The 71,665-nt window shown below is 38.2% G+C and overlaps 7 protein-coding genes across 7 annotated transcripts; all 7 read left to right on the forward strand.

Moving 5' to 3' along the window:
• Positions 1-1,098: 1,098 nt before the first annotated feature.
• Positions 1,099-4,490, forward strand: LOC149823374 (sugar transport protein MST4-like). Its single transcript, XM_090019937.1, has 4 exons — positions 1,099-1,237; positions 1,347-1,666; positions 2,645-3,271; positions 4,035-4,490. The coding sequence occupies exons 1-4, from the start codon at positions 1,099-1,101 to the stop codon at positions 4,488-4,490; spliced, it is 1,542 nt and encodes a 513-aa protein (XP_089876063.1).
• Positions 4,491-12,186: 7,696 nt separating this feature from the next.
• LOC149823375 (sugar transport protein MST4-like) lies at positions 12,187-15,544 on the forward strand. Its single transcript, XM_090019938.1, has 4 exons — positions 12,187-12,325; positions 12,435-12,754; positions 13,699-14,325; positions 15,089-15,544. Exons 1-4 carry the CDS (start codon positions 12,187-12,189, stop codon positions 15,542-15,544), a joined length of 1,542 nt encoding a protein of 513 aa, XP_089876064.1.
• Positions 15,545-23,244: 7,700 nt separating this feature from the next.
• Positions 23,245-26,625, forward strand: LOC149823376 (sugar transport protein MST4-like). Its single transcript, XM_090019939.1, has 4 exons — positions 23,245-23,383; positions 23,492-23,811; positions 24,780-25,406; positions 26,170-26,625. The coding sequence occupies exons 1-4, from the start codon at positions 23,245-23,247 to the stop codon at positions 26,623-26,625; spliced, it is 1,542 nt and encodes a 513-aa protein (XP_089876065.1).
• A 7,690-nt stretch (positions 26,626-34,315) lies between these two features.
• LOC149823377 (sugar transport protein MST4-like) lies at positions 34,316-37,708 on the forward strand. The gene is made up of 4 exons (XM_090019940.1): positions 34,316-34,454; positions 34,564-34,883; positions 35,863-36,489; positions 37,253-37,708. The coding sequence occupies exons 1-4, from the start codon at positions 34,316-34,318 to the stop codon at positions 37,706-37,708; spliced, it is 1,542 nt and encodes a 513-aa protein (XP_089876066.1).
• A 7,692-nt stretch (positions 37,709-45,400) lies between these two features.
• Positions 45,401-48,772, forward strand: LOC149823378 (sugar transport protein MST4-like). The gene is made up of 4 exons (XM_090019941.1): positions 45,401-45,539; positions 45,649-45,968; positions 46,915-47,541; positions 48,317-48,772. The coding sequence occupies exons 1-4, from the start codon at positions 45,401-45,403 to the stop codon at positions 48,770-48,772; spliced, it is 1,542 nt and encodes a 513-aa protein (XP_089876067.1).
• Positions 48,773-56,468: 7,696 nt separating this feature from the next.
• On the forward strand, positions 56,469-59,860 carry LOC149823379 (sugar transport protein MST4-like). Its single transcript, XM_090019942.1, has 4 exons — positions 56,469-56,607; positions 56,717-57,036; positions 58,015-58,641; positions 59,405-59,860. Exons 1-4 carry the CDS (start codon positions 56,469-56,471, stop codon positions 59,858-59,860), a joined length of 1,542 nt encoding a protein of 513 aa, XP_089876068.1.
• A 7,675-nt stretch (positions 59,861-67,535) lies between these two features.
• LOC149823380 (sugar transport protein MST4-like) lies at positions 67,536-70,914 on the forward strand. Its single transcript, XM_090019943.1, has 4 exons — positions 67,536-67,674; positions 67,783-68,102; positions 69,069-69,695; positions 70,459-70,914. Exons 1-4 carry the CDS (start codon positions 67,536-67,538, stop codon positions 70,912-70,914), a joined length of 1,542 nt encoding a protein of 513 aa, XP_089876069.1.
• Positions 70,915-71,665: the final 751 nt, after the last annotated feature.

Raw genomic sequence — 71,665 nt, forward strand, 5'->3', positions numbered from 1 at the left:
TTTACCAGAACCGGCCGATGCATACCGTTTTGGCAAAAAATCGATAGGGTACTGACCTGAATCGGCTATTTTTGAATAAATGAAAATATATAAATTTATTTTTTAATATTATTGTAATACTATTTTAATGGTTTTAACACAAATTAAATTTTTTTTCTGTTTTTTAACTGATTCAGAATGACTCACTCAAGAATCCGTATCGGCCGATTCACCTGAATAGTTGGCCAAGCTATTCAGATTCGATACCAATACTAACATGATCGGATATGAATTTCCCTTGGTTCCCGAAGGCACACAGAGCACATCTGGTCGCATGTTGATTGGACAATCTTTACAGGTGGTACCAGAAAGCTACCTATCAGTCGACAAAATCACTTACTAAAGATACCAATGTATCAAATTTTATTCAATATCCAACCGATCTACTCTCTTTAGTTAGATTTGTAGTGCGAATTTTGCTACCGAATCTGACAGATATCTAGATTTTGAGGGACATCCATATCCACTTATTACATGTAAACATTGGGATATATTATGAGCCTTCAAATATTAATCAGACTTTGACTCCGATTAGCCTATATTTGGTAATTAGTAGGATATCATAATCACCATATCCAGTCCAAGTCTGAACTATATACGTCCCTAACACCGAATGACATTGTCATTCAAATCAAATTACCGAAAAACTAAAAAAGTGCAGCACAGATAAAGGATAAGACAAACCAACAATAGTTACAAGTGGGTATTGAAAACACTGTAAAGTCTGTACTATCAAACCTTTAGATTGGTGGTGTTCTGGATAAATTATTGATGCTTGGGGTTGGATCTTCATTGACCTCTCTTGTTTATGAAACTAATGAATCTATTATTGGCAAAGTGACAGCAAATGGCAAGATTCATCCAGAAAAAACATCACATTGACACTATTAATAGAGTCCCAGTTGGTAATCCCAATCCTATATTATCTATATAATGATAAGAGTAATCTCCACCGCCATTATGATATAATATTGAGCCATTCTTACTTCTGCCTTTGTCTTCTTCCTCATTCTCTTCTTTTTTCCAACCTCTCTCTCTCAAGAAAAGTAAAAGTAAGAAATGCCTGCAATAATAATAGACGGGCCAGGATCTGGCGGGTCAGTTGAGTTTGAGGCCAAGTTTACCTTCTATGTCTTCATATGCGGAATCATGTCAGCCTTTGGAGGTCTCATGTTTGGTTATGATATCGGAATTTCAGGTACCAACAAGTTTTTTTTTTTGACATAAGTTCTTGTTTTTCAATCGCCAACGGCTTGGATAATCATGAAAAGACAGGATTGAGATCCTTCCATTTCTTGGTTTTGTAGGTGGGGTGACATCCATGGATGATTTCTTGATCAATTTTTTCCCAAAGGTCTATACCAGGAAGCATGAAGCAAAGGAGAACAACTACTGCAAATATGATAATCAATACCTTCAACTCTTCACGTCCTCCCTGTACGTGGCCGCCTTGGTCTCTACGTTCTTTGCTTCCTACATCTGCAGGAAGTATGGAAGGAGGCCCACCATGAGAGCAGCTTCATTCTTCTTCTTGGTTGGGGTTGTTCTCGATGCAGCTGCCATGAATCTCCCCGTGCTCATCATTGGAAGGATTTTTCTTGGAATTGGAGTTGGCTTTGCTAACAATGTACGTTGTTCATGCCCCCATTACTTTCCTTCGTGCCCATGTTTGTTCTTCTTATTATTGGTTATAATGGTTTTCTGCAAGTTGCCAACTAGTTGTCACCATTGTCACTTGAATTTTAGATTGGTCCATTAAGAGAGAGAGAGAGAGAGAGAGAGAGAGAGAGAGAGAGAGAGAGAGGATTTAATCACACGTATTTAGTTTCTTCTTGCACGAGCATAATCTTAGGCTGTTTGTGTTTGACTCATTAAGGATAAACCCCTGATCAAGCTCAGCTAGTGAGATCATCATGAGTTGACCTGAGCCTGAGCTCATTATGAGCTGATCAAGAGTTGGTTCGTTTCATAAATAAAAAGTTTGTTTTCTCAAGTCTTTTCTAAAAATTGATAATACATGTATAAAACATACAAAAGTTGTGTATGTATACATGTACGTATGTGTATAACATATAAATTATATAATATACAAAATGAGCCTACACGAGATGAGCCGAACTTCGCCTGCACATAGTAGAGTTGGATACCTGGATACCTAAAGAAGCTATCTTATAGCACAGCTCGCCGAGTCCAGTTCCTGAGCTGAGCTGACCTAAAAAGTGAGTTGCTAATCTTGTTTTCTAGCTCCATCACCTACTAATCTGGAAAAGACAACATAAGATTGTCTTTCCTATCCACTATGGAATACCTACATTTAGGTTTTCTTTTTAACCTTCTGTTTCCTTCTATGTTTTCTTCTGTTGATCATCTTCTCATACGGTTCGTTTGTTGTTTATATTTTTCTAACCTTTTTCCTTTTCTAAATTTTCACCACAAAATTTGTTGACTCTGTCAATTTTTATTACTCTGCCGTCTCTGTATTTGAGACAATTCTTTCTACCGTTGATCTGAATATATATATATATATATATATATATATATATTACTTTACCTTGAAAAAAAAAAAAAAACTTAAACCATGTCTGCCTTGGAAAAACAAAAACAGGCCGTGCCACTCTTTCTATCAGAGATTGCGCCAACCAGGATTCGTGGGGCCCTCAACATCCTCTTCCAGCTCATGATCACCATCGGTATCCTCATCGCCAACCTTGTCAACTACCGCACCACCACCATCCACCCTTGGGGCTGGCGCCTCTCTCTCGGTGGCGCCGGCATCCCCGCCATCCTCCTCGGTTTGGGCTCCCTCTTCATCGCCGAGACCCCCACCAGCCTCATCCAAAGGGGCCACTTTGATGAGGGCAAAGCCACTCTCGCCAAGATCAGGGGCACCGTCAACGTCGACGCCGAGTTCGCAGAGATCTGCCGCGCCTGCGAGGCCGCCAACCTCGTCAAGCATCCCTTCAGGAAGCTGGCCAACAGAAACAACAGGCCTCCTCTCGTGATAGCGATTCTGCTGCAGGTCTTCCAACAGTTCACCGGGATCAATGCCATCATGTTCTACGCGCCTGTCCTCTTCCAGACCATCGGCTTCAAGAATGATGCATCCTTGCTGTCGTCTGTCATTATTGGAACCATCAACGTTCTCTGCACGATGGTCTCAGTTATCTCGGTTGACAAGGTTGGCAGGAGGGGTTTGCTCCTAGAATCCATTGTTCAGATGCTAATCTCCCAGGTATGTAAACATGTGCTGCAATAATAACAATTAAAAACTTCACAAATGTGCACAACATACAAAAAAAACTTTTAAAGTACACATGAACAATGCCTATTTTTGGACAATATACAAAAAACTTGACAGCTAAAAAAGTAACGTTCTTATGTTGGAGAAACATGATATCAAATAAACCTTTTTCAAACACATCTACACGGTCAGATTGAGCCCACATATAGTTTGTACCTGTGATTTTCAGCTCATTACCTTCATTAGTGCCAAATACTTACCCTTCACAGACTTCTTTTTTCTTGTTTCATACTAATTTTTTTTCTAAAGCCCCTTTAGATGCACTTCATTATTAAATACCTGTGGGTTTGCTTGTTCTATAATGGAGGAGGGAGGACCAGGTGAAATGCGTTTGCAGCCGCACCTAATCACCCACCATCTTTGGGATACAGCATGTCAGCTGTGGGGCCCAACAACAAATGGTGGTTCATCAGGTGCAGCCGCACACTTAAAGTGTGCAATGTGACATTGCACCTGATCTCAATTCATGACCTTGGAGCTACATAGGATGATGTCATGTTTTGCTTTTCTTTTTTTTTAAAGATTTTCTAGATAAAAGAGTTCTCACACAACCAATCCAATAAATGAAGATCTACCATCGATCAAAATTGTGTATGTCCTTGGAAAGAATAAAAAAAAAACTCTCTATGCCAATTTTCTCATGCCAAAGACTCTCAATTTTTGTTCTTGAACCATACATGTTTCTGCCTTGCAGGGTGCAATAGGGACCATCCTTTGGATCAATCTCAAGTCTACAAACTCCCTAGACCACAATGTAGCAATTGCTGTGGTCTTTCTAGTATGCCTCTTTGTGTCCTGCTTTGCTTGGTCATGGGGCCCACTAGGTTGGCTCATACCCAGCGAGACCTTCCCACTGGAAACAAGAGCAGCAGGTTACTCCTTTGCAGTGAGCTCCAACATGCTCTTCACATTCATTATAGCTCAGGCCTTCCTTTCCATGATGTGCCACATGCGTGCTGGGATATTCTTCTTCTTCGCTGCTTGGATCATCGTCATGGGCCTCTTTGTGTTGTTCTTTTTGCCGGAGACTAAAGGCATCCCTATCGATGAGATGACTGAAAAGGTATGGAAACAACATTGGTATTGGAAGAGATACATGGATGATGAGGATGCCAACTCTAAAGTGCACGTAAAAGCTACTCACCTTTGATGAGAGGAATACATAAAAAGATACTTGCATGGAAGGCACCGCGAACAAGCTTTTCTGTTGCATCCCTACTCACCAGAGATACCGTTGCTGTAACAAAACAGAAAGATAAAGCTGATCAACACGATGATAGTTTAACAGTGGTGGGTGGTGGAGGGGGGCGGGGGGTGATGTTGATCAAGAGCAAGAACGGTGGTGTTGGGAGGAGACTATGGGAGTGACAATTGTTGATGATACAAGATGATGATGTAATTGTAATGTATATGATGATGATAAAAGGATGGGCGATTTACAACTTGACACCTAAGTTTTCTACACCATTTAAAATGTCCTACATTTTGAATTGTTTTTTTAATACGCCTATGTTTTGAATTGCTACTAAATGCATTAAAGCTTTATTATAATTAACGCGGGCAGGTTATATGTTCCCCCCAAAAACACGCGTACAATGCGTGCTTTAGAGTCCCCACTGAGCATTGTGTGGCGCTCAGTGGGGTGTACCGCAGAGCTGTACACCACCGTACATCCTGCAGGCTGATGTACGGTGGTGTACAATGCCCCCGTACAACCCACTAAGCGCCACGCGACGCTCAGTGTGGGAACCCCGGAACACGCACCGTAGCTACAATGCGTGTTTCGGGGGTGCACACGCAACATCCTCTCCCAAAAAAGCATCAAGTACAGTTTTGGCATTAAATTTATAACGAAATCATTTACATTATATTCTTTTGACATGGAACCCTCGTGGAGAACAACATCGTTTAATGGGTCTGCCCGCTGTTGTGGTAAACCCTGGGCAACACCCAAGCTCTTATGGAGCCCACCAGTTAAAGGCACCTGCATGCCCGGTGGGAGTCGAACCAAGGATGATGGGGTCATCACCTTCACCCTAAGCCCGGTGTCGCACGAGCGACCCAAGTGGGTGTTATTATAAACTCTCAAATATGACAATATGATTGCAAAGATTTTATTAGCCACTTTTTTTTATTCTCATTCAAACTTTTTTTTTTGGATTGACAAGTTAGGTTTAGGCTGCTTCCAACAACATTACAAATTGCATATTATAATTACATTTCAAATCTTATTTCATAAAGGAAACCAGTATGAAGGTTTATCCTTTCAAGCCTTATCAATGCCCAAAACCCCTAATTTAGTTTGTTGCCTTGGAACACAGTTACATTCTTTAAGGATCCATTTGCAACAAAATTTATCTAGCTTAAAGAAAAGTTTCACTGAATTAAAATTAACCATATCCGACCAATATGAACAACATCATGTCTCATGGACTCCACAACCACCTTTTGCTAAACGGAATCTATCAACTATTGACACCACTGAACCCCTGGTTGAAAACTGGCTCATTCAAATGGATTCAATTCAAAATCGGAATTGGCTGATTCCATGAATCATTTTGAAAATCGATGCAAGGCCAATCGTGGTATAGAAAACAATGATTTGGATAGAGGGCTATGCAGGAATGCCTGAAGTTATGACATTACAAAAACACCCTTGCATTTGTTTTGGGATCTTCAAAGAATTGCTATAGTTTCAGGATGGATTCACATGGTCTTGGGCTCTAAATACTGGAATCAAAACCACAACCACCTCAACATCGTGTTTCAGAATTCAGAAATGTTTTGATTGGGTGGCTTTTTTTTTTTCTTCTTCTTCCTCGACCTAATAAAGATCATTTAATGCAAATTTGTAAATGAGAATAAAAAATGCGAAGGTAAGGACATTCACATCAGACATTTGTGAAGGCCGGCCATACATTTACGGACATACATACTAACTTTATAAGTTTTTAGTTAAAGAAAGATTGTGCGTGGTGGTAATCCTAATTCAAGAAATTCCTGGTCTCGCAACTTTTTTGCCTATATATTTATTTAAATATGCGTAATCTAACCAAAAAATGTGTTCAATGCAATCTATTTGCTAGGAATTGACTTTTAGAATTTTTTTTTTTGAATAACCTTGATGGTAATTACTTTTGGCACCATTCCTTATTTTGTCCGAAACTACAAAAATACGTCCAACATGGCCAATTCTTTAATCAAAATATGCCAAACATGACTGCTTAATTTTTTTCTAACAGTTACCATCTTATCGCCAAACAAATTAGATGCCTTGGTTATGTAATTATTGCCTGAAAAAATCAAGCACAAGGTAATTTTTGCCCCAAAAAATAAGGCACCATGTCAGTTGTCACCAGGAGAAATCAGGAACCAAGTTGTCTAAAAAATCAAATGCCTAAAATTTTTGAGTGACAAAGGAAAAAAATATCAAGTAAACAGTAAATTGGTTATGTTCATTATATTTTTTAACTTTTTGTTAGCAATGGTATTTCAAATAAAAATGAAGGTCATCAACATCATTTCCCATTTTTTTAATGAAAATTATGATTTTATGAGTTTTAACGTTATTAAACTTTTAAACCATTGATTTTTTAGGCCTTATAAAAAACCTGTTCACATGTCACAATCAGATAATTCAAAACCCTATTTCTACTAAACAGACCAACAAGGTCACCTTTATAAGATGAATTAAAAAAAAAAGTACCAAAAGGTTGAAAATTAATGTTGTCCACACCTTTCTACCATTAGGAGGAACTATCACATTTTTTGAGAATTTTTTTTAGTGGCTGATCATGTGTGCAATTCATTGCCGGGGATTCGTCTCACAAGGCATTCAACATTACTGTCATCTCTCTCTTTATCAATCCAATAAATGAAGATCTACCATTGATCAAAATTGTGTATGTCCTTGGAAAGAACAAAAAAAAACTCTCTATGCCAAATTTCACATGCCAAAAACAATTTTTGGCTTTGAACCATACATGTTTCTACGTTTCAGGGTGCAATAGGGACCATCCTTTGGATCAATATCAAGTCCACAAACTCCCTAGACCACAATGTAGCAATTGTTGCGGTCTTTCTAGTATGCCTCTTTGTGTCCTGCTTTGCTTGGTCTTGAGGCCCACTAGGTTGGCTCGTACCCAATGAGCCCTTTCCCCCGAAAACAAGAGCAACAGGTGACACCTTTGCAGTGAGCTCCAACATGCTCTTCACATTCATTATAGCCCTGGCCTTCCTTTCCATGATATGACAGATGCGTGCTGGGATATTCTACTTCTTTGCTGCTTGGATCATCGTCGTGGGCCTCTTTGTGCTATTGTTTTAGCCAGAGACTAAAAGGTTTCCTATCGATGAGATGACTGAAAAGGTATGGAAACAACAGTGGTATTGGAAGAGATACATGGTTGATGCGGATGTCAACTCTAAAGTGCACATAAAAGCTACTCACCTATGATGAGCGGAACACATAACAAGATACTTCAAAGGCACCGTGAACAAGTTTTTTGGTTGCATCTCTACTATTAGTATTTTAGTACTTGAGATATTGTTGGTGGAATTAAAAAGAAAGATATGATAGTGCCACAATGGTGGTGATTTTGGTGGTGAGGAGAGAGTGTTGTGTCTTCACCCCCGAACACAAATTCGTGTGTTCGGGTGTGTATGGGGGAATATATTGGGACCCACGATAATTCATATGCCAATGTTACCCATGATGATTTTATAATAAAATAACATATAAAAAAGATAAATTACATATAAAAAAGATAGATATGCGTTTGACAAAAATGTCTTCTCGTAATATAGATATGCATTTGATGGAAATGTCCTCCCATAAATAGCTTTGCACATTCCCGCGAGTCCAGGTTCTCGCCTTGGTTTTTAGCTTGTGTTACAACACATTGCCGCCTTCTCGTTCCTGCCTTGTGTTACAAAACATTCCTGGTTTCATTCCTACCTCATGAAGATAATTATAACTTGATCGACTGGTTCGATCATTGGTGGGCATCATAGGGGGATTTGTCGGCCATCTCTTTTTACAGTCTTCTCTTCTTCATTTTTGTTTGGCAGTATGAAAAAAAGCAATGAAGCACAAACATTCCAACAAGTGCCATTAAGGCATCGTGAGTAAATTTTCATGTCATCATGCTGTTATTGAAGAACGTATGTCATCGTGAGTGCCATTAAGACGTTGTATTGTTATTGGAGGTGGATGTTGGCTTTTCGACGGTTGGAAAATTGAAGATATTTGTAAGATGCTGGGACCTGTTGATAAGAATGTTTGGTTACAGATGCAAGAGAGGGCCTCTATCCCATCCGGCATCGTCCATTCACTCAGTATATGCAATATAACATAAATCGTGGTTGTAGTAACATGTTACCGATTTGTGAGATATTGTTTTGTTTTTTAATATCGATTTGTGAGCTATTATGCTGAATTGTCATATTGACTTGTAATATATTATACAATATGTATATCGATTTGCAAGATATTTTGTGTTTTCTAGTATTGATTTATAAGATAATTGTAGCATGATTTTAAAACGTCTGCATGTGGAATTCACATTATTGCGCACTTGCGGTGGCGATTTGTGTATTCAAATCGCTGCTCATTTAGCGATTTCTTTTGAAATCACTTTACAACGTCGTAGATACAATTAAATTGCTATCACGCGAATCACTATCATCAATACACATATACGCTAAATCGTTTCTTTTATTGGCATGGTAAATAACTCTATGCATAGTATAAAAAAATAACAAATCGCTGTTGCTTTTATACTATGATTCATTTAATCGTTTCTTTGACTTGCTTAACTAATCAATATTCGTTGTTATATGCACTTTGAATAAATCATAGTAACCACGTGCGCAGGATAGTAACAATTGATGTCTTGTTTAAGACAGTGGTGAGATTTTCGTTTAGTTGTAGTAAAGATGATGCATCTCAATCATTGGAAAGTTATGGAGAAGTCAACATCTGTACTAATGATGCACCTATAGAAGTGAACCATAATCATCTATAATCATTTGCACCATAGCGAAGCAAGCACATATATTTTGCATCATAGACGAGGAGTGATGCTGATGACCATCTATTTGATCTATTCCTACCGCGAGACCCTCCATCGTTTGTAAAGCATCTTTCGCAGTTGAAAAAATATCTCCCTAATCTTCGATATACTTCATGACAAATATGTTACAGTCGTGCGGGTCCATCAACTCTGCCTGTAGAAACATATCGATGATGATGAGATCCCATACATTCTGCAGCTTCATCAGCTCTGCTTCGAAGCTTTCTGAACTAGCAAGCTAGATTTCATGCGCACCTGAAATGCATTCGAAGCACATCACTATTTGGACGTGGGGGTGATGTTGATGATGATGTTTGTTTTTTTGATGATGATCGCCATGTATTGTATCTAAGCCAAACCATTTGTCAGGATGTATTGTAACTAAATACTCATATTTTTTATAAATGAATATGGTTGTAAATCACGTCGATTTGTATTTATAAAGTTATCGCGATAACGATATGTCTTTATTTGTCTTTGTGAACGATATCGATATGTAATATCGCAATTTACTTATATCGATTTGCAACTGTTACTAAAATATTGTTTTAGTATAAAACTTAAATCAGTATTAAGTTGTAAAAGGATTTATATTTATGAAGTTACCTCGATTTGTACTTTACTAAGTCTAAACATCATGTCGATTTATTTATTGTTTTTCTTTTCTGCCTTTTATGGATCAATTATTGTGTAAATCGTGATAGAACTTATCGTTCATATAGACAAAGCTCGTAAAAGAAAATCGCGATAGGACAAATCATTCTTGCTTTATGTCTGTGGCTGTATAAATCATGATAGAACACTTCTTCTATAAAAAATAAATCGCGATTTGTTATAGAAAGAATTATATAATTATAGAATGTTACGTTACAACAAAGAATTATAACTGATTGCAAGCCAATCGATATCAAGCAAATAGCAATAGGACATGACCTTCATACGTACAAATCGCGATAGGAAGACAAAGCTCTTGAAAGCAAATCATAATTTACAAAGTACACAACGCTAAATACTTCTTCAGTTTTTATTTATGAAGGCCGAACATTACAACGATTTATTCAATGGCACTTGGTTTAGTGAAACTCATATATCTTAAAAAATCAAATTCTTTCTATTTTATTTAGAAAATCCGATTTTATGGCATGTTTCGGGTCAAGATTCAACACTTCTAGATCAGATCCCTTAGATTGGGATCCATTTGAAGTTCAAATTTGTGGTCACTCGAATCATACCATGAGGAGCAACTATCACATTTTTTGAGTTTTTTTTTCCGTGGTTGATCCTGTGTGTGTTCATGGGCTGGGGATTCGTCTGACAAGGCATTCAACTTTGCTCTCATCTCTCTCTCTCTCTCTCTCTATATATATATATATATATAAATGACTTTTTTTCAGCCTTTAATATAGAAAGCACTGTGGGACGCCGCAATGTGCAATGTTTTTTATATACTTTTTTATGCGTAAACAAATTTGCCACTTAATCTAAGGAGGACGGAGCACCTCCTGGTGGTTCAAGGGCCAGATGTCAAACCCTGTCTTTCAAAAGAATTTTGGGAGACTTGGCGATCCCAGGATAAAATCACTATCATTTGATCCAAAACCGCAAGGATGGCAGTCGGTCGTGAGTGGAATGTTTCATCGAAAGAAATCCTTGAGTGGTACTAATCCAACATGTTTACCAGAACCGGCCGATGCGTACCATTTTGGCAAAAAATCGATAGGGTACTGACCTGAATCGGCTATTTTTGAATAAATGAAAATATATAAATTTATTTTTTAATATTATTGTAATACTATTTTAATGGTTTTAACACAAAATAATTTTTTTTTTCTGTTTTTTAACTGATTCAGAATGACTCACTCAAGAATCCGTATCGGCCGATTCACCTGAATAGTTGGCCAAGCTATTCAGATTCGATACCCATACTAACATGATCGGATATGAATTTCCCTTGGTTCCCGAAGGCACACAGAGCACATCTGGTCGCATGTTGATTGGACAATCTTTACAGGTGGTACCAGAAAGCTACCTATCAGTCGACAAAATCACTTACTAAAGATACCAATGTATCAAATTTTATTCAATATCCAACCGAACTACTCTCTTTAGTTAGATTTGTAGTGCGAATTTTGCTACCGAATCTGACAGATATCTAGATTTTGAGGGACATCCATATCCACTTATTACATGTAAACATTGGGATATATTATGAGCCTTCAAATATTAATCAGACTTTGACTCCGATTAGCCTATATTTGGTAATTAGTAGGATATCATAATCACCATATCCAGTCCAAGTCTGAACTATATACGTCCCTAACACGGAATGACATTGTCATTCAAATCAAATTACCGAAAAACTGAAAAAGTGCAGCACAGATAAAGGATAAGACAAACCAACAATAGTTACAAGTGGGTATTGAAAACACTGTAAAGTCTGTACTATCAAACTTTTAGATTGGTGGTGTTCTGGATAAATTATTCATGCTTGGGGTTGGATCTTCATTGACCTCTCTTGTTTATGAAACTAATGAATCTATTATTGGCAAAGTGACAGCAAATGGCAAGATTCATCCAGAAAAAACATCACATTGACACTATTAATAGAGTCCCAGTTGGTAATCCCAATCCTATATTATCTATATAATGATAAGAGTAATCTCCACCGCCATTATGATATAATATTGAGCCATTCTTACTTCTGCCTTTGTCTTCTTCCTCATTCTCTTCTTTTTTCCAACCTCTCTCTCTCAAGAAAAGTAAAAGTAAGAAATGCCTGCAATAATAATAGACGGGCCAGGATCTGGCGGGTCAGTTGAGTTTGAGGCCAAGTTTACCTTCTATGTCTTCATATGCGGAATCATGTCAGCCTTTGGAGGTCTCATGTTTGGTTATGATATCGGAATTTCAGGTACCAACAAGTTTTTTTTTTTGACATAAGTTCTTGTTTTTCAATCGCCAACGGCTTGGATAATCATGAAAAGACAGGATTGAGATCCTTCCATTTCTTGGTTTTGTAGGTGGGGTGACATCCATGGATGATTTCTTGATCAATTTTTTCCCAAAGGTCTATACCAGGAAGCATGAAGCAAAGGAGAACAACTACTGCAAATATGATAATCAATACCTTCAACTCTTCACGTCCTCCCTGTACGTGGCCGCCTTGGTCTCTACGTTCTTTGCTTCCTACACCTGCAGGAAGTATGGAAGGAGGCCCACCATGAGAGCAGCTTCATTCTTCTTCTTGGTTGGGGTTGTTCTCGATGCAGCTGCCATGAATCTCCCCGTGCTCATCATTGGAAGGATTTTTCTTGGAATTGGAGTTGGCTTTGCTAACAATGTACGTTGTTCATGCCCCCATTACTTTCCTTCGTGCCCATGTTTGTTCTTCTTATTATTGGTTATAATGGTTTTCTGCAAGTTGCCAACTAGTTGTCACCATTGTCACTTGAATTTTAGATTGGTCCATTAAGAGAGAGAGAGAGAGAGAGAGAGAGAGGATTTAATCACACGTATTTAGTTTCTTCTTGAACGAGCATAATCTTAGGCTGTTTGTGTTTGACTCATTAAGGATAAACCCCTGATCAAGCTCAGCTAGTGAGATCATCATGAGTTGACCTGAGCCTGAGCTCATTATGAGCTGATCAAGAGTTGGTTCGTTTCATAAATAAAAAGTTTGTTTTCTCAAGTCTTTTCTAAAAATTGATAATACATGTATAAAACATACAAAAGTTGTGTATGTATGTATGTACGTATGTGTATAATATATAAATTATATAATATACAAAATGAGCCTACACGAGATGAGCCGAACTTCGCCTGCACATAGTAGAGTTGGATACCTGGATACCTAAAGAAGCTATCTTATAGCACAGCTCCCCAAGTCCAGTTCCTGAGCTGAGCTGACCTAAAAAGTGAGTTGCTAATCTTGTTTTCTAGCTCCATCACCTACTAATCTGGAAAAGACAACATAAGATTGTCTTTCCTATCCTCTATTGAATACCAACATTTAGGTTTTCTTTTTAACCTTCTGTTTCCTTCTATGTTTTCTTATGTTGATCATCTTCTCATACGGTTCGTTTGTTGTTTATATTTTTCTAACCTTTTTCCTTTTCTAAATTTTCACCACAAAATTTGTTGACTCTGTCAATTTTTATTACTCTGCCGTCTCTGTATTTGAGACAATTCTTTCTACCGTTGATCTGAATATACACATATATATTACTTTACCTTGGAAAAAAAAAAAAAACTTAAACCATGTCTGCCTTGGAAAAACAAAAACAGGCCGTGCCACTCTTTCTATCAGAGATTGCGCCAACCAGGATTCGTGGGGCCCTCAACATCCTCTTCCAGCTCATGATCACCATCGGTATCCTCATCGCCAACCTTGTCAACTACCGCACCACCACCATCCACCCTTGGGGCTGGCGCCTCTCTCTCGGTGGCGCCGGCATCCCCGCCATCCTCCTCGGTTTGGGCTCCCTCTTCATCGCCGAGACCCCCACCAGCCTCATCCAAAGGGGCCACTTTGATGAGGGCAAAGCCACTCTCGCCAAGATCAGGGGCACCGTCAACGTCGACGCCGAGTTCGCAGAGATCTGCCGCGCCTGCGAGGCCGCCAACCTCGTCAAGCATCCCTTCAGGAAGCTGGCCAACAGAAACAACAGGCCTCCTCTCGTGATAGCGATTCTGCTGCAGGTCTTCCAACAGTTCACCGGGATCAATGCCATCATGTTCTACGCGCCTGTCCTCTTCCAGACCATCGGCTTCAAGAATGATGCATCCTTGCTGTCGTCTGTCATTATTGGAACCATCAACGTTCTCTGCACGATGGTCTCAGTTATCTCGGTTGACAAGGTTGGCAGGAGGGGTTTGCTCCTAGAATCCATTGTTCAGATGCTAATCTCCCAGGTATGTAAACATGTGCTGCAATAATAACAATTAAAAACTTCACAAATGTGCACAACATACAAAAAAAACTTTTAAAGTACACATGAACAATGCCTATTTTTGGACAATATACAAAAAACTTGACAGCTAAAAAAGTAACGTTCTTATGTTGGAGAAACATGATATCAAATAAACCTTTTTCAAACACATCTACACGGTCAGATTGAGCCCACATATAGTTTGTACCTGTAATTTTCAGCTCATTACCTTCATTAGTGCCAAATACTTACCCTTCACAGACTTCTTTTTTCTTGTTTCATACTAATTTTTTTTCTAAAGCCCCTTTAGATGCACTTCATTATTAAATACCTGTGGGTTTGCTTGTTCTATAATGGAGGAGGGAGGACCAGGTGAAATGCGTTTGCAGCCGCACCTAATCACCCACCATCTTTGGGATACAGCATGTCAGCTGTGGGGCCCAACAACAAATGGTGGTTCATCAGGTGCAGCCGCACACTTAAAGTGTGCAATGTGACATTGCACCTGATCTCAATTCATGACCTTGGAGCTACATAGGATGATGTCATGTTTTGCTTTTCTTTTTTTTTAAAGATTTTCTAGATAAAAGAGTTCTCACACAACCAATCCAATAAATGAAGATCTACCATCGATCAAAATTGTGTATGTCCTTGGAAAGAATAAAAAAAAAACTCTCTATGCCAATTTTCTCATGCCAAAGACTCTCAATTTTTGTTCTTGAACCATACATGTTTCTGCCTTGCAGGGTGCAATAGGGACCATCCTTTGGATCAATCTCAAGTCTACAAACTCCCTAGACCACAATGTAGCAATTGCTGTGGTCTTTCTAGTATGCCTCTTTGTGTCCTGCTTTGCTTGGTCATGGGGCCCACTAGGTTGGCTCATACCCAGCGAGACCTTCCCACTGGAAACAAGAGCAGCAGGTTACTCCTTTGCAGTGAGCTCCAACATGCTCTTCACATTCATTATAGCTCAGGCCTTCCTTTCCATGATGTGCCACATGCGTGCTGGGATATTCTTCTTCTTCGCTGCTTGGATCATCGTCATGGGCCTCTTTGTGTTGTTCTTTTTGCCGGAGACTAAAGGCATCCCTATCGATGAGATGACTGAAAAGGTATGGAAACAACATTGGTATTGGAAGAGATACATGGATGATGAGGATGCCAACTCTAAAGCGCACGTAAAAGCTACTCACCTTTGATGAGAGGAATACATAAAAAAATACTTGCATGGAAGGCAACGCGAACAAGCTTTTCTGTTGCGTCTCTACTCACCAGAGATACCGTTGCTGTAACAAAACAGAAAGATAAAGCTGATCAACACGATGATAGTTTAACAGTGGTGGGTGGTGGAGGGGGGCGGGGGGTGATGTTGATCAAGAGCAAGAACGGTGGTGTTGGGAGGAGACTATGGGAGTGACAATTGTTGATGATACAAGATGATGATGTAATTGTAATGTATATGATGATGATAAAAGGATGGGCGATTTACAACTTGACACCTAAGTTTTCTACACCATTTAAAATGTCCTACATTTTGAATTGTTTTTTTAATACGCCTATGTTTTGAATTGCTACTAAATGCATTAAAGCTTTATTATAATTAACGCGGGCAGGTTATATGTTCCCCCCAAAAACACGCGTACAGTGCGTGTTTTAGAGTCCCCACTGAGCATTGTGTGGCGCTCAGTGGGGTGTACAGCAGAGCTGTACACCACCGTACATCCTGCAGGCTGATGTACGGTGGTGTACAATGCCCCCCGTACAGCCCACTAAGCGCCACGCGACGCTCAGTGTGGGAACCCCGGAACACGCACCGTAGCTACAGTGCGTGTTTCGGGGGTGCACACGCAACACCCTCTCCCAAAAAAGCATCAAGTACAGTTTTGGCATTAAATTTATAACGAAATCTTTTACATTATATTCTTTTGACATGGAACTCTCGTGGAGAACAACATCGTTTAATGGGTCTGCCCGCTGTTGTGGTAAACCCTGGGCAACACCCAAGCTCTTATGGAGCCCACCAGTTAAAGGCACCTGCATGCCCGGTGGGAGTCGAACCAAGGATGATGGGGTCATCACCTTCACCCTAAGCCCGGTGTCGCACGAGCGACCCAAGTGGGTGTTATTACAAACTCTCAAATATGACAATATGATTGCAAAGATTTTATTAGCCACTTTTTTTTGTTCTCATTCAAACTTTTTTTTTGGATTGACAAGTTAGGTTTAGGCTGCTTCCAACAACATTACAAATTGCATATTATAATTACATTTCAAATCTTATTTCATAAAGGAAACCAGTATGAAGGTTTATCCTTTCAAGCCTTATCAATGCCCAAAACCCCTAATTTAGTTTGTTGCCTTGGAACAGAGTTACATTCTTTAAGGATCCATTTGCAACAAAATTTATCTAGCTTAAAGAAAAGTTTCACTGAATTAAAATTAACCATATCCGACCAATATGAACAACATCATGTCTCATGGACTCCGCAACAACCTTTTGCTAAACGGAATCTATCAACTATTGACACCACTGAACCCCTGGTTGAAAACTGGCTCATTCAAATGGATTCAATTCAAAATCGGAATTGGCTGATTCCATGAATCATTTTGAAAATCGATGCAAGGCCAATCGTGGTATAGAAAACAATGATTTGGATAGATGGCTATGCAGGAATGCCTGAAGTTATGACATTACAAAAACACCCTTGCATTTGTTTTGGGATCTTCAAAGAATTGCTATAGTTTCAGGATGGATTCACATGGTCTTGGGCTCTAAATACTGGAATCAAAACCACAACCACCTCAACACCGTGTTTTAGAATTCAGAAATGTTTTGATTGGGTGGCTTTTGTTTTTTTTTTTCTTCTTCCTGGACCTAATAAAGATCATTTAATGCAAATTTGTAAATGAGAATAAAAAATGCGAAGGTAAGGACATTCACATCAGACATTTGTGAAGGCCGGCCATACATTTACGGACATACATACTAACTTTATATGTTTTTAGTTAAAGAAAGATTGTGCGTGGTGGTAATCCTAATTCAGAAAATACTGGTCTCGCAACTTTTTTGCCTATATATTTATTTAAATATGCCTAATCTAACCAAAAAATGTGTTCAATGCAATCTATTTGCTAGGAATTGACTTTTAGAATTTTTTTTTTGAATAACCTTGATGGTAATTACTTTTGGCACCATTCCATATTTTGACCGAAACTACAAAAATACGTCCAACATGGCCAATTCTTTAATCAAAATATGCCAAACATGACTGCTTAATTTTTTTCTAACAGTTACCATCTTATCGCCAAACAAATTAGATGCCTTGGTCATGTAATTATTGCCTGAAAAAATCAAGCACAAGGTAATTTTTGCCCCAAAAAATAAGGCACCATGTCAGTTGTCACCAGGAGAAATCAGGAACCAAGTTGTCTAAAAAATCAAATGCCTAAAATTTTAAGTGACAAAGGAAAAAAATATCAAGTAAACAGTAAATTGGTTATGTTCATTATATTTTTTAACTTTTTGTTAGCAATGGTATTTCAAATAAAAATGAAGGTCATCAACATTATTTCCCATTTTTTTAATAAAAATTATGATTTTATGAGTTTTAACGTTATTAAACTTTTAAACCATTGATTTTTTAGGCCTTATAAAAAACCTGTTCACATGTCACAATCAGATAATTCAAAACCCTATTTCTACTAAACAGACCAACAAGGTCACCTTTATAAGATGAATTAAAAAAAAAAGTACCAAAAGGTTGAAAATTAATGTTGTCTACACCTTTCTACCATTAGGAGCAAATATCACATTTTTTAAGAATTTTTTTTAGTGGCTGATCATGTGTGCGATTCAATGGTGGGGATTCGTCTCACAAGGCATTCAACATTACTGTCATCTCTCTCTTTATCAATCCAATAAATGAAGATCTACCATTGATCAAAATTGTGTATGTCCTTGGAAAGAACAAAAAAAAAACTCTCTATGCCAAATTTCACATGCCAAAAACAATTTTTGGCTTTGAACCATACATGTTTCTACGTTTCAGGGTGCAATAGGGACCATCCTTTGGATCAATATCAAGTCCACAAACTCCCTAGACCACAATGTAGCAATTGTTGCGGTCTTTCTAGTATGCCTCTTTGTGTTCTGCTTTGCTTGGTCTTGAGGCCCACTAGGTTGGCTCATACCCAACGAGTCCTTTCCCCCGAAAACAAGAGCAGCAGGTGACACCTTTGCAGTGAGCTCCAACATGCTCTTCACATTCATTATAGCCCTGGCCTTCCTTTCCATGATATGACAGATGCGTGCTGGGATATTCTACTTCTTTGCTGCTTGGATCATCGTCATGGGCCTCTTTGTGCTATTTTTTTAGCCGGAGACTAAAAGGTTTCCTATCGATGAGATGACTGAAAAGGTATGGAAACAACAATGGTATTGGAAGAGATACATGGTTGATGCGGATGTCAACTCTAAAGTGCACATAAAAGCTACTCACCTATGATGAGAGGAACACATAACAAGATACTTCGAAGGCACCATGAACAAGTTTTTTGGTTGCATCTCTACTATTAGTATTTTAGTACTTGAGATATTGTTGGTGGAATTAAAAAGAGAGATATGATAGTGCCACAATGGTGGTGATTTTGGTGGTGAGGAGAGAGTGTTGTGTCTTCACCCCCGAACACAAATTCGTGTGTTCGGGTGTGTATGCGGGAATATCTTGGGACCCACGATAATTCATATGCCAATGTTACCCATGATGATTTTATAATAAAATAACATATAAAAAAGATAAATTACATATAAAAAAGATAGATATGCGTTTGACAAAAATGTCTTCTCGTAATATAGATATGCATTTGATAGAAATGTCCTCCCATAAATAGCTTTGCACATTCCCGCGAGTCCAGGTTCTCGCCTTGGTTTTTAGCTTGTGTTACAACACATTGCCGCCTTCTCGTTCCTGCCTTGTGTTACAAAACATTCCCGGTTTCATTCCTACCTCATGGAGATAATTATAACTTGATCGACTGGTTCGATCATTGGTGGTCATCATAGGGGGATTTGTCGGCCATCTCTTTTTACAGTCTTCTCTTCTTCATTTTTGTTTGGCAGTATGAAAAAAAGCAATGAAGCACAAACATTCCAACAAGTGCCATTAGGGCATCGTGAGTAAATTTTCATGTCATCATGCTGTTATTGAAGAACGTATGTCATCGTGAGTGCCATTAAGACGTTGTATTGTTATTGGAGGTGGATGTTGGCTTTTCGAGGGTTGGAAAATTGAAGATATTTGTAAGATGCTGGGACTTGTTGATAAGAATGCTTGGTTACAGATGCAAGAGAGGGCCTCTATCCCATTCGGCATCGTCCATTCACTCAGTATATACAATATAACGTAAATCGTGGTTGTAGTAACATGTTACCGATTTGTGAGATATTGTTTTGTTTATTAATATCGATTTGTAAGCTATTATGCTGAATTGTCATATTGACTTGTAATATATTATACAATATTTATATCGATTTGCAAGATATTTTGTGTTTTCTAGTATTGATTTATAAGATAATTGTAGCATTATTTTAAAACGTCTGCATGTGGAATTCACATTATTGCGCACTTGCGGTGGCGATTTGTGTATTCAAATCGCTGCTCATTTAACGATTTCTTTTGAAATCACTTTACAACGTCGTAGATACAATCAAATTGCTATCACGCGAATCACTATCATCAATACACATATACGCTAAATCGTTTCTTTTATTGGCATGGTAAATAACTCTATGCATAGTATAAAAAAATAACAAATCGCTGTTGCTTTTATACTATGATTCATTTAATCGTTTCTTTGACTTGCTTAACTAATCAATATTCGTTGTTATATGCACTTTGAATAAATCATAGTAACCACGTGCGCTGGATAATAACAATTGATGTCTTGTTTATGACAGTGGTGAGCTTTTCATTTAGTTGTAGTAAAGATGATGCATCTCAATCATTGGAAAGTTATGGAGAAGTCAACATCTGTACTAATGATGCACCTATAGAAGTGAACCATAATCATCTATAATCATTTGCACCATACCGAAGCAAGCACATATATTTTGCATCATAGACAAGGAGTGATGCTGATGACCATCTATTTGATCTATTCCTACCGCCAGACCCTCCATCGTTTGCAAACCATCTTTCGCAGTTGAAAAAATATCTCCCTAATCTTCGATATACTTCATGACAAATATGTTTCAGTCGTGCGGGTCCATCAACTCTGCCTGTAGAAACATATCGATGATGATGAGATCCCATACATTCTGCAGCTTCATCAGCTCTGCTTCGAAGCTTTCTGCACTAGCAAGCTAGATTTCATGCGCACCTGAAATGCATTCAAAGCACATCACTATTTGGACGTGGGGGTGATGTTGATGATGATGTTTGTTTTCTTTGATGATGATTGTCATGTATTGTATCTAAGCCAAACCATTTGTCAGGATGTATTGTAACTAAATACCCATATTTTTTGTAAATGAATATGGTTGTAAATCACGTCGATTTGTATTTATAAAGTTATCGCGATAACGATATGTCTTTATTTGTCTTTGTGAACAATATCGATATGTAATATCACGATTTACTTATATCGATTTGCAACTGTTACTAAAATATTGTTTTAGTATAAAACTTAAATCAGTATTAAGTTGTAAAAGGATTTATATTTATGAAGTTACCTCGATTTGTACTTTACTAATCTAAACATCATGTCGATTTATTTATTGTTTTTCTTTTCTGCCTTTTATGAATCAATTATTGTGTAAATCGTGATAGAACTTATCGTTCATATAGACAAAGCTCGTAAAAGAAAATCGCGATAGGACAAATCATTCTTGCTTTATGTCCGTGGCTGTATAAATCATGATAGAACACTTCTTCTATAAAAAATAAATCGCGATTTGTTATAGAAAGAATTATATAATTATAGAATGTTACGTTACAACAAAGAATTATAACTGATTGCAAGCCAATCGATATCAAGCAAATAGCAATAGGACATGACCTTCATACGTACAAATCGCGATAGGAAGACAAAGCTCTTGAAAGCAAATCATAATTTACAAAGTACACAACGCTAAATACTTCTTCAGTTTTTATTTATGAAGGCCGAACATTACAACGATTTATTCAATGGCACTTGGTTTAGTGAAACTCATATATCTTAAAAAATCAAATTCTTTCTATTTTATTTAGAAAATCCGATTTTATGGCATGTTTCGGGTCAAGATTCAACACTTCTAGATCAGATCCCTTAGATTGGGATCCATTTGAAGTTCAAATTTTTGGTCACTCGAATCATACCATGAGGAGCAACTATCACATTTTTTGAGTTTTTTTTTCCGTGGTTGATCCTGTGTGTGTTCATGGGCTGGGGATTCGTCTGACAAGGCATTCAACTTTGCTCTCATCTCTCTCTCTCTCTCTCTCTATATATATATATATATATATATAAATGACTTTTTTTCAGCCTTTAATATAGAAAGCACTGTGGGACGCCGCAATGTGCAATGTTTTTTATATACTTTTTTATGCGTAAACAAATTTGCCACTTAATCTAAGGAGGACGGAGCACCTCCTGGTGGTTCAAGGGCCAGATGTCAAACCCTGTCTTTCAAAAGAATTTTGGGAGACTTGGCGATCCCAGGATAAAATCACTATCATTTGATCCAAAACCGCAAGGATGGCAGTCGGTCGTGAGTGGAATGTTTCATCGAAAGAAATCCTTGAGTGGTACTAATCCAACATGTTTACCAGAACCGGCCGATGCGTACCATTTTGGCAAAAAATCGATAGGGTACTGACCTGAATCGGGTATTTTTGAATAAATGAAAATATATAAATTTATTTTTTAATATTATTGTAATACTATTTTAATGGTTTTAACACAAAATAAATTTTTTTTTCTGTTTTTTAACTGATTCAGAATGACTCACTCAAGAATCCGTATCGGCCGATTCACCTGAATAGTTGGCCAAGCTATTCAGATTCGATACCAATACTAACATGATCGGATATGAATTTCCCTTGGTTCCCGAAGGCACACAGAGCACATCTGGTCGCATGTTGATTGGACAATCTTTACAGGTGGTACCAGAAAGCTACCTATCAGTCGACAAAATCACTTACTAAAGATACCAATGTATCAAATTTTATTCAATATCCAACCGATCTACTCTCTTTAGTTAGATTTGTAGTGCGAATTTTGCTACCGAATCTGACAGATATCTAGATTTTGAGGGACATCCATATCCACTTATTACATGTAAACATTGGGATATATTATGAGCCTTCAAATATTAATCAGACTTTGACTCCGATTAGCCTATATTTGGTAATTAGTAGGATATCATAATCACCATATCCAGTCCAAGTCTGAACTATATACGTCCCTAACACCGAATGACATTGTCATTCAAATCAAATTACCGAAAAACTAAAAAAGTGCAGCACAGATAAAGGATAAGACAAACCAACAATAGTTACAAGTGGGTATTGAAAACACTGTAAAGTCTGTACTATCAAACCTTTAGATTGGTGGTGTTCTGGATAAATTATTGATGCTTGGGGTTGGATCTTCATTGACCTCTCTTGTTTATGAAACTAATGAATCTATTATTGGCAAAGTGACAGCAAATGGCAAGATTCATCCAGAAAAAACATCACATTGACACTATTAATAGAGTCCCAGTTGGTAATCCCAATCCTATATTATCTATATAATGATAAGAGTAATCTCCACCGCCATTATGATATAATATTGAGCCATTCTTACTTCTGCCTTTGTCTTCTTCCTCATTCTCTTCTTTTTTCCAACCTCTCTCTCTCAAGAAAAGTAAAAGTAAGAAATGCCTGCAATAATAATAGACGGGCCAGGATCTGGCGGGTCAGTTGAGTTTGAGGCCAAGTTTACCTTCTATGTCTTCATATGCGGAATCATGTCAGCCTTTGGAGGTCTCATGTTTGGTTATGATATCGGAATTTCAGGTACCAACAAGTTTTTTTTTTGACATAAGTTCTTGTTTTTCAATCGCCAACGGCTTGGATAATCATGAAAAGACAGGATTGAGATCCTTCCATTTCTTGGTTTTGTAGGTGGGGTGACATCCATGGATGATTTCTTGATCAATTTTTTCCCAAAGGTCTATACCAGGAAGCATGAAGCAAAGGAGAACAACTACTGCAAATATGATAATCAATACCTTCAACTCTTCACGTCCTCCCTGTACGTGGCCGCCTTGGTCTCTACGTTCTTTGCTTCCTACATCTGCAGGAAGTATGGAAGGAGGCCCACCATGAGAGCAGCTTCATTCTTCTTCTTGGTTGGGGTTGTTCTCGATGCAGCTGCCATGAATCTCCCCGTGCTCATCATTGGAAGGATTTTTCTTGGAATTGGAGTTGGCTTTGCTAACAATGTACGTTGTTCATGCCCCCATTACTTTCCTTCGTGCCCATGTTTGTTCTTCTTATTATTGGTTATAATGGTTTTCTGCAAGTTGCCAACTAGTTGTCACCATTGTCACTTGAATTTTAGATTGGTCCATTAAGAGAGAGAGAGAGAGAGAGAGAGAGAGAGAGAGAGAGAGGATTTAATCACACGTATTTAGTTTCTTCTTGCACGAGCATAATCTTAGGCTGTTTGTGTTTGACTCATTAAGGATAAACCCCTGATCAAGCTCAGCTAGTGAGATCATCATGAGTTGACCTGAGCCTGAGCTCATTATGAGCTGATCAAGAGTTGGTTCGTTTCATAAATAAAAAGTTTGTTTTCTCAAGTCTTTTCTAAAAATTGATAATACATGTATAAAACATACAAAAGTTGTGTATGTATACATGTACGTATGTGTATAACATATAAATTATATAATATACAAAATGAGCCTACACGAGATGAGCCGAACTTCGCCTGCACATAGTAGAGTTGGATACCTGGATACCTAAAGAAGCTATCTTATAGCACAGCTCGCCGAGTCCAGTTCCTGAGCTGAGCTGACCTAAAAAGTGAGTTGCTAATCTTGTTTTCTAGCTCCATCACCTACTAATCTGGAAAAGACAACATAAGATTGTCTTTCCTATCCACTATGGAATACCTACATTTAGGTTTTCTTTTTAACCTTCTGTTTCCTTCTATGTTTTCTTCTGTTGATCATCTTCTCATACGGTTCGTTTGTTGTTTATATTTTTCTAACCTTTTTCCTTTTCTAAATTTTCACCACAAAATTTGTTGACTCTGTCAATTTTTATTACTCTGCCGTCTCTGTATTTGAGACAATTCTTTCTACCGTTGATCTGAATATATATATATATATATATATATATATTACTTTACCTTGAAAAAAAAAAAAAAACTTAAACCATGTCTGCCTTGGAAAAACAAAAACAGGCCGTGCCACTCTTTCTATCAGAGATTGCGCCAACCAGGATTCGTGGGGCCCTCAACATCCTCTTCCAGCTCATGATCACCATCGGTATCCTCATCGCCAACCTTGTCAACTACCGCACCACCACCATCCACCCTTGGGGCTGGCGCCTCTCTCTCGGTGGCGCCGGCATCCCCGCCATCCTCCTCGGTTTGGGCTCCCTCTTCATCGCCGAGACCCCCACCAGCCTCATCCAAAGGGGCCACTTTGATGAGGGCAAAGCCACTCTCGCCAAGATCAGGGGCACCGTCAACGTCGACGCCGAGTTCGCAGAGATCTGCCGCGCCTGCGAGGCCGCCAACCTCGTCAAGCATCCCTTCAGGAAGCTGGCCAACAGAAACAACAGGCCTCCTCTCGTGATAGCGATTCTGCTGCAGGTCTTCCAACAGTTCACCGGGATCAATGCCATCATGTTCTACGCGCCTGTCCTCTTCCAGACCATCGGCTTCAAGAATGATGCATCCTTGCTGTCGTCTGTCATTATTGGAACCATCAACGTTCTCTGCACGATGGTCTCAGTTATCTCGGTTGACAAGGTTGGCAGGAGGGGTTTGCTCCTAGAATCCATTGTTCAGATGCTAATCTCCCAGGTATGTAAACATGTGCTGCAATAATAACAATTAAAAACTTCACAAATGTGCACAACATACAAAAAAAACTTTTAAAGTACACATGAACAATGCCTATTTTTGGACAATATACAAAAAACTTGACAGCTAAAAAAGTAACGTTCTTATGTTGGAGAAACATGATATCAAATAAACCTTTTTCAAACACATCTACACGGTCAGATTGAGCCCACATATAGTTTGTACCTGTGATTTTCAGCTCATTACCTTCATTAGTGCCAAATACTTACCCTTCACAGACTTCTTTTTTCTTGTTTCATACTAATTTTTTTTCTAAAGCCCCTTTAGATGCACTTCATTATTAAATACCTGTGGGTTTGCTTGTTCTATAATGGAGGAGGGAGGACCAGGTGAAATGCGTTTGCAGCCGCACCTAATCACCCACCATCTTTGGGATACAGCATGTCAGCTGTGGGGCCCAACAACAAATGGTGGTTCATCAGGTGCAGCCGCACACTTAAAGTGTGCAATGTGACATTGCACCTGATCTCAATTCATGACCTTGGAGCTACATAGGATGATGTCATGTTTTGCTTTTCTTTTTTTTTAAAGATTTTCTAGATAAAAGAGTTCTCACACAACCAATCCAATAAATGAAGATCTACCATCGATCAAAATTGTGTATGTCCTTGGAAAGAATAAAAAAAAAACTCTCTATGCCAATTTTCTCATGCCAAAGACTCTCAATTTTTGTTCTTGAACCATACATGTTTCTGCCTTGCAGGGTGCAATAGGGACCATCCTTTGGATCAATCTCAAGTCTACAAACTCCCTAGACCACAATGTAGCAATTGCTGTGGTCTTTCTAGTATGCCTCTTTGTGTCCTGCTTTGCTTGGTCATGGGGCCCACTAGGTTGGCTCATACCCAGCGAGACCTTCCCACTGGAAACAAGAGCAGCAGGTTACTCCTTTGCAGTGAGCTCCAACATGCTCTTCACATTCATTATAGCTCAGGCCTTCCTTTCCATGATGTGCCACATGCGTGCTGGGATATTCTTCTTCTTCGCTGCTTGGATCATCGTCATGGGCCTCTTTGTGTTGTTCTTTTTGCCGGAGACTAAAGGCATCCCTATCGATGAGATGACTGAAAAGGTATGGAAACAACATTGGTATTGGAAGAGATACATGGATGATGAGGATGCCAACTCTAAAGCGCACGTAAAAGCTACTCACCTTTGATGAGAGGAATACATAAAAAAATACTTGCATGGAAGGCAACGCGAACAAGCTTTTCTGTTGCGTCTCTACTCACCAGAGATACCGTTGCTGTAACAAAACAGAAAGATAAAGCTGATCAACACGATGATAGTTTAACAGTGGTGGGTGGTGGAGGGGGGCGGGGGGTGATGTTGATCAAGAGCAAGAACGGTGGTGTTGGGAGGAGACGATGGGAGTGACAATTGTTGATGATACAAGATGATGATGTAATTGTAATGTATATGATGATGATAAAAGGATGGGCGATTTACAACTTGACACCTAAGTTTTCTACACCATTTAAAATGTCCTACATTTTGAATTGTTTTTTTAATACGCCTATGTTTTGAATTGCTACTAAATGCATTAAAGCTTTATTATAATTAACGCGGGCAGGTTATATGTTCCCCCCAAAAACACGCCTACAGTGCGTGTTTTAGAGTCCCCACTGAGCATTGTGTGGCGCTCAGTGGGGTGTACAGCAGAGCTGTACACCACCGTACATCCTGCAGGCTGATGTACGGTGGTGTACAATGCCCCCGTACAGCCCACTAAGCGCCACGCGACGCTCAGTGTGGGAACCCCGGAACATGCACCGTAGCTACAGTTTGTGTTTCGGGGGTGCACACGCAACACCCTCTCCCAAAAAAGCATCAAGTACAGTTTTGGCATTAAATTTATAACGAAATCTTTTACATTGTATTCTTTTGACATGGAACCCTCGTGGAGAACAACATCGTTTAATGGGTCTGCCCGCTGTTGTGGTAAACCCTGGGCAACACCCAAGCTCTTATGGAGCCCACCAGTTAAAAGCACCTGCATGCCCGGTCGGAATCGAACCAAGGATGATGGGGTCATCACCTTCACCCTAAGCCCGGTGTCGCATGGGCGACCCAAGTGGGTGTTATTACAAAATCTCAAATATGACAATATGATTGCAAAGATTTTAGTAGCCACTTTTTTTTGTTCTCATTCAAACTTTTTTTTTTGGATTGACAAGTTAGGTTTAGGCTGCTTCCAACAACATTACAAATTGCATATTATAATTACATTTCAAATCTTATTTCATAAAGGAAACCAGTATGAAGGTTTATCCTTTCAAGCCTTATCAATGCCCAAAACCCTTAATTTAGTTTGTTGCCTTGGAACATAGTTACATTCTTTAAGGATCCATTTGCAACAAAATTTATCTAGCTTAAAGAAAAGTTTCACTGAATTAAAATTAACCATATCCGAACAATATGAACAACATCATGTCTCATGGACTCCACAACCACCTTTTGCTAAACGGAATCTATCAACTATTGACACCACTGAACCCCTGGTTGAAAACTGGCTCATTCAAATGGATTCAATTCAAAATCGGAATTGGCTGATTCCATGAATCATTTTGAAAATCGATGCAAGGCCAATCGTGGTATAGAAAACAATGATTTGGATAGAGGACTATGCAGGAATGCCTGAAGTTATGACATTACAAAAACACCCTTGCATTTGTTTTGGGATCTTCAAAGAATTGCTATAGTTTCAGGATGGATTCACATGGTCTTGGGCTCTAAATACTGGAATCAAAACCACAACCACCTCAACATCGTGTTTCAGAATTCAGAAATGTTTTGATTGGGTGGTTTTTTTTTTTCTTCTTCTTCCTAGACCTAATAAAGATCATTTAATGCAAATTTGTAAATGAGAATAAAAAATGCGAAGGTAACGACATTCACATCAGACATTTGTGAAGGCCGGCCATACATTTACGGACATACATACTAACTTTATAAGTTTTTAGTTAAAGAAAGATTGTGCGTGGTGGTAATCCTAATTCAAGAAATTCCTGGTCTCGCAACTTTTTTGCCTATATATTTATTTAAATATGCCTAATCTAACCAAAAAATGTGTTCAATGCAATCTATTTGCTAGGAATTGACTTTTAGAATTTTTTTTTTTGAATAACCTTGATGGTAATTACTTTTGGCACCATTCCTTATTTTGTCCGAAACTACAAAAATACGTCCAACATGGCCAATTCTTTAATCAAAATATGCCAAACATGACTGCTTAATTTTTTTCTAACAGTTACCATCTTATCGCCAAACAAATTAGATGCCTTGGTCATGTAATTATTGCCTGAAAAAATCAAGCACAAGGTAATTTTTGCCCCAAAAAATAAGGCACCATGTCAGTTGTCACCAGGAGAAATCAGGAACCAAGTTGTCTAAAAAATCAAATGCCTAAAATTTTAAGTGACAAAGGAAAAAAATATCAAGTAAACAGTAAATTGGTTATGTTCATTATATTTTTTAACTTTTTGTTAGCAATGGTATTTCAAATAAAAATGAAGGTCATCAACATCATTTCCCATTTTTTTAATGAAAATTATGATTTTATGAGTTTTAACGTTATTAAACTTTTAAACCATTGATTTTTTAGGCCTTATAAAAAACCTGTTCACATGTCACAATCAGATAATTCAAAACCCTATTTCTACTAAACAGACCAACAAGGTCACCTTTATAAGATGAATTAAAAAAAAAAGTACCAAAAGGTTGAAAATTAATGTTGTCCACACCTTTCTACCATTAGGAGGAACTATCACATTTTTTGAGAATTTTTTTTAGTGGCTGATCATGTGTGCAATTCATTGCCGGGGATTCGTCTCACAAGGCATTCAACATTACTGTCATCTCTCTCTTTATCAATCCAATAAATGAAGATCTACCATTGATCAAAATTGTGTATGTCCTTGGAAAGAACAAAAAAAAACTCTCTATGCCAAATTTCACATGCCAAAAACAATTTTTGGCTTTGAACCATACATGTTTCTACGTTTCAGGGTGCAATAGGGACCATCCTTTGGATCAATATGAAGTCCACAAACTCCCTAGACCACAATGTAGCAATCGTTGCGGTCTTTCTAGTATGCCTCTTTGTGTCCTGCTTTGCTTGGTCTTGAGGCCCACTAGGTTGGCTCATACCCAACGAGTCCTTTCCGCCGAAAACAAGAGCAGCAGGTGACACCTTTGCAGTGAGCTCCAACATGCTCTTCACATTCGTTATAGCCCTGGCCTTCCTTTCCATGATATGACAGATGCGTGCTGGGATATTCTACTTCTTTGCTGCTTGGATCATCGTCATGGGCCTCTTTGTGCTATTTTTTTAGCCGGAGACTAAAAGGTTTCCTATCGATGAGATGACTGAAAAGGTATGGAAACAACAATGGTATTGGAAGAGATACATGGTTGATCCGGATGTCAACTCTAAAGTGCACATAAAAGCTACTCACCTATGATGAGAGGAACACATAACAAGATACTTCGAAGGCACCATGAACAAGTTTTTTGGTTGCATCTCTACTATTAGTATTTTAGTACTTGAGATATTGTTGGTGGAATTAAAAAGAAAGATATGATAGTGCCACAATGGTGGTCATTTTGGTGGTGAGGAGAGAGTGTTGTGTCTTCACCCCCGAACACAAATTCGTGTGTTCGGGTGTGTATGCGGGAATATCTTGGGACCCACGATAATTCATATGCCAATGTTACCCATGATGATTTTATAATAAAATAACATATAAAAAAGATAAATTACATATAAAAAAGATAGATATGCGTTTGACAAAAATGTCTTCTCGTAATATAGATATGCATTCGATAGAAATGTCCTCCCATAAATAGCTTTGCACATTCCCGCGAGTCCAGGTTCTCGCCTTGGTTTTTAGCTTGTGTTACAACACATTGCCGCCTTCTCGTTCCTGCCTTGTGTTACAAAACATTCCCGGTTTCATTCCTACCTCATGGAGATAATTATAACTTGATCGACTGGTTCGATCATTGGTGGGCATCATAGGGGGATTTGTCGGCCATCTCTTTTTACAGTCTTCTCTTCTTCATTTTTGTTTGGCAGTATGAAAAAAAGCAATGAAGCACAAACATTCCAACAAGTGCCATTAGGGCATCGTGAGTAAATTTTCATGTCATCATGCTGTTATTGAAGAACGTATGTCATCGTGAGTGCCATTAAGACGTTGTATTGTTATTGGAGGTGGATGTTGGCTTTTCGAGGGTTGGAAAATTGAAGATATTTGTAAGATGCTGGGACTTGTTGATAAGAATGCTTGGTTACAGATGCAAGAGAGGGCCTCTATCCCATTCGACATCGTCCATTCACTCAGTATATACAATATAACGTAAATCGTGGTTGTAGTAACATGTTACCGATTTGTGAGATATTGTTTTGTTTATTAATATCGATTTGTAAGCTATTATGCTGAATTGTCATATTGACTTGTAATATATTATACAATATTTATATCGATTTGCAAGATATTTTGTGTTTTCTAGTATTGATTTATAAGATAATTGTAGCATTATTTTAAAACGTCTGCATGTGGAATTCACATTATTGCGCACTTGCGGTGGCGATTTGTGTATTCAAATCGCTGCTCATTTAACGATTTCTTTTGAAATCACTTTACAACGTCGTAGATACAATCAAATTGCTATCACGCGAATCACTATCATCAATACACATATACGCTAAATCGTTTCTTTTATTGGCATGGTAAATAACTCTATGCATAGTATAAAAAAATAACAAATCGCTGTTGCTTTTATACTATGATTCATTTAATCGTTTCTTTGACTTGCTTAACTAATCAATATTCGTTGTTATATGCACTTTGAATAAATCATAGTAACCACGTGCGCTGGATAATAACAATTGATGTCTTGTTTATGACAGTGGTGAGCTTTTCATTTAGTTGTAATAAAGATGATGCATCTCAATCATTGGAAAGTTATGGAGAAGTCAACATCTGTACTAATGATGCACCTATAGAAGTGAACCATAATCATCTATAATCATTTGCACCATACCGAAGCAAGCACATATATTTTGCATCATAGACAAGGAGTGATGCTGATGACCATCTATTTGATCTATTCCTACCGCCAGACCCTCCATCGTTTGCAAACCATCTTTCGCAGTTGAAAAAATATCTCCCTAATCTTCGATATACTTCATGACAAATATGTTTCAGTCGTGCGGGTCCATCAACTCTGCCTGTAGAAACATATCGATGATGATGAGATCCCATACATTCTGCAGCTTCATCAGCTCTGCTTCGAAGCTTTCTGCACTAGCAAGCTAGATTTCATGCGCACCTGAAATGCATTCAAAGCACATCACTATTTGGACGTGGGGGTGATGTTGATGATGATGTTTGTTTTCTTTGATGATGATCGTCATGTATTGTATCTAAGCCAAACCATTTGTCAGGATGTATTGTAACTAAATACCCATATTTTTTGTAAATGAATATGGTTGTAAATCACGTCGATTTGTATTTATAAAGTTATCGCGATAACGATATGTCTTTATTTGTCTTTGTGAACAATATCGATATGTAATATCGCGATTTACTTATATCGATTTGCAACTGTTACTAAAATATTGTTTTAGTATAAAACTTAAATCAGTATTAAGTTGTAAAAGGATTTATATTTATGAAGTTACCTCGATTTGTACTTTACTAAGTCTAAACATCATGTCGATTTATTTATTGTTTTTTTTTTTCTGCCTTTTATGGATCAATTATTGTGTAAATCGTGATAGAACTTATCGTTCATATAGACAAAGCTCGTAAAAGAAAATCGCGATAGGACAAATCATTCTTGCTTTATGTCCGTGGCTGTATAAATCATGATAGAACACTTCTTCTATAAAAAATAAATCACGATTTGTTATAGAAAGAATTATATAATTATAGAATGTTACGTTACAACAAAGAATTATAACTGATTGCAAGCCAATCGATATCAAGCAAATAGCAATAGGACATGGCCTTCATACGTACAAATCGCGATAGGAAGACAAAGCTCTTGAAAGCAAATCATAATTTACAAAGTACACAACGCTAAATACTTCTTCAGTTTTTATTTATGAAGGCCGAACATTACAACGATTTATTCAATGGCACTTGGTTTAGTGAAACTCATATATCTTAAAAAATCAAATTCTTTCTATTTTATTTAGAAAATCCGATTTTATGGCATGTTTCGGGTCAAGATTCAACACTTCTAGATAAGATCCCTTAGATTGGGATCCATTTGAAGTTCAAATTTTTGGTCACTCGAATCATACCATGAGGAGCAACTATCACATTTTTTGAGTGTTTTTTTCGTGGTTGATCCTGTGTGTGTTCATGGGCTGGGGATTCGTCTGACAAGGCATTCAACTTTGCTCTCATCTCTCTCTCTCTCTATATATATATATATATATATAAATTACTTTTTTTCAGCCTTTAATATTGAAAGCACTGTGGGACGCCGCAATGTGCATTGTTTTTTATATACTTTTTTATGCGTAAACAAATTTGCCACTTAATCTAAGGAGGACGGAGCACCTCCTGGTGGTTCAAGGGCCAGATGTCAAACCCTGTCTTTCAAAAGAATTTTGGGAGACTTGGCGATCCCAGGATAAAATCACTATCATTTGATCCAAAACCGCAAGGATGGCAGTCGGTCGTGAGTGGAATGTTTCATCGAAAGAAATCCTTGAGTGGTACTAATCCAACATGTTTACCAGAACCGGCCGATGCATACCGTTTTGGCAAAAAATCGATAGGGTACTGACCTGAATCGGCTATTTTTGAATAAATGAAAATATATAAATTTATTTTTTAATATTATTGTAATACTATTTTAATGGTTTTAACACAAATTAAAATTTTTTTCTGTTTTTTAACTGATTCAGAATGACTCACTCAAGAATCCGTATCGGCCGATTCACCTGAATAGTTGGCCAAGCTATTCAGATTCGATACCAATACTAACATGATCGGATATGAATTTCCCTTGGTTCCCGAAGGCACACAGAGCACATCTGGTCGCATGTTGATTGGACAATCTTTACAGGTGGTACCAGAAAGCTACCTATCAGTCGACAAAATCACTTACTAAAGATACCAATGTATCAAATTTTATTCAATATCCAACCGATCTACTCTCTTTAGTTAGATTTGTAGTGCGAATTTTGCTACCGAATCTGACAGATATCTAGATTTTGAGGGACATCCATATCCACTTATTACATGTAAACATTGGGATATATTATGAGCCTTCAAATATTAATCAGACTTTGACTCCGATTAGCCTATATTTGGTAATTAGTAGGATATCATAATCACCATATCCAGTCCAAGTCTGAACTATATACGTCCCTAACACCGAATGACATTGTCATTCAAATCAAATTACCGAAAAACTAAAAAAGTGCAGCACAGATAAAGGATAAGACAAACCAACAATAGTTACAAGTGGGTATTGAAAACACTGTAAAGTCTGTACTATCAAACCTTTAGATTGGTGGTGTTCTGGATAAATTATTGATGCTTGGGGTTGGATCTTCATTGACCTCTCTTGTTTATGAAACTAATGAATCTATTATTGGCAAAGTGACAGCAAATGGCAAGATTCATCCAGAAAAAACATCACATTGACACTATTAATAGAGTCCCAGTTGGTAATCCCAATCCTATATTATCTATATAATGATAAGAGTAATCTCCACCGCCATTATGATATAATATTGAGCCATTCTTACTTCTGCCTTTGTCTTCTTCCTCATTCTCTTCTTTTTTCCAACCTCTCTCTCTCAAGAAAAGTAAAAGTAAGAAATGCCTGCAATAATAATAGACGGGCCAGGATCTGGCGGGTCAGTTGAGTTTGAGGCCAAGTTTACCTTCTATGTCTTCATATGCGGAATCATGTCAGCCTTTGGAGGTCTCATGTTTGGTTATGATATCGGAATTTCAGGTACCAACAAGTTTTTTTTTTTGACATAAGTTCTTGTTTTTCAATCGCCAACGGCTTGGATAATCATGAAAAGACAGGATTGAGATCCTTCCATTTCTTGGTTTTGTAGGTGGGGTGACATCCATGGATGATTTCTTGATCAATTTTTTCCCAAAGGTCTATACCAGGAAGCATGAAGCAAAGGAGAACAACTACTGCAAATATGATAATCAATACCTTCAACTCTTCACGTCCTCCCTGTACGTGGCCGCCTTGGTCTCTACGTTCTTTGCTTCCTACATCTGCAGGAAGTATGGAAGGAGGCCCACCATGAGAGCAGCTTCATTCTTCTTCTTGGTTGGGGTTGTTCTCGATGCAGCTGCCATGAATCTCCCCGTGCTCATCATTGGAAGGATTTTTCTTGGAATTGGAGTTGGCTTTGCTAACAATGTACGTTGTTCATGCCCCCATTACTTTCCTTCGTGCCCATGTTTGTTCTTCTTATTATTGGTTATAATGGTTTTCTGCAAGTTGCCAACTAGTTGTCACCATTGTCACTTGAATTTTAGATTGGTCCATTAAGAGAGAGAGAGAGAGAGAGAGAGAGAGAGAGAGAGAGAGAGAGAGGATTTAATCACACGTATTTAGTTTCTTCTTGCACGAGCATAATCTTAGGCTGTTTGTGTTTGACTCATTAAGGATAAACCCCTGATCAAGCTCAGCTAGTGAGATCATCATGAGTTGACCTGAGCCTGAGCTCATTATGAGCTGATCAAGAGTTGGTTCGTTTCATAAATAAAAAGTTTGTTTTCTCAAGTCTTTTCTAAAAATTGATAATACATGTATAAAACATACAAAAGTTGTGTATGTATACATGTACGTATGTGTATAACATATAAATTATATAATATACAAAATGAGCCTACACGAGATGAGCCGAACTTCGCCTGCACATAGTAGAGTTGGATACCTGGATACCTAAAGAAGCTATCTTATAGCACAGCTCGCCGAGTCCAGTTCCTGAGCTGAGCTGACCTAAAAAGTGAGTTGCTAATCTTGTTTTCTAGCTCCATCACCTACTAATCTGGAAAAGACAACATAAGATTGTCTTTCCTATCCACTATGGAATACCTACATTTAGGTTTTCTTTTTAACCTTCTGTTTCCTTCTATGTTTTCTTCTGTTGATCATCTTCTCATACGGTTCGTTTGTTGTTTATATTTTTCTAACCTTTTTCCTTTTCTAAATTTTCACCACAAAATTTGTTGACTCTGTCAATTTTTATTACTCTGCCGTCTCTGTATTTGAGACAATTCTTTCTACCGTTGATCTGATATATATATATATATATATATATATATATATATTACTTTACCTTGAAAAAAAAAAAAAAACTTAAACCATGTCTGCCTTGGAAAAACAAAAACAGGCCGTGCCACTCTTTCTATCAGAGATTGCGCCAACCAGGATTCGTGGGGCCCTCAACATCCTCTTCCAGCTCATGATCACCATCGGTATCCTCATCGCCAACCTTGTCAACTACCGCACCACCACCATCCACCCTTGGGGCTGGCGCCTCTCTCTCGGTGGCGCCGGCATCCCCGCCATCCTCCTCGGTTTGGGCTCCCTCTTCATCGCCGAGACCCCCACCAGCCTCATCCAAAGGGGCCACTTTGATGAGGGCAAAGCCACTCTCGCCAAGATCAGGGGCACCGTCAACGTCGACGCCGAGTTCGCAGAGATCTGCCGCGCCTGCGAGGCCGCCAACCTCGTCAAGCATCCCTTCAGGAAGCTGGCCAACAGAAACAACAGGCCTCCTCTCGTGATAGCGATTCTGCTGCAGGTCTTCCAACAGTTCACCGGGATCAATGCCATCATGTTCTACGCGCCTGTCCTCTTCCAGACCATCGGCTTCAAGAATGATGCATCCTTGCTGTCGTCTGTCATTATTGGAACCATCAACGTTCTCTGCACGATGGTCTCAGTTATCTCGGTTGACAAGGTTGGCAGGAGGGGTTTGCTCCTAGAATCCATTGTTCAGATGCTAATCTCCCAGGTATGTAAACATGTGCTGCAATAATAACAATTAAAAACTTCACAAATGTGCACAACATACAAAAAAAACTTTTAAAGTACACATGAACAATGCCTATTTTTGGACAATATACAAAAAACTTGACAGCTAAAAAAGTAACGTTCTTATGTTGGAGAAACATGATATCAAATAAACCTTTTTCAAACACATCTACACGGTCAGATTGAGCCCACATATAGTTTGTACCTGTGATTTTCAGCTCATTACCTTCATTAGTGCCAAATACTTACCCTTCACAGACTTCTTTTTTCTTGTTTCATACTAATTTTTTTTCTAAAGCCCCTTTAGATGCACTTCATTATTAAATACCTGTGGGTTTGCTTGTTCTATAATGGAGGAGGGAGGACCAGGTGAAATGAGTTTGCAGCCGCACCTAATCACCCACCATCTTTGGGATACAGCATGTCAGCTGTGGGGCCCAACAACAAATGGTGGTTCATCAGGTGCAGCCGCACACTTAAAGTGTGCAATGTGACATTGCACCTGATCTCAATTCATGACCTTGGAGCTACATAGGATGATGTCATGTTTTGCTTTTCTTTTTTTTTAAAGATTTTCTAGATAAAAGAGTTCTCACACAACCAATCCAATAAATGAAGATCTACCATCGATCAAAATTGTGTATGTCCTTGGAAAGAATAAAAAAAAAACTCTCTATGCCAATTTTCTCATGCCAAAGACTCTCAATTTTTGTTCTTGAACCATACATGTTTCTGCCTTGCAGGGTGCAATAGGGACCATCCTTTGGATCAATCTCAAGTCTACAAACTCCCTAGACCACAATGTAGCAATTGCTGTGGTCTTTCTAGTATGCCTCTTTGTGTCCTGCTTTGCTTGGTCATGGGGCCCACTAGGTTGGCTCATACCCAGCGAGACCTTCCCACTGGAAACAAGAGCAGCAGGTTACTCCTTTGCAGTGAGCTCCAACATGCTCTTCACATTCATTATAGCTCAGGCCTTCCTTTCCATGATGTGCCACATGCGTGCTGGGATATTCTTCTTCTTCGCTGCTTGGATCATCGTCATGGGCCTCTTTGTGTTGTTCTTTTTGCCGGAGACTAAAGGCATCCCTATCGATGAGATGACTGAAAAGGTATGGAAACAACATTGGTATTGGAAGAGATACATGGATGATGAGGATGCCAACTCTAAAGTGCACGTAAAAGCTACTCACCTTTGATGAGAGGAATACATAAAAAGATACTTGCATGGAAGGCACCGCGAACAAGCTTTTCTGTTGCATCCCTACTCACCAGAGATACCGTTGCTGTAACAAAACAGAAAGATAAAGCTGATCAACACGATGATAGTTTAACAGTGGTGGGTGGTGGAGGGGGGCGGGGGGTGATGTTGATCAAGAGCAAGAACGGTGGTGTTGGGAGGAGACTATGGGAGTGACAATTGTTGATGATACAAGATGATGATGTAATTGTAATGTATATGATGATGATAAAAGGATGGGCGATTTACAACTTGACACCTAAGTTTTCTACACCATTTAAAATGTCCTACATTTTGAATTGTTTTTTTAATACGCCTATGTTTTGAATTGCTACTAAATGCATTAAAGCTTTATTATAATTAACGCGGGCAGGTTATATGTTCCCCCCAAAAACACGCGTACAATGCGTGCTTTAGAGTCCCCACTGAGCATTGTGTGGCGCTCAGTGGGGTGTACCGCAGAGCTGTACACCACCGTACATCCTGCAGGCTGATGTACGGTGGTGTACAATGCCCCCGTACAACCCACTAAGCGCCACGCGACGCTCAGTGTGGGAACCCCGGAACACGCACCGTAGCTACAATGCGTGTTTCGGGGGTGCACACGCAACATCCTCTCCCAAAAAAGCATCAAGTACAGTTTTGGCATTAAATTTATAACGAAATCATTTACATTATATTCTTTTGACATGGAACCCTCGTGGAGAACAACATCGTTTAATGGGTCTGCCCGCTGTTGTGGTAAACCCTGGGCAACACCCAAGCTCTTATGGAGCCCACCAGTTAAAGGCACCTGCATGCCCGGTGGGAGTCGAACCAAGGATGATGGGGTCATCACCTTCACCCTAAGCCCGGTGTCGCACGAGCGACCCAAGTGGGTGTTATTACAAACTCTCAAATATGACAATATGATTGCAAAGATTTTATTAGCCACTTTTTTTTATTCTCATTCAAACTTTTTTTTTTGGATTGACAAGTTAGGTTTAGGCTGCTTCCAACAACATTACAAATTGCATATTATAATTACATTTCAAATCTTATTTCATAAAGGAAACCAGTATGAAGGTTTATCCTTTCAAGCCTTATCAATGCCCAAAACCCCTAATTTAGTTTGTTGCCTTGGAACACAGTTACATTCTTTAAGGATCCATTTGCAACAAAATTTATCTAGCTTAAAGAAAAGTTTCACTGAATTAAAATTAACCATATCCGACCAATATGAACAACATCATGTCTCATGGACTCCACAACCACCTTTTGCTAAACGGAATCTATCAACTATTGACACCACTGAACCCCTGGTTGAAAACTGGCTCATTCAAATGGATTCAATTCAAAATCGGAATTGGCTGATTCCATGAATCATTTTGAAAATCGATGCAAGGCCAATCGTGGTATAGAAAACAATGATTTGGATAGAGGGCTATGCAGGAATGCCTGAAGTTATGACATTACAAAAACACCCTTGCATTTGTTTTGGGATCTTCAAAGAATTGCTATAGTTTCAGGATGGATTCACATGGTCTTGGGCTCTAAATACTGGAATCAAAACCACAACCACCTCAACATCGTGTTTCAGAATTCAGAAATGTTTTGATTGGGTGGCTTTTTTTTTTTCTTCTTCTTCCTCGACCTAATAAAGATCATTTAATGCAAATTTGTAAATGAGAATAAAAAATGCGAAGGTAAGGACATTCACATCAGACATTTGTGAAGGCCGGCCATACATTTACGGACATACATACTAACTTTATAAGTTTTTAGTTAAAGAAAGATTGTGCGTGGTGGTAATCCTAATTCAAGAAATTCCTGGTCTCGCAACTTTTTTGCCTATATATTTATTTAAATATGCGTAATCTAACCAAAAAATGTGTTCAATGCAATCTATTTGCTAGGAATTGACTTTTAGAATTTTTTTTTTTGAATAACCTTGATGGTAATTACTTTTGGCACCATTCCTTATTTTGTCCGAAACTACAAAAATACGTCCAACATGGCCAATTCTTTAATCAAAATATGCCAAACATGACTGCTTAATTTTTTTCTAACAGTTACCATCTTATCGCCAAACAAATTAGATGCCTTGGTTATGTAATTATTGCCTGAAAAAATCAAGCACAAGGTAATTTTTGCCCCAAAAAATAAGGCACCATGTCAGTTGTCACCAGGAGAAATCAGGAACCAAGTTGTCTAAAAAATCAAATGCCTAAAATTTTTGAGTGACAAAGGAAAAAAATATCAAGTAAACAGTAAATTGGTTATGTTCATTATATTTTTTAACTTTTTGTTAGCAATGGTATTTCAAATAAAAATGAAGGTCATCAACATCATTTCCCATTTTTTTAATGAAAATTATGATTTTATGAGTTTTAACGTTATTAAACTTTTAAACCATTGATTTTTTAGGCCTTATAAAAAACCTGTTCACATGTCACAATCAGATAATTCAAAACCCTATTTCTACTAAACAGACCAACAAGGTCACCTTTATAAGATGAATTAAAAAAAAAAGTACCAAAAGGTTGAAAATTAATGTTGTCCACACCTTTCTACCATTAGGAGGAACTATCACATTTTTTGAGAATTTTTTTTAGTGGCTGATCATGTGTGCAATTCATTGCCGGGGATTCGTCTCACAAGGCATTCAACATTACTGTCATCTCTCTCTTTATCAATCCAATAAATGAAGATCTACCATTGATCAAAATTGTGTATGTCCTTGGAAAGAACAAAAAAAAACTCTCTATGCCAAATTTCACATGCCAAAAACAATTTTTGGCTTTGAACCATACATGTTTCTACGTTTCAGGGTGCAATAGGGACCATCCTTTGGATCAATATCAAGTCCACAAACTCCCTAGACCACAATGTAGCAATTGTTGCGGTCTTTCTAGTATGCCTCTTTGTGTCCTGCTTTGCTTGGTCTTGAGGCCCACTAGGTTGGCTCGTACCCAATGAGCCCTTTCCCCCGAAAACAAGAGCAACAGGTGACACCTTTGCAGTGAGCTCCAACATGCTCTTCACATTCATTATAGCCCTGGCCTTCCTTTCCATGATATGACAGATGCGTGCTGGGATATTCTACTTCTTTGCTGCTTGGATCATCGTCGTGGGCCTCTTTGTGCTATTGTTTTAGCCAGAGACTAAAAGGTTTCCTATCGATGAGATGACTGAAAAGGTATGGAAACAACAGTGGTATTGGAAGAGATACATGGTTGATGCGGATGTCAACTCTAAAGTGCACATAAAAGCTACTCACCTATGATGAGCGGAACACATAACAAGATACTTCAAAGGCACCGTGAACAAGTTTTTTGGTTGCATCTCTACTATTAGTATTTTAGTACTTGAGATATTGTTGGTGGAATTAAAAAGAAAGATATGATAGTGCCACAATGGTGGTGATTTTGGTGGTGAGGAGAGAGTGTTGTGTCTTCACCCCCGAACACAAATTCGTGTGTTCGGGTGTGTATGGGGGAATATATTGGGACCCACGATAATTCATATGCCAATGTTACCCATGATGATTTTATAATAAAATAACATATAAAAAAGATAAATTACATATAAAAAAGATAGATATGCGTTTGACAAAAATGTCTTCTCGTAATATAGATATGCATTTGATGGAAATGTCCTCCCATAAATAGCTTTGCACATTCCCGCGAGTCCAGGTTCTCGCCTTGGTTTTTAGCTTGTGTTACAACACATTGCCGCCTTCTCGTTCCTGCCTTGTGTTACAAAACATTCCTGGTTTCATTCCTACCTCATGAAGATAATTATAACTTGATCGACTGGTTCGATCATTGGTGGGCATCATAGGGGGATTTGTCGGCCATCTCTTTTTACAGTCTTCTCTTCTTCATTTTTGTTTGGCAGTATGAAAAAAAGCAATGAAGCACAAACATTCCAACAAGTGCCATTAAGGCATCGTGAGTAAATTTTCATGTCATCATGCTGTTATTGAAGAACGTATGTCATCGTGAGTGCCATTAAGACGTTGTATTGTTATTGGAGGTGGATGTTGGCTTTTCGACGGTTGGAAAATTGAAGATATTTGTAAGATGCTGGGACCTGTTGATAAGAATGTTTGGTTACAGATGCAAGAGAGGGCCTCTATCCCATCCGGCATCGTCCATTCACTCAGTATATGCAATATAACATAAATCGTGGTTGTAGTAACATGTTACCGATTTGTGAGATATTGTTTTGTTTTTTAATATCGATTTGTGAGCTATTATGCTGAATTGTCATATTGACTTGTAATATATTATACAATATGTATATCGATTTGCAAGATATTTTGTGTTTTCTAGTATTGATTTATAAGATAATTGTAGCATGATTTTAAAACGTCTGCATGTGGAATTCACATTATTGCGCACTTGCGGTGGCGATTTGTGTATTCAAATCGCTGCTCATTTAGCGATTTCTTTTGAAATCACTTTACAACGTCGTAGATACAATTAAATTGCTATCACGCGAATCACTATCATCAATACACATATACGCTAAATCGTTTCTTTTATTGGCATGGTAAATAACTCTATGCATAGTATAAAAAAATAACAAATCGCTGTTGCTTTTATACTATGATTCATTTAATCGTTTCTTTGACTTGCTTAACTAATCAATATTCGTTGTTATATGCACTTTGAATAAATCATAGTAACCACGTGCGCAGGATAGTAACAATTGATGTCTTGTTTAAGACAGTGGTGAGATTTTCGTTTAGTTGTAGTAAAGATGATGCATCTCAATCATTGGAAAGTTATGGAGAAGTCAACATCTGTACTAATGATGCACCTATAGAAGTGAACCATAATCATCTATAATCATTTGCACCATAGCGAAGCAAGCACATATATTTTGCATCATAGACGAGGAGTGATGCTGATGACCATCTATTTGATCTATTCCTACCGCGAGACCCTCCATCGTTTGTAAAGCATCTTTCGCAGTTGAAAAAATATCTCCCTAATCTTCGATATACTTCATGACAAATATGTTACAGTCGTGCGGGTCCATCAACTCTGCCTGTAGAAACATATCGATGATGATGAGATCCCATACATTCTGCAGCTTCATCAGCTCTGCTTCGAAGCTTTCTGAACTAGCAAGCTAGATTTCATGCGCACCTGAAATGCATTCGAAGCACATCACTATTTGGACGTGGGGGTGATGTTGATGATGATGTTTGTTTTTTTGATGATGATCGCCATGTATTGTATCTAAGCCAAACCATTTGTCAGGATGTATTGTAACTAAATACTCATATTTTTTATAAATGAATATGGTTGTAAATCACGTCGATTTGTATTTATAAAGTTATCGCGATAACGATATGTCTTTATTTGTCTTTGTGAACGATATCGATATGTAATATCGCAATTTACTTATATCGATTTGCAACTGTTACTAAAATATTGTTTTAGTATAAAACTTAAATCAGTATTAAGTTGTAAAAGGATTTATATTTATGAAGTTACCTCGATTTGTACTTTACTAAGTCTAAACATCATGTCGATTTATTTATTGTTTTTCTTTTCTGCCTTTTATGGATCAATTATTGTGTAAATCGTGATAGAACTTATCGTTCATATAGACAAAGCTCGTAAAAGAAAATCGCGATAGGACAAATCATTCTTGCTTTATGTCTGTGGCTGTATAAATCATGATAGAACACTTCTTCTATAAAAAATAAATCGCGATTTGTTATAGAAAGAATTATATAATTATAGAATGTTACGTTACAACAAAGAATTATAACTGATTGCAAGCCAATCGATATCAAGCAAATAGCAATAGGACATGACCTTCATACGTACAAATCGCGATAGGAAGACAAAGCTCTTGAAAGCAAATCATAATTTACAAAGTACACAACGCTAAATACTTCTTCAGTTTTTATTTATGAAGGCCGAACATTACAACGATTTATTCAATGGCACTTGGTTTAGTGAAACTCATATATCTTAAAAAATCAAATTCTTTCTATTTTATTTAGAAAATCCGATTTTATGGCATGTTTCGGGTCAAGATTCAACACTTCTAGATCAGATCCCTTAGATTGGGATCCATTTGAAGTTCAAATTTTTGGTCACTCGAATCATACCATGAGGAGCAACTATCACATTTTTTGAGTTTTTTTTCCGTGGTTGATCCTGTGTGTGTTCATGGGCTGGGGATTCGTCTGACAAGGCATTCAACTTTGCTCTCATCTCTCTCTCTCTCTATATATATATATATATATATATAAATGACTTTTTTTCAGCCTTTAATATAGAAAGTACTGTGGGACGCCACAATGTGCAATGCTTTTTATATACTTTTTTATGCGTAAACAAATTTGCCACTTAGTCTAAGGAGGACGGAGCACCTCCTTGTGGTTCAAGGGCCAGATGTCAAACCCTGTCTTTCAAAAGAATTTTGGGAGACTTGGCGATCCCAGGATAAAATCACTATCATTTGATCCAAAACCGCAAGATGGCAGTCTGTCGTGAGTGGAATGTTTCATCGAAAGAAATCCTTGAGTGGTACTAATCCAACATGTTTACCAGAACCGGCCGATGCGTACCATTTTGGCAAAAAATCGATAGGGTACTGACCTGAATCGGCTATTTTTGAATAAATGAAAATATATAAATTTATTTTTTAATATTATTGTAATACTATTTTAATGGTTTTAACACAAAATAATTTTTTTTTTCTGTTTTTTAACTGATTCAGAATGACTCACTCAAGAATCCGTATCGGCCGATTCACCTGAATAGTTGGCCAAGCTATTCAGATTCGATACCCATACTAACATGATCGGATATGAATTTCCCTTGGTTCCCGAAGGCACATAGAGCACATCTGGTCGCATGTTGATTGGACAATCTTTACAGGTGGTACCAGAAAGCTACCTATCAGTCGACAAAATCACTTACTAAAGATACCAATGTATCAAATTTTATTCAATATCCAACCGATCTACTCTCTTTAGTTAGATTTGTAGTGCGAATTTTGCTACCGAATCTGACAGATATCTAGATTTTGAGGGACATCCATATCCACTTATTACATGTAAACATTGGGATATATTATGAGCCTTCAAATATTAATCAGACTTTGACTCCGATTAGCCTATATTTGGTAATTAGTAGGATATCATAATCACCATATCCAGTCCAAGTCTGAACTATATACGTCCCTAACACCGAATGACATTGTCATTCAAATCAAATTACCGAAAAACTGAAAAAGTGCAGCACAGATAAAGGATAAGACAAACCAACAATAGTTACAAGTGGGTATTGAAAACACTGTAAAGTCTGTACTATCAAACTTTTAGATTGGTGGTGTTCTGGATAAATTATTGATGCTTGGGGTTGGATCTTCATTGACCTCTCTTGTTTATGAAACTAATGAATCTATTATTGGCAAAGTGACAGCAAATGGCAAGATTCATCCAGAAAAAACATCACATTGACACTATTAATAGAGTCCCAGTTGGTAATCCCAATCCTATATTATCTATATAATGATAAGAGTAATCTCCACCGCCATTATGATATAATATTGAGCCATTCTTACTTCTGCCTTTGTCTTCTTCCTCATTCTCTTCTTTTTTCCAACCTCTCTCTCTCAAGAAAAGTAAAAGTAAGAAATGCCTGCAATAATAATAGACGGGCCAGGATCTGGCGGGTCAGTTGAGTTTGAGGCCAAGTTTACCTTCTATGTCTTCATATGCGGAATCATGTCAGCCTTTGGAGGTCTCATGTTTGGTTATGATATCGGAATTTCAGGTACCAACAAGTTTTTTTTTTTGACATAAGTTCTTGTTTTTCAATCGCCAACGGCTTGGATAATCATGAAAAGACAGGATTGAGATCCTTCCATTTCTTGGTTTTGTAGGTGGGGTGACATCCATGGATGATTTCTTGATCAATTTTTTCCCAAAGGTCTATACCAGGAAGCATGAAGCAAAGGAGAACAACTACTGCAAATATGATAATCAATACCTTCAACTCTTCACGTCCTCCCTGTACGTGGCCGCCTTGGTCTCTACGTTCTTTGCTTCCTACACCTGCAGGAAGTATGGAAGGAGGCCCACCATGAGAGCAGCTTCATTCTTCTTCTTGGTTGGGGTTGTTCTCGATGCAGCTGCCATGAATCTCCCCGTGCTCATCATTGGAAGGATTTTTCTTGGAATTGGAGTTGGCTTTGCTAACAATGTACGTTGTTCATGCCCCCATTACTTTCCTTCGTGCCCATGTTTGTTCTTCTTATTATTGGTTATAATGGTTTTCTGCAAGTTGCCAACTAGTTGTCACCATTGTCACTTGAATTTTAGATTGGTCCATTAAGAGAGAGAGAGAGAGAGAGAGAGAGAGAGGATTTAATCACACGTATTTAGTTTCTTCTTGAACGAGCATAATCTTAGGCTGTTTGTGTTTGACTCATTAAGGATAAACCCCTGATCAAGCTCAGCTAGTGAGATCATCATGAGTTGACCTGAGCCTGAGCTCATTATGAGCTGATCAAGAGTTGGTTCGTTTCATAAATAAAAAGTTTGTTTTCTCAAGTCTTTTCTAAAAATTGATAATACATGTATAAAACATACAAAAGTTGTGTATGTATGTATGTACGTATGTGTATAATATATAAATTATATAATATACAAAATGAGCCTACACGAGATGAGCCGAACTTCGCCTGCACATAGTAGAGTTGGATACCTGGATACCTAAAGAAGCTATCTTATAGCACAGCTCCCCAAGTCCAGTTCCTGAGCTGAGCTGACCTAAAAAGTGAGTTGCTAATCTTGTTTTCTAGCTCCATCACCTACTAATCTGGAAAAGACAACATAAGATTGTCTTTCCTATCCTCTATTGAATACCAACATTTAGGTTTTCTTTTTAACCTTCTGTTTCCTTCTATGTTTTCTTATGTTGATCATCTTCTCATACGGTTCGTTTGTTGTTTATATTTTTCTAACCTTTTTCCTTTTCTAAATTTTCACCACAAAAATTGTTGACTCTGTCAATTTTTATTACTCTGCCGTCTCTGTATTTGAGACAATTCTTTCTACCGTTGATCTGAATATACACATATATATTACTTTACCTTGGAAAAAAAAAAAAAACTTAAACCATGTCTGCCTTGGAAAAACAAAAACAGGCCGTGCCACTCTTTCTATCAGAGATTGCGCCAACCAGGATTCGTGGGGCCCTCAACATCCTCTTCCAGCTCATGATCACCATCGGTATCCTCATCGCCAACCTTGTCAACTACCGCACCACCACCATCCACCCTTGGGGCTGGCGCCTCTCTCTCGGTGGCGCCGGCATCCCCGCCATCCTCCTCGGTTTGGGCTCCCTCTTCATCGCCGAGACCCCCACCAGCCTCATCCAAAGGGGCCACTTTGATGAGGGCAAAGCCACTCTCGCTAAGATCAGGGGCACCGTCAACGTCGACGCCGAGTTCGCAGAGATCTGCCGCGCCTGCGAGGCCGCCAACCTCGTCAAGCATCCCTTCAGGAAGCTGGCCAACAGAAACAACAGGCCTCCTCTCGTGATAGCGATTCTGCTGCAGGTCTTCCAACAGTTCACCGGGATCAATGCCATCATGTTCTACGCGCCTGTCCTCTTCCAGACCATCGGCTTCAAGAATGATGCATCCTTGCTGTCGTCTGTCATTATTGGAACCATCAACGTTCTCTGCACGATGGTCTCAGTTATCTCGGTTGACAAGGTTGGCAGGAGGGGTTTGCTCCTAGAATCCATTGTTCAGATGCTAATCTCCCAGGTATGTAAACATGTGCTGCAATAATAACAATTAAAAACTTCACAAATGTGCACAACATACAAAAAAAACTTTTAAAGTACACATGAACAATGCCTATTTTTGGACAATATACAAAAAACTTGACAGCTAAAAAAGTAACGTTCTTATGTTGGAGAAACATGATATCAAATAAACCTTTTTCAAACACATCTACACGGTCAGATTGAGCCCACATATAGTTTGTACCTGTGATTTTCAGCTCATTACCTTCATTAGTGCCAAATACTTACCCTTCACAGACTTCTTTTTTCTTGTTTCATACTAATTTTTTTTCTAAAGCCCCTTTAGATGCACTTCATTATTAAATACCTGTGGGTTTGCTTGTTCTATAATGGAGGAGGGAGGACCAGGTGAAATGCGTTTGCAGCTGCACCTAATCACCCACCATCTTTGGGATACAGCATGTCAGCTGTGGGGCCCAACAACAAATGGCGGTTCATCAGGTGCAGCCGTACACTTAAAGTGTGCAATGTGACATTGCACCAGATCTCAATTCATGACCTTGGAGTATAATTCAATGCTACATAGGATGATGTCATGTTTTGCTTTTCTTTTTTTTTAAAGATTTTCTAGATAAAAGAGTTCTCACACAACCAATCCAATAAATGAAGATCTACCATCGATCAAAATTGTGTATGTCCTTGGAAAGAATAAAAAAAAAACTCTCTATGCCAATTTTCTCATGCCAAAGACTCTCAATTTTTGTTCTTGAACCATACATGTTTCTGCCTTGCAGGGTGCAATAGGGACCATCCTTTGGATCAATCTCAAGTCTACAAACTCCCTAGACCACAATGTAGCAATTGCTGTGGTCTTTCTAGTATGCCTCTTTGTGTCCTGCTTTGCTTGGTCATGGGGCCCACTAGGTTGGCTCATACCCAGCGAGACCTTCCCACTGGAAACAAGAGCAGCAGGTTACTCCTTTGCAGTGAGCTCCAACATGCTCTTCACATTCATTATAGCTCAGGCCTTCCTTTCCATGATGTGCCACATGCGTGCTGGGATATTCTTCTTCTTCGCTGCTTGGATCATCGTCATGGGCCTCTTTGTGTTGTTCTTTTTGCCGGAGACTAAAGGCATCCCTATCGATGAGATGACTGAAAAGGTATGGAAACAACATTGGTATTGGAAGAGATACATGGATGATGAGGATGCCAACTCTAAAGTGCACGTAAAAGCTACTCACCTTTGATGAGAGGAATACATAAAAAGATACTTGCATGGAAGGCACCGCGAACAAGCTTTTCTGTTGCGTCTCTACTCACCAGAGATACCGTTGCTGTAACAAAACAGAAAGATAAAGCTGATCAACACGATGATAGTTTAACAGTGGTGGGTGGTGGAGGGGGGCGGGGGGTGATGTTGATCAAGAGCAAGAACGGTGGTGTTGGGAGGAGACTATGGGAGTGACAATTGTTGATGATACAAGATGATGATGTAATTGTAATGTATATGATGATGATAAAAGGATGGGCGATTTACAACTTGACACCTAAGTTTTCTACACCATTTAAAGTGTCCTACATTTTGAATTGTTTTTTTAATACGCCTATGTTTTGAATTGCTACTAAATGCATTAAAGCTTTATTATAATTAACGCGGGCAGGTTATATGTTCCCCCCAAAAACACGCGTACAATGCGTGTTTTAGAGTCCCCACTGAGCATTGTGTGGCGCTCAGTGGGGTGTACAGCAGAGCTGTACACCACCGTACATCCTGCAGGCTGATGTACGGTGGTGTACAATGCCCCCGTACAGCCCACTAAGCGCCACGCGACGCTCAGTGTGGGAACCCCGGAACACGCACCGTAGCTACAATGCGTGTTTCGGGGGTGCACACACAACACCCTCTCCCAAAAAAGCATCAAGTACAGTTTTGGCATTAAATTTATAACGAAATCTTTTACATTATATTCTTTTGACATGGAACTCTCGTGGAGAACAACATCGTTTAATGGGTCTGCCCGCTGTTGTGGTAAACCCTGGGCAACACCCAAGCTCTTATGGAGCCCACCAGTTAAAGGCACCTGCATGCCCGGTGGGAGTCGAACCAAGGATGATGGGGTCATCACCTTCACCCTAAGCCCGGTGTCGCATTAGCGACCCAAGTGGGTGTTATTACAAACTCTCAAATATGACAATATGATTGCAAAGATTTTATTAGCCACTTTTTTTTGTTCTCGTTTAAACTTTTTTTTTGGATTGACAAGTTAGGTTTAGGCTGCTTCCAACAACATTACAAATTGCATATTATAATTACATTTCAAATCTTATTTCATAAAGGAAACCAGTATGAAGGTTTATCCTTTCAAGCCTTATCAATGCCCAAAACCCCTAATTTAGTTTGTTGCCTTGGAACACAGTTACATTCTTTAAGGATCCATTTGCAACAAAATTTATCTAGCTTAAAGAAAAGTTTCACTGAATTAAAATTAACCATATCCGACCAATATGAACAACATCATGTCTCATGGACTCCGCAGCAACCTTTTGCTAAACGGAATCTATCAACTATTGACACCACTGAACCCCTGGTTGAAAACTGGCTCATTCAAATGGATTCAATTCAAAATCGGAATTGGCTGATTCCATGAATCATTTTGAAAATCGATGCAAGGCCAATCGTGGTATAGAAAACAATGATTTGGATAGAGGGCTATGCAGGAATGCCTGAAGTTATGACATTACAAAAACACCCTTGCATTTGTTTTGGGATCTTCAAAGAATTGCTATAGTTTCAGGATGGATTCACATGGTCTTGGGCTCTAAATACTGGAATCAAAACCACAACCACCTCAACATCGTGTTTCAGAATTCAGAAATGTTTTGATTGGGTGGCTTTTTTTTTTTTCTTCTTCTTCCTAGAGCTAATAAAGATCATTTAATGCAAATTTGTAAATGAGAATAAAAAATGCGAAGGTAAGGACATTCACATCAGACATTTGTGAAGGCCGGCCATACATTTACGGACATACATACTAACTTTATAAGTTTTTAGTTATAAAAAGATTGTGCGTGGTGGTAATCCTAATTCAAGAAATTCCTGGTCTCGCAACTTTTTTGCCTATATATTTATTTAAATATGCCTAATCTAACCAAAAAATGTGTTCAATGCAATCTATTTGCTAGGAATTGACTTTTAGATTTTTTTTTTTGAATAACCTTGATGGTAATTACTTTTGGCACCATTCCTTATTTTGTCCGAAACTACAAAAATACGTCCAACATGGCCAATTCTTTAATCAAAATATGCCAAACATGACTGCTTAATTTTTTTCTAACAGTTACCATCTTATCGCCAAACAAATTAGATGCCTTGGTCATGTAATTATTGCCTGAAAAAATCAAGCACAAGGTAATTTTTGCCCCAAAAAATAAGGCACCATGTCAGTTGTCACCAGTTGAAATCAGGAACCAAGTTGTCTAAAAAATCAAATGCCTAAAATTTTAAGTGACAAAGGAAAAAAATATCAAGTAAACAATAAATTGGTTATGTTCATTATATTTTTTAACTTTTTGTTAGCAATGGTATTTCAAATAAAAATGAAGGTCATCAACATCATTTCCCATTTTTTTAATGAAAATTATGATTTTATGAGTTTTAACGTTATTAAACTTTTAAACCATTGATTTTTTAGGCCTTATAAAAAACCTGTTCACATGTCACAATCAGATAATTCAAAACCCTATTTCTACTAAACAGACCAACAAGGTCACCTTTATAAGATGAATTAAAAAAAAAAGTAACAAAAGGTTGAAAATTAATGTTGTCCACACCTTTCTACCATTAGGAGGAACTATCACATTTTTTGAGAATTTTTTTTAGTGGCTGATCATGTGTGCAATTCATTGCCGGGGATTCGTCTCACAAGGCATTCAACATTACTGTCATCTCTCTCTTTATCAATCCAATAAATGAAGATCTACCATTGATCAAAATTGTGTATGTCCTTGGAAAGAACAAAAAAAAACTCTCTATGCCAAATTTCACATGCCAAAAACAATTTTTGGCTTTGAACCATACATGTTTCTACGTTTCAGGGTGCAATAGGGACCATCCTTTGGATCAATATCAAGTCCACAAACTCCCTAGACCACAATGTAGCAATTGTTGCGGTCTTTCTAGTATGCCTCTTTGTGTCCTGCTTTGCTTGGTCTTGAGGCCCACTAGGTTGGCTCATACCCAACGAGTCCTTTCCCCCGAAAACAAGAGCAGCAGGTGACACCTTTGCAGTGAGCTCCAACATGCTCTTCACATTCATTATAGCCCTGGCCTTCCTTTCCATGATATGACAGATGCGTGCTGGGATATTCTACTTCTTTGCTGCTTGGATCATCGTCATGGGCCTCTTTGTGCTATTTTTTTAGCCGGAGACTAAAAGGTTTCCTATCGATGAGATGACTGAAAAGGTATGGAAACAACAATGGTATTGGAAGAGATACATGGTTGATGCGGATGTCAACTCTAAAGTGCACATAAAAGCTACTCACCTATGATGAGAGGAACACATAACAAGATACTTCGAAGGCACCATGAACAAGTTTTTTGGTTGCATCTCTACTATTAGTATTTTAGTACTTGAGATATTGTTGGTGGAATTAAAAAGAGAGATATGATAGTGCCACAATGGTGGTGATTTTGGTGGTGAGGAGAGAGTGTTGTGTCTTCACCCCCGAACACAAATTCGTGTGTTCGGGTGTGTATGCGGGAATATCTTGGGACCCACGATAATTCATATGCCAATGTTACCCATGATGATTTTATAATAAAATAACATATAAAAAAGATAAATTACATATAAAAAAGATAGATATGCGTTTGACAAAAATGTCTTCTCGTAATATAGATATGCATTCGATAGAAATGTCCTCCCATAAATAGCTTTGCACATTCCCGCGAGTCCAGGTTCTCGCCTTGGTTTTTAGCTTGTGTTACAACACATTGCCGCCTTCTCGTTCCTGCCTTGTGTTACAAAACATTCCCGGTTTCATTCCTACCTCATGGAGATAATTATAACTTGATCGACTGGTTCGATCATTGGTGGTCATCATAGGGGGATTTGTCGGCCATCTCTTTTTACAGTCTTCTCTTCTTCATTTTTGTTTGGCAGTATGAAAAAAAGCAATGAAGCACAAACATTCCAACAAGTGCCATTAGGGCATCGTGAGTAAATTTTCATGTCATCATGCTGTTATTGAAGAACGTATGTCATCGTGAGTGCCATTAAGACGTTGTATTGTTATTGGAGGTGGATGTTGGCTTTTCGAGGGTTGGAAAATTGAAGATATTTGTAAGATGCTGGGACTTGTTGATAAGAATGCTTGGTTACAGATGCAAGAGAGGGCCTCTATCCCATTCGGCATCGTCCATTCACTCAGTATATACAATATAACGTAAATCGTGGTTGTAGTAACATGTTACCGATTTGTGAGATATTGTTTTGTTTATTAATATCGATTTGTAAGCTATTATGCTGAATTGTCATATTGACTTGTAATATATTATACAATATTTATATCGATTTGCAAGATATTTTGTGTTTTCTAGTATTGATTTATAAGATAATTGTAGCATTATTTTAAAACGTCTGCATGTGGAATTCACATTATTGCGCACTTGCGGTGGCGATTTGTGTATTCAAATCGCTGCTCATTTAACGATTTCTTTTGAAATCACTTTACAACGTCGTAGATACAATCAAATTGCTATCACGCGAATCACTATCATCAATACACATATACGCTAAATCGTTTCTTTTATTGGCATGGTAAATAACTCTATGCATAGTATAAAAAAATAACAAATCGCTGTTGCTTTTATACTATGATTCATTTAATCGTTTCTTTGACTTGCTTAACTAATCAATATTCGTTGTTATATGCACTTTGAATAAATCATAGTAACCACGTGCGCTGGATAATAACAATTGATGTCTTGTTTATGACAGTGGTGAGCTTTTCATTTAGTTGTAGTAAAGATGATGCATCTCAATCATTGGAAAGTTATGGAGAAGTCAACATCTGTACTAATGATGCACCTATAGAAGTGAACCATAATCATCTATAATCATTTGCACCATACCGAAGCAAGCACATATATTTTGCATCATAGACAAGGAGTGATGCTGATGACCATCTATTTGATCTATTCCTACCGCCAGACCCTCCATCGTTTGCAAAACATCTTTCGCAGTTGAAAAAATATCTCCCTAATCTTCGATATACTTCATGACAAATATGTTTCAGTCGTGCGGGTCCATCAACTCTGCCTGTAGAAACATATCGATGATGATGAGATCCCATACATTCTGCAGCTTCATCAGCTCTGCTTCGAAGCTTTCTGCACTAGCAAGCTAGATTTCATGCGCACCTGAAATGCATTCAAAGCACATCACTATTTGGACGTGGGGGTGATGTTGATGATGATGTTTGTTTTCTTTGATGATGATTGTCATGTATTGTATCTAAGCCAAACCATTTGTCAGGATGTATTGTAACTAAATACCCATATTTTTTGTAAATGAATATGGTTGTAAATCACGTCGATTTGTATTTATAAAGTTATCGCGATAACGATATGTCTTTATTTGTCTTTGTGAACAATATCGATATGTAATATCACGATTTACTTATATCGATTTGCAACTGTTACTAAAATATTGTTTTAGTATAAAACTTAAATCAGTATTAAGTTGTAAAAGGATTTATATTTATGAAGTTACCTCGATTTGTACTTTACTAATCTAAACATCATGTCGATTTATTTATTGTTTTTCTTTTCTGCCTTTTATGAATCAATTATTGTGTAAATCGTGATAGAACTTATCGTTCATATAGACAAAGCTCGTAAAAGAAAATCGCGATAGGACAAATCATTCTTGCTTTATGTCCGTGGCTGTATAAATCATGATAGAACACTTCTTCTATAAAAAATAAATCGCGATTTGTTATAGAAAGAATTATATAATTATAGAATGTTACGTTACAACAAAGAATTATAACTGATTGCAAGCCAATCGATATCAAGCAAATAGCAATAGGACATGACCTTCATACGTACAAATCGCGATAGGAAGACAAAGCTCTTGAAAGCAAATCATAATTTACAAAGTACACAACGCTAAATACTTCTTCAGTTTTTATTTATGAAGGCCGAACATTACAACGATTTATTCAATGGCACTTGGTTTAGTGAAACTCATATATCTTAAAAAATCAAATTCTTTCTATTTTATTTAGAAAATCCGATTTTATGGCATGTTTCGGGTCAAGATTCAACACTTCTAGATCAGATCCCTTAGATTGGGATCCATTTGAAGTTCAAATTTTTGGTCACTCGAATCATACCATGAGGAGCAACTATCACATTTTTTGAGTTTTTTTTTCCGTGGTTGATCCTGTGTGTGTTCATGGGCTGGGGATTCGTCTGACAAGGCATTCAACTTTGCTCTCATCTCTCTCTCTCTCTCTCTATATATATATATATATATATATATATGACTTTTTTTCAGCCTTTAATATTGAAAGCACTGTGGGACGCCGCAATGTGCAATGTTTTTTATATACTTTTTTATGCGTAAACAAATTTGCCACTTAATCTAAGGAGGACGGAGCACCTCCTGGTGGTTCAAGGGCCAGATGTCAAACCCTGTCTTTCAAAAGAATTTTGGGAGACTTGGCGATCCCAGGATAAAATCACTATCATTTGATCCAAAACCGCAAGGATGGCAGTCGGTCGTGAGTGGAATGTTTCATCGAAAGAAATCCTTGAGTGGTACTAATCCAACATGTTTACCAGAACCGGCCGATGCGTACCATTTTGGCAAAAAATCGATAGGGTACTGACCTGAATCGGGTATTTTTGAATAAATGAAAATATATAAATTTATTTTTTAATATTATTGTAATACTATTTTAATGGTTTTAACACAAAATAATTTTTTTTTTCTGTTTTTTAACTGATTCAGAATGACTCACTCAAGAATCCGTATCGGCCGATTCACCTGAATAGTTGGCCAAGCTATTCAGATTCGATACCAATACTAACATGATCGGATATGAATTTCCCTTGGTTCCCGAAGGCACACAGAGCACATCTGGTCGCATGTTGATTGGACAATCTTTACAGGTGGTACCAGAAAGCTACCTATCAGTCGACAAAATCACTTACTAAAGATACCAATGTATCAAATTTTATTCAATATCCAACCGATCTACTCTCTTTAGTTAGATTTGTAGTGCGAATTTTGCTACCGAATCTGACAGATATCTAGATTTTGAGGGACATCCATATCCACTTATTACATGTAAACATTGGGATATATTATGAGCCTTCAAATATTAATCAGACTTTGACTCCGATTAGCCTATATTTGGTAATTAGTAGGATATCATAATCACCATATCCAGTCCAAGTCTGAACTATATACGTCCCTAACACCGAATGACATTGTCATTCAAATCAAATTACCGAAAAACTAAAAAAGTGCAGCACAGATAAAGGATAAGACAAACCAACAATAGTTACAAGTGGGTATTGAAAACACTGTAAAGTCTGTACTATCAAACTTTTAGATTGGTGGTGTTCTGGATAAATTATTGATGCTTGGGGTTGGATCTTCATTGACCTCTCTTGTTTATGAAACTAATGAATCTATTATTGGCAAAGTGACAGCAAATGGCAAGATTCATCCAGAAAAAACATCACATTGACACTATTAATAGAGTCCCAGTTGGTAATCCCAATCCTATATTATCTATATAATGATAAGAGTAATCTCCACCGCCATTATGATATAATATTGAGCCATTCTTACTTCTGCCTTTGTCTTCTTCCTCATTCTCTTCTTTTTTCCAACCTCTCTCTCTCAAGAAAAGTAAAAGTAAGAAATGCCTGCAATAATAATAGACGGGCCAGGATCTGGCGGGTCAGTTGAGTTTGAGGCCAAGTTTACCTTCTATGTCTTCATATGCGGAATCATGTCAGCCTTTGGAGGTCTCATGTTTGGTTATGATATCGGAATTTCAGGTACCAACAAGTTTTTTTTTTTGACATAAGTTCTTGTTTTTCAATCGCCAACGGCTTGGATAATCATGAAAAGACAGGATTGAGATCCTTCCATTTCTTGGTTTTGTAGGTGGGGTGACATCCATGGATGATTTCTTGATCAATTTTTTCCCAAAGGTCTATACCAGGAAGCATGAAGCAAAGGAGAACAACTACTGCAAATATGATAATCAATACCTTCAACTCTTCACGTCCTCCCTGTACGTGGCCGCCTTGGTCTCTACGTTCTTTGCTTCCTACATCTGCAGGAAGTATGGAAGGAGGCCCACCATGAGAGCAGCTTCATTCTTCTTCTTGGTTGGGGTTGTTCTCGATGCAGCTGCCATGAATCTCCCCGTGCTCATCATTGGAAGGATTTTTCTTGGAATTGGAGTTGGCTTTGCTAACAATGTACGTTGTTCATGCCCCCATTACTTTCCTTCGTGCCCATGTTTGTTCTTCTTATTATTGGTTATAATGGTTTTCTGCAAGTTGCCAACTAGTTGTCACCATTGTCACTTGAATTTTAGATTGGTCCATTAAGAGAGAGAGAGAGAGAGAGAGAGAGAGAGAGAGAGAGAGAGAGAGGATTTAATCACACGTATTTAGTTTCTTCTTGCACGAGCATAATCTTAGGCTGTTTGTGTTTGACTCATTAAGGATAAACCCCTGATCAAGCTCAGCTAGTGAGATCATCATGAGTTGACCTGAGCCTGAGCTCATTATGAGCTGATCAAGAGTTGGTTCGTTTCATAAATAAAAAGTTTGTTTTCTCAAGTCTTTTCTAAAAATTGATAATACATGTATAAAACATACAAAAGTTGTGTATGTATACATGTACGTATGTGTATAACATATAAATTATATAATATACAAAATGAGCCTACACGAGATGAGCCGAACTTCGCCTGCACATAGTAGAGTTGGATACCTGGATACCTAAAGAAGCTATCTTATAGCACAGCTCGCCGAGTCCAGTTCCTGAGCTGAGCTGACCTAAAAAGTGAGTTGCTAATCTTGTTTTCTAGCTCCATCACCTACTAATCTGGAAAAGACAACATAAGATTGTCTTTCCTATCCACTATGGAATACCTACATTTAGGTTTTCTTTTTAACCTTCTGTTTCCTTCTATGTTTTCTTCTGTTGATCATCTTCTCATACGGTTCGTTTGTTGTTTATATTTTTCTAACCTTTTTCCTTTTCTAAATTTTCACCACAAAATTTGTTGACTCTGTCAATTTTTATTACTCTGCCGTCTCTGTATTTGAGACAATTCTTTCTACCGTTGATCTGAATATATATATATATATATATATATATATATATTACTTTACCTTGAAAAAAAAAAAAAAACTTAAACCATGTCTGCCTTGGAAAAACAAAAACAGGCCGTGCCACTCTTTCTATCAGAGATTGCGCCAACCAGGATTCGTGGGGCCCTCAACATCCTCTTCCAGCTCATGATCACCATCGGTATCCTCATCGCCAACCTTGTCAACTACCGCACCACCACCATCCACCCTTGGGGCTGGCGCCTCTCTCTCGGTGGCGCCGGCATCCCCGCCATCCTCCTCGGTTTGGGCTCCCTCTTCATCGCCGAGACCCCCACCAGCCTCATCCAAAGGGGCCACTTTGATGAGGGCAAAGCCACTCTCGCCAAGATCAGGGGCACCGTCAACGTCGACGCCGAGTTCGCAGAGATCTGCCGCGCCTGCGAGGCCGCCAACCTCGTCAAGCATCCCTTCAGGAAGCTGGCCAACAGAAACAACAGGCCTCCTCTCGTGATAGCGATTCTGCTGCAGGTCTTCCAACAGTTCACCGGGATCAATGCCATCATGTTCTACGCGCCTGTCCTCTTCCAGACCATCGGCTTCAAGAATGATGCATCCTTGCTGTCGTCTGTCATTATTGGAACCATCAACGTTCTCTGCACGATGGTCTCAGTTATCTCGGTTGACAAGGTTGGCAGGAGGGGTTTGCTCCTAGAATCCATTGTTCAGATGCTAATCTCCCAGGTATGTAAACATGTGCTGCAATAATAACAATTAAAAACTTCACAAATGTGCACAACATACAAAAAAAACTTTTAAAGTACACATGAACAATGCCTATTTTTGGACAATATACAAAAAACTTGACAGCTAAAAAAGTAACGTTCTTATGTTGGAGAAACATGATATCAAATAAACCTTTTTCAAACACATCTACACGGTCAGATTGAGCCCACATATAGTTTGTACCTGTGATTTTCAGCTCATTACCTTCATTAGTGCCAAATACTTACCCTTCACAGACTTCTTTTTTCTTGTTTCATACTAATTTTTTTTCTAAAGCCCCTTTAGATGCACTTCATTATTAAATACCTGTGGGTTTGCTTGTTCTATAATGGAGGAGGGAGGACCAGGTGAAATGCGTTTGCAGCCGCACCTAATCACCCACCATCTTTGGGATACAGCATGTCAGCTGTGGGGCCCAACAACAAATGGTGGTTCATCAGGTGCAGCCGCACACTTAAAGTGTGCAATGTGACATTGCACCTGATCTCAATTCATGACCTTGGAGCTACATAGGATGATGTCATGTTTTGCTTTTCTTTTTTTTTAAAGATTTTCTAGATAAAAGAGTTCTCACACAACCAATCCAATAAATGAAGATCTACCATCGATCAAAATTGTGTATGTCCTTGGAAAGAATAAAAAAAAAACTCTCTATGCCAATTTTCTCATGCCAAAGACTCTCAATTTTTGTTCTTGAACCATACATGTTTCTGCCTTGCAGGGTGCAATAGGGACCATCCTTTGGATCAATCTCAAGTCTACAAACTCCCTAGACCACAATGTAGCAATTGCTGTGGTCTTTCTAGTATGCCTCTTTGTGTCCTGCTTTGCTTGGTCATGGGGCCCACTAGGTTGGCTCATACCCAGCGAGACCTTCCCACTGGAAACAAGAGCAGCAGGTTACTCCTTTGCAGTGAGCTCCAACATGCTCTTCACATTCATTATAGCTCAGGCCTTCCTTTCCATGATGTGCCACATGCGTGCTGGGAAATTCTTCTTCTTCGCTGCTTGGATCATCGTCATGGGCCTCTTTGTGTTGTTCTTTTTGCCGGAGACTAAAGGCATCCCTATCGATGAGATGACTGAAAAGGTATGGAAACAACATTGGTATTGGAAGAGATACATGGATGATGAGGATGCCAACTCTAAAGTGCACGTAAAAGCTACTCACCTTTGATGAGAGGAATACATAAAAAGATACTTGCATGGAAGGCACCGCGAACAAGCTTTTCTGTTGCATCCCTACTCACCAGAGATACCGTTGCTGTAACAAAACAGAAAGATAAAGCTGATCAACACGATGATAGTTTAACAGTGGTGGGTGGTGGAGGGGGGCGGGGGGTGATGTTGATCAAGAGCAAGAACGGTGGTGTTGGGAGGAGACTATGGGAGTGACAATTGTTGATGATACAAGATGATGATGTAATTGTAATGTATATGATGATGATAAAAGGATGGGCGATTTACAACTTGACACCTAAGTTTTCTACACCATTTAAAATGTCCTACATTTTGAATTGTTTTTTTAATACGCCTATGTTTTGAATTGCTACTAAATGCATTAAAGCTTTATTATAATTAACGCGGGCAGGTTATATGTTCCCCCCAAAAACACGCGTACAGTGCGTGTTTTAGAGTCCCCACTGAGCATTGTGTGGCGCTCAGTGGGGTGTACAGCAGAGCTGTACACCACCGTACATCCTGCAGGCTGATGTACGGTGGTGTACAATGCCCCCCGTACAGCCCACTAAGCGCCACGCGACGCTCAGTGTGGGAACCCCGGAACACGCACCGTAGCTACAGTGCGTGTTTCGGGGGTGCACACGCAACACCCTCTCCCAAAAAAGCATCAAGTACAGTTTTGGCATTAAATTTATAACGAAATCTTTTACATTATATTCTTTTGACATGGAACTCTCGTGGAGAACAACATCGTTTAATGGGTCTGCCCGCTGTTGTGGTAAACCCTGGGCAACACCCAAGCTCTTATGGAGCCCACCAGTTAAAGGCACCTGCATGCCCGGTGGGAGTCGAACCAAGGATGATGGGGTCATCACCTTCACCCTAAGCCCGGTGTCGCACGAGCGACCCAAGTGGGTGTTATTACAAACTCTCAAATATGACAATATGATTGCAAAGATTTTATTAGCCACTTTTTTTTGTTCTCATTCAAACTTTTTTTTTGGATTGACAAGTTAGGTTTAGGCTGCTTCCAACAACATTACAAATTGCATATTATAATTACATTTCAAATCTTATTTCATAAAGGAAACCAGTATGAAGGTTTATCCTTTCAAGCCTTATCAATGCCCAAAACCCCTAATTTAGTTTGTTGCCTTGGAACAGAGTTACATTCTTTAAGGATCCATTTGCAACAAAATTTATCTAGCTTAAAGAAAAGTTTCACTGAATTAAAATTAACCATATCCGACCAATATGAACAACATCATGTCTCATGGACTCCGCAACAACCTTTTGCTAAACGGAATCTATCAACTATTGACACCACTGAACCCCTGGTTGAAAACTGGCTCATTCAAATGGATTCAATTCAAAATCGGAATTGGCTGATTCCATGAATCATTTTGAAAATCGATGCAAGGCCAATCGTGGTATAGAAAACAATGATTTGGATAGAGGGCTATGCAGGAATGCTTGAAGTTATGACATTACAAAAACACCCTTGCATTTGTTTTGGGATCTTCAAAGAATTGCTATAGTTTCAGGATGGATTCACATGGTCTTGGGCTCTAAATACTGGAATCAAAACCACAACCACCTCAACACCGTGTTTTAGAATTCAGAAATGTTTTGATTGTGTGGCTTTTGTTTTTTTTTTCTTCTTCCTGGACCTAATAAAGATCATTTAATGCAAATTTGTAAATGAGAATAAAAAATGCGAAGGTAAGGACATTCACATCAGACATTTGTGAAGGCCGGCCATACATTTACGGACATACATACTAACTTTATAAGTTTTTAGTTAAAGAAAGATTGTGCGTGGTGGTAATCCTAATTCAGAAAATCCTGGTCTCGCAACTTTTTTGCCTATATATTTATTTAAATATGCGTAATCTAACCAAAAAATGTGTTCAATGCAATCTATTTGCTAGGAATTGACTTTTAGAATTTTTTTTTTTGAATAACCTTGATGGTAATTACTTTTGGCACCATTCCATATTTTGACCGAAACTACAAAAATACGTCCAACATGGCCAATTCTTTAATCAAAATATGCCAAACATGACTGCTTAATTTTTTTCTAACAGTTACCATCTTATCGCCAAACAAATTAGATGCCTTGGTCATGTAATTATTGCCTGAAAAAATCAAACACAAGGTAATTTTTGCCCCAAAAAATCAGGCACCATGTCAGTTGTCACCAGGAGAAATCAGGAACCAAGTTGTCTAAAAAATCAAATGCCTAAAATTTTAAGTGATAAAGGAAAAAAATATCAAGTAAACAGTAAATTAGTTATGTTCATTATATTTTTTAACTTTTTGTTAGCAATGGTATTTCAAATAAAAATGAAGATCATCAACATCATTTCCCATTTTTTTAATGAAAATTAAGATTTTATGAGTTTTAACATTATTAAACTTTTAAACCATTGATTTTTTATGCCTTATAAAAAACTTGTTCACATGTCACAATCAGATAATTCAAAACCCTATTTCTACTAAACAGACCAACAAGGTCACCTTTATAAGATGAATTAAAAAAAAAAGTACCAAAAGGTTGAAAATTAATGTTGTCTACACCTTTCTACCATTAGGAGCAAATATCACATTTTTTAAGAATTTTTTTTAGTGGCTGATCATGTGTGCGATTCAATGGTGGGGATTCGTCTCACAAGGCATTCAACATTACTGTCATCTCTCTCTTTATCAATCCAATAAATGAAGATCTACCATTGATCAAAATTGTGTATGTCCTTGGAAAGAACAAAAAAAAAACTCTCTATGCCAAATTTCACATGCCAAAAACAATTTTTGGCTTTGAACCATACATGTTTCTACGTTTCAGAGTGCAATAGGGACCATCCTTTGGATCAATATCAAGTCCACAAACTCCCTAGACCACAATGTAGCAATTGTTGTGGTCTTTCTAGTATGCCTCTTTGTGTTCTGCTTTGCTTGGTCTTGAGGCCCACTAGGTTGGCTCATACCCAACGAGTCCTTTCCCCCGAAAACAAGAGCAGCAGGTTACACCTTTGCAGTGAGCTCCAACATGCTCTTCACATTCATTATAGCCCTGGCCTTCCTTTCCATGATATGACAGATGCGTGCTGGGATATTCTACTTCTTTGCTGCTTGGATCATCGTCGTGGGTCTCTTTGTGCTATTGTTTTAGCCGGAGACTAAAAGGTTTCGTATCGATGAGATGACTGAAAAGGTATGGAAACAACAATGGTATTGGAAGAGATACATGGTTGATGCGGATGTCAACTCTAAAGTGCACATAAAAGCTACTCACCTATGATGAGAGGAACACATAACAAGATACTTCGAAGGCACCGTGAACAAGTTTTTTGGTTGCATCTCTACTATTAGTATTTTAGTACTTGAGATATTGTTGGTGGAATTAAAAAGAAAGATATGATAGTGCCACAATGGTGGTGATTTTGGTGGTGAGGAGAGAGTGTTGTGTCTTCACCCCCGAACACAAATTCGTGTGTTCGGGTGTGTATGGGGGAATATCTTCGGACCCATGATAATTCATATGCCAATGTTACCCATGATGATTTTATAATAAAATAACATATAAAAAAGATAAATTACATATGAAAAAGATAGATATGCGTTTGACAAAAATGTCTTCTCGTAATATAGATATGCATTTGATGGAAATGTCCTCCCATAAATAGCTTTGCACATTCCCGCGAGTCCAGGTTCTCGCCTTGGTTTTTAGCTTGTGTTACAACACATTGCCGCCTTCTCGTTCCTGCCTTGTGTTACAAAACATTCCCGGTTTCATTCCTACCTCATGGAGATAATTATAACTTGATCGACTGGTTCGATCATTGGTGGGCATCATAGGGGGATTTGTCGGCCATCTCTTTTTACAGTCTTCTCTTCTTCATTTTTGTTTGACAGTATGAAAAAAAGCAATGAACCACAAACATTCCAACAAGTGCCATTAAGGCATCGTGAGTAAATTTTCATGTCATCATGCTGTTATTGAAGAACGTATGTCATCGTGAGTGCCATTAAGACGTTGTATTGTTATTGGAGGTGGATGTTGGCTTTTCGACGGTTGGAAAATTGAAGATATTTGTAAGATGTTGGGACCTGTTGATAAGAATGCTTGGTTACAGATGCAAGAGAGGGCCTCTATCCCATCCGGCATCGTCCATTCACTCAGTATATGCAATATAACATAAATCGTGGTTGTAGTTACATGTTATCGATTTGTAAGATATTGTTTTGTTTTTTAATATCGATTTGTGAGCTATTATGCTGAATTGTCATATTGACTTGTAATATATTATACAATATGTATATCGATTTGCAAGATATTTTGTGTTTTCTAGTATTGATTTATAATATAATTGTAGCATGATTTTAAAACGTCTGCATGTGGAATTCACATTATTGCGCACTTGCGGTGGCGATTTGTGTATTCAAATCGCTGCTCATTTAGCGATTTCTTTTGAAATCACTTTACAACGTCGTAGATACAATTAAATTGCTATCACGCGAATCACTATCATCAATACACATATACGCTAAATCGTTTCTTTTATTGGCATGGTAAATAACTCTATGCATAGTATAAAAAAATAACAAATCGTTGTTGCTTTTATACTATGATTCATTTAATCGTTTCTTTGACTTGCTTAACTAATCAATATTCGTTGTTATATGCACTTTGAATAAATCATAGTAACCACGTGCACTGGATAATAACAATTGATGTCTTGTTTATGACAGTGGTGAGCTTTTCATTTAGTTGTAGTAAAGATGATGCATCTCAATCATTGGAAAGTTATGGAGAAGTCAACATCTGTACTAATGATGCACCTATAGAAGTGAACCATAATCATCTATAATCATTTGCACCATACCGAAGCAAGCACATATATTTTGCATCATAGACAAGGAGTGATGCTGATGACCATCTATTTGATCTATTCCTACCGCCTGACCCTCCATCGTTTGCAAACCATCTTTCGCAGTTGAAAAAATATCTCCCTAATCTTCGATATACTTCATGACAAATATGTTACAGTCGTGCGGGTCCATCAACTCTGCCTGTAGAAACATATCGATGATGATGAGATCCCATACATTCTGCAGCTTCATCAGCTCTGCTTCGAAGCTTTCTGCACTAGCAAGCTAGATTTCATGCGCACCTGAAATGCATTCAAAGCACATCACTATTTGGACGTGGGGGTGATGTTGATGATGATGTTTGTTTTCTTTGATGATGATCGTCATGTATTGTATCTAAGCCAAACCATTTGTCAGGATGTATTGTAACTAAATACCCATATTTTTTATAAATGAATATGGTTGTAAATCACGTCGATTTGTATTTATAAAGTTATCGCGATAACGATATGTCTTTATTTGTCTTTGTGAACGATATCGATATGTAATATCGCGATTTACTTATATCGATTTGCAACTGTTACTAAAATTTTGTTTTAGTATAAAACTTAAATCAGTATTAAGTTGTAAAAGGATTTATATTTATGAAGTTACCTCGATTTGTACTTTACTAAGTCTAAACATCATGTCAATTTATTTATTGTTTTTCTTTTCTGCCTTTTATGAATCAATTATTGTGTAAATCGTGATAGAACTTATCGTTCATATAGACAAAGCTCGTAAAAGAAAATCGCGATAGGACAAATTATTCTTGCTTTATGTCCGTGGCTGTATAAATCATGATAGAACTCTTCTTCTATAAAAACTAAATCGCGATTTGTTATAGAAAGAATTATATAATTATAGAATGTTACGTTACAACAAAGAATTATAACTGATTCCAAGCCAATCGATATCAAGCAAATAGCAATAGGACATGGCCTTCATACGTACAAATCGCGATAGGAAGACAAAGCTCTTGAAAGCAAATCATAATTTACAAAGTACACAACGTCAGTTTTTATTTATGAAGGCCGAACATTACAACAATTTATTCAATGGCACTTGGTCTAGTGAAACTCATATATCTTAAAAAATCAAATTCTTTCTATTTTATTTAGAAAATCCGATTTTATGGCATGTTTCGGGTCAAGATTCAACACTTCTAGATCAGATCCCTTAGATTGGGATCCATTTGAAGTTCAAATTTTTGGTCACTCGAATCATACCATGAGGAGCAACTATCACATTTTTTGAGTTTTTTTTCCGTGGTTGATCCTGTGTGTGTTCATGGGCTGGGGATTCGTCTGACAAGGCATTCAACTTTGCTCTCATCTCTCTCTCTCTCTCTATATATATATATATATATATAAATGACTTTTTTTCAGCCTTTAATATAGAAAGTACTGTGGGACGCCACAATGTGCAATGCTTTTTATATACTTTTTTATGCGTAAACAAATTTGCCACTTAGTCTAAGGAGGACGGAGCACCTCCTTGTGGTTCAAGGGCCAGATGTCAAACCCTGTCTTTCAAAAGAATTTTGGGAGACTTGGCGATCCCAGGATAAAATCACTATCATTTGATCCAAAACCGCAAGATGGCAGTCTGTCGTGAGTGGAATGTTTCATCGAAAGAAATCCTTGAGTGGTACTAATCCAACATGTTTACCAGAACCGGCCGATGCGTACCATTTTGGCAAAAAATCGATAGGGTACTGACCTGAATCGGCTATTTTTGAATAAATGAAAATATATAAATTTATTTTTTAATATTATTGTAATACTATTTTAATGGTTTTAACACAAAATAATTTTTTTTTTCTGTTTTTTAACTGATTCAGAATGACTCACTCAAGAATCGGCCGATTCACCTGAATAGTTGGCCAAGCTATTCAGATTCGATACCCATACTAACATGATCGGATATGAATTTCCCTTGGTTCCCGAAGGCACACAGAGCACATCTGGTCGCATGTTGATTGGACAATCTTTACAGGTGGTACCAGAAAGCTACCTATCAGTCGACAAAATCACTTACTAAAGATACCAATGTATCAAATTTTATTCAATATCCAACCGAACTACTCTCTTTAGTTAGATTTGTAGTGCGAATTTTGCTACCGAATCTGACAGATATCTACATTTTGAGGGACATCCATATCCACTTATTACATGTAAACATTGGGATATATTATGAGCCTTCAAATATTAATCAGACTTTGACTCCGATTAGCCTATATTTGGTAATTAGTAGGATATCATAATCACCATATCCAGTCCAAGTCTGAACTATATACGTCCCTAACACCGAATGACATTGTCATTCAAATCAAATTACCGAAAAACTGAAAAAGTGCAGCACAGATAAAGGATAAGACAAACCAACAATAGTTACAAGTGGGTATTGAAAACACTGTAAAGTCTGTACTATCAAACTTTTAGATTGGTGGTGTTCTGGATAAATTATTCATGCTTGGGGTTGGATCTTCATTGACCTCTCTTGTTTATGAAACTAATGAATCTATTATTGGCAAAGTGACAGCAAATGGCAAGATTCATCCAGAAAAAACATCACATTGACACTATTAATAGAGTCCCAGTTGGTAATCCCAATCCTATATTATCTATATAATGATAAGAGTAATCTCCACCGCCATTATGATATAATATTGAGCCATTCTTACTTCTGCCTTTGTCTTCTTCCTCATTCTCTTCTTTTTTCCAACCTCTCTCTCTCAAGAAAAGTAAAAGTAAGAAATGCCTGCAATAATAATAGACGGGCCAGGATCTGGCGGGTCAGTTGAGTTTGAGGCCAAGTTTACCTTCTATGTCTTCATATGCGGAATCATGTCAGCCTTTGGAGGTCTCATGTTTGGTTATGATATCGGAATTTCAGGTACCAACAAGTTTTTTTTTTGACATAAGTTCTTGTTTTTCAATCGCCAACGGCTTGGATAATCATGAAAAGACAGGATTGAGATCCTTCCATTTCTTGGTTTTGTAGGTGGGGTGACATCCATGGATGATTTCTTGATCAATTTTTTCCCAAAGGTCTATACCAGGAAGCATGAAGCAAAGGAGAACAACTACTGCAAATATGATAATCAATACCTTCAACTCTTCACGTCCTCCCTGTACGTGGCCGCCTTGGTCTCTACGTTCTTTGCTTCCTACATCTGCAGGAAGTATGGAAGGAGGCCCACCATGAGAGCAGCTTCATTCTTCTTCTTGGTTGGGGTTGTTCTCGATGCAGCTGCCATGAATCTCCCCGTGCTCATCATTGGAAGGATTTTTCTTGGAATTGGAGTTGGCTTTGCTAACAATGTACGTTGTTCATGCCCCCATTACTTTCCTTCGTGCCCATGTTTGTTCTTCTTATTATTGGTTATAATGGTTTTCTGCAAGTTGCCAACTAGTTGTCACCATTGTCACTTGAATTTTAGATTGGTCCATTAAGAGAGAGAGAGAGAGAGAGAGAGAGAGGATTTAATCACACGTATTTAGTTTCTTCTTGCACGAGCATAATCTTAGGCTGTTTGTGTTTGACTCATTAAGGATAAACCCCTGATCAAGCTCAGCTAGTGAGATCATCATGAGTTGACCTGAGCCTGAGCTCATTATGAGCTGATCAAGAGTTGGTTCGTTTCATAAATAAAAAGTTTGTTTTCTCAAGTCTTTTCTAAAAATTGATAATACATGTATAAAACATACAAAAGTTGTGTATGTATACATGTACGTATGTGTATAACATATAAATTATATAATATACAAAATGAGCCTACACGAGATGAGCCGAACTTCGCCTGCACATAGTAGAGTTGGATACCTGGATACCTAAAGAAGCTATCTTATAGCACAGCTCGCCGAGTCCAGTTCCTGAGCTGAGCTGACCTAAAAAGTGAGTTGCTAATCTTGTTTTCTAGCTCCATCACCTACTAATCTGGAAAAGACAACATAAGATTGTCTTTCCTATCCACTATGGAATACCTACATTTAGGTTTTCTTTTTAACCTTCTGTTTCCTTCTATGTTTTCTTCTGTTGATCATCTTCTCATACGGTTCGTTTGTTGTTTATATTTTTCTAACCTTTTTCCTTTTCTAAATTTTCACCACAAAATTTGTTGACTCTGTCAATTTTTATTACTCTGCCGTCTCTGTATTTGAGACAATTCTTTCTACCGTTGATCTGAATATATATATATATATATATATATATATATATATATATTACTTTACCTTGAAAAAAAAAAAAAAACTTAAACCATGTCTGCCTTGGAAAAACAAAAACAGGCCGTGCCACTCTTTCTATCAGAGATTGCGCCAACCAGGATTCGTGGGGCCCTCAACATCCTCTTCCAGCTCATGATCACCATCGGTATCCTCATCGCCAACCTTGTCAACTACCGCACCACCACCATCCACCCTTGGGGCTGGCGCCTCTCTCTCGGTGGCGCCGGCATCCCCGCCATCCTCCTCGGTTTGGGCTCCCTCTTCATCGCCGAGACCCCCACCAGCCTCATCCAAAGGGGCCACTTTGATGAGGGCAAAGCCACTCTCGCCAAGATCAGGGGCACCGTCAACGTCGACGCCGAGTTCGCAGAGATCTGCCGCGCCTGCGAGGCCGCCAACCTCGTCAAGCATCCCTTCAGGAAGCTGGCCAACAGAAACAACAGGCCTCCTCTCGTGATAGCGATTCTGCTGCAGGTCTTCCAACAGTTCACCGGGATCAATGCCATCATGTTCTACGCGCCTGTCCTCTTCCAGACCATCGGCTTCAAGAATGATGCATCCTTGCTGTCGTCTGTCATTATTGGAACCATCAACGTTCTCTGCACGATGGTCTCAGTTATCTCGGTTGACAAGGTTGGCAGGAGGGGTTTGCTCCTAGAATCCATTGTTCAGATGCTAATCTCCCAGGTATGTAAACATGTGCTGCAATAATAACAATTAAAAACTTCACAAATGTGCACAACATACAAAAAAAACTTTTAAAGTACACATGAACAATGCCTATTTTTGGACAATATACAAAAAACTTGACAGCTAAAAAAGTAACGTTCTTATGTTGGAGAAACATGATATCAAATAAACCTTTTTCAAACACATCTACACGGTCAGATTGAGCCCACATATAGTTTGTACCTGTGATTTTCAGCTCATTACCTTCATTAGTGCCAAATACTTACCCTTCACAGACTTCTTTTTTCTTGTTTCATACTAATTTTTTTTCTAAAGCCCCTTTAGATGCACTTCATTATTAAATACCTGTGGGTTTGCTTGTTCTATAATGGAGGAGGGAGGACCAGGTGAAATGAGTTTGCAGCCGCACCTAATCACCCACCATCTTTGGGATACAGCATGTCAGCTGTGGGGCCCAACAACAAATGGTGGTTCATCAGGTGCAGCCGCACACTTAAAGTGTGCAATGTGACATTGCACCTGATCTCAATTCATGACCTTGGAGCTACATAGGATGATGTCATGTTTTGCTTTTCTTTTTTTTTAAAGATTTTCTAGATAAAAGAGTTCTCACACAACCAATCCAATAAATGAAGATCTACCATCGATCAAAATTGTGTATGTCCTTGGAAAGAATAAAAAAAAAACTCTCTATGCCAATTTTCTCATGCCAAAGACTCTCAATTTTTGTTCTTGAACCATACATGTTTCTGCCTTGCAGGGTGCAATAGGGACCATCCTTTGGATCAATCTCAAGTCTACAAACTCCCTAGACCACAATGTAGCAATTGCTGTGGTCTTTCTAGTATGCCTCTTTGTGTCCTGCTTTGCTTGGTCATGGGGCCCACTAGGTTGGCTCATACCCAGCGAGACCTTCCCACTGGAAACAAGAGCAGCAGGTTACTCCTTTGCAGTGAGCTCCAACATGCTCTTCACATTCATTATAGCTCAGGCCTTCCTTTCCATGATGTGCCACATGCGTGCTGGGAAATTCTTCTTCTTCGCTGCTTGGATCATCGTCATGGGCCTCTTTGTGTTGTTCTTTTTGCCGGAGACTAAAGGCATCCCTATCGATGAGATGACTGAAAAGGTATGGAAACAACATTGGTATTGGAAGAGATACATGGATGATGAGGATGCCAACTCTAAAGTGCACGTAAAAGCTACTCACCTTTGATGAGAGGAATACATAAAAAGATACTTGCATGGAAGGCACCGCGAACAAGCTTTTCTGTTGCATCCCTACTCACCAGAGATACCGTTGCTGTAACAAAACAGAAAGATAAAGCTGATCAACACGATGATAGTTTAACAGTGGTGGGTGGTGGAGGGGGGCGGGGGGTGATGTTGATCAAGAGCAAGAACGGTGGTGTTGGGAGGAGACTATGGGAGTGACAATTGTTGATGATACAAGATGATGATGTAATTGTAATGTATATGATGATGATAAAAGGATGGGCGATTTACAACTTGACACCTAAGTTTTCTACACCATTTAAAATGTCCTACATTTTGAATTGTTTTTTTAATACGCCTATGTTTTGAATTGCTACTAAATGCATTAAAGCTTTATTATAATTAACGCGGGCAGGTTATATGTTCCCCCCAAAAACACGCGTACAGTGCGTGTTTTAGAGTCCCCACTGAGCATTGTGTGGCGCTCAGTGGGGTGTACAGCAGAGCTGTACACCACCGTACATCCTGCAGGCTGATGTACGGTGGTGTACAATGCCCCCCGTACAGCCCACTAAGCGCCACGCGACGCTCAGTGTGGGAACCCCGGAACACGCACCGTAGCTACAGTGCGTGTTTCGGGGGTGCACACGCAACACCCTCTCCCAAAAAAGCATCAAGTACAGTTTTGGCATTAAATTTATAACGAAATCTTTTACATTATATTCTTTTGACATGGAACTCTCGTGGAGAAC

Source organism: Nuphar pumila, chromosome 10, assembly GCF_984573655.1.
Source record: "Nuphar pumila chromosome 10, dmNupPumi1.hap1.1, whole genome shotgun sequence".
Taxonomy (NCBI): Eukaryota; Viridiplantae; Streptophyta; class Magnoliopsida; order Nymphaeales; family Nymphaeaceae; genus Nuphar; species Nuphar pumila.

What these genes read in the sequence shown, in the direction of transcription:
- LOC149823374 (XM_090019937.1), top strand. Translation starts at nt 1,099, where the DNA reads ATGCCTGCAATAATAATAGACGGGCCAGGATCTGGCGGGTCAGTTGAG. An exon ending in TTATGATATCGGAATTTCAG is followed by an intron (nt 1,238 to 1,346) that starts GTACCAACAAGT and finishes TTGGTTTTGTAG; the next exon opens with GTGGGGTGACATCCATGGAT. An exon ending in TTCAGATGCTAATCTCCCAG is followed by an intron (nt 3,272 to 4,034) that starts GTATGTAAACAT and finishes TCTGCCTTGCAG; the next exon opens with GGTGCAATAGGGACCATCCT.
- LOC149823375 (XM_090019938.1), top strand. Translation starts at nt 12,187, where the DNA reads ATGCCTGCAATAATAATAGACGGGCCAGGATCTGGCGGGTCAGTTGAG. An exon ending in TTATGATATCGGAATTTCAG is followed by an intron (nt 12,326 to 12,434) that starts GTACCAACAAGT and finishes TTGGTTTTGTAG; the next exon opens with GTGGGGTGACATCCATGGAT. An exon ending in GAGTTGGCTTTGCTAACAAT is followed by an intron (nt 12,755 to 13,698) that starts GTACGTTGTTCA and finishes AAACAAAAACAG; the next exon opens with GCCGTGCCACTCTTTCTATC.
- LOC149823376 (XM_090019939.1), top strand. Translation starts at nt 23,245, where the DNA reads ATGCCTGCAATAATAATAGACGGGCCAGGATCTGGCGGGTCAGTTGAG. An exon ending in TTATGATATCGGAATTTCAG is followed by an intron (nt 23,384 to 23,491) that starts GTACCAACAAGT and finishes TTGGTTTTGTAG; the next exon opens with GTGGGGTGACATCCATGGAT. An exon ending in GAGTTGGCTTTGCTAACAAT is followed by an intron (nt 23,812 to 24,779) that starts GTACGTTGTTCA and finishes AAACAAAAACAG; the next exon opens with GCCGTGCCACTCTTTCTATC.
- LOC149823377 (XM_090019940.1), top strand. Translation starts at nt 34,316, where the DNA reads ATGCCTGCAATAATAATAGACGGGCCAGGATCTGGCGGGTCAGTTGAG. An exon ending in GAGTTGGCTTTGCTAACAAT is followed by an intron (nt 34,884 to 35,862) that starts GTACGTTGTTCA and finishes AAACAAAAACAG; the next exon opens with GCCGTGCCACTCTTTCTATC. An exon ending in TTCAGATGCTAATCTCCCAG is followed by an intron (nt 36,490 to 37,252) that starts GTATGTAAACAT and finishes TCTGCCTTGCAG; the next exon opens with GGTGCAATAGGGACCATCCT.
- LOC149823378 (XM_090019941.1), top strand. Translation starts at nt 45,401, where the DNA reads ATGCCTGCAATAATAATAGACGGGCCAGGATCTGGCGGGTCAGTTGAG. An exon ending in GAGTTGGCTTTGCTAACAAT is followed by an intron (nt 45,969 to 46,914) that starts GTACGTTGTTCA and finishes AAACAAAAACAG; the next exon opens with GCCGTGCCACTCTTTCTATC. An exon ending in TTCAGATGCTAATCTCCCAG is followed by an intron (nt 47,542 to 48,316) that starts GTATGTAAACAT and finishes TCTGCCTTGCAG; the next exon opens with GGTGCAATAGGGACCATCCT.
- LOC149823379 (XM_090019942.1), top strand. Translation starts at nt 56,469, where the DNA reads ATGCCTGCAATAATAATAGACGGGCCAGGATCTGGCGGGTCAGTTGAG. An exon ending in TTATGATATCGGAATTTCAG is followed by an intron (nt 56,608 to 56,716) that starts GTACCAACAAGT and finishes TTGGTTTTGTAG; the next exon opens with GTGGGGTGACATCCATGGAT. An exon ending in GAGTTGGCTTTGCTAACAAT is followed by an intron (nt 57,037 to 58,014) that starts GTACGTTGTTCA and finishes AAACAAAAACAG; the next exon opens with GCCGTGCCACTCTTTCTATC.
- LOC149823380 (XM_090019943.1), top strand. Translation starts at nt 67,536, where the DNA reads ATGCCTGCAATAATAATAGACGGGCCAGGATCTGGCGGGTCAGTTGAG. An exon ending in GAGTTGGCTTTGCTAACAAT is followed by an intron (nt 68,103 to 69,068) that starts GTACGTTGTTCA and finishes AAACAAAAACAG; the next exon opens with GCCGTGCCACTCTTTCTATC. An exon ending in TTCAGATGCTAATCTCCCAG is followed by an intron (nt 69,696 to 70,458) that starts GTATGTAAACAT and finishes TCTGCCTTGCAG; the next exon opens with GGTGCAATAGGGACCATCCT.